This window comes from Sciurus vulgaris (genome assembly GCF_902686455.1).
Source record: "Sciurus vulgaris genome assembly, chromosome: 16".
Lineage (NCBI taxonomy): Eukaryota > Metazoa > Chordata > Mammalia > Rodentia > Sciuridae > Sciurus > Sciurus vulgaris.
The window spans coordinates 13,247,906-13,307,136 of NC_136477.1; the positions used below are offsets into that span (position 1 = coordinate 13,247,906).

Sequence of the window (59,231 nt, forward strand, 5' to 3'; positions counted from 1 at the left end):
GGAGAGATGTGAAGCAGCTGCAGAGTGAAGTCATCCAGAGAGGTTGTGGACAGAGTCATATGAGAGTGTTGGTGTTCTGGGACATCCCAGGGTGCCCTCATCTGTTGGAATAGCTGTGGGATTTCAGATGTGACCACAAAGACCAGAAGTGGCAGGTCAGCTGTGCTCCAGGGTTAGTTGCCCCTGATCAGCCAGATCTGTGGGAGGAGCCTGGCATCTTATCAGCAAAACAATTATCTATATGTTAAATGCAGAATCTCAGAAAAATAAAAACAAATAGACCTTCTCAGGGAAGGTTATTTCTCTTCTGGTTTGTATGTACAGATGCTCCTCCCAATACTATCATAATTTGAGAATATCAAAAATCAGACTTGGTTTATACGCCTAATCTACTGGACATGGTAACTGAGTATGCTGTAGAGAATTGATTATTGGTCATGATGGTTGTGTGCCTGACTGGGTGCTACTCAGCTTTGGACCACAAACATTCAAAATCCAAAGTTGAATTTCTACTGAAAGCTATTACATTCACATAATTTTAAAGTGAAAAAAATAAGTTAGTTGAGGAACCATTTCTATTATTTTCTGAGTTCAAATAATGCTTGTAATCCAAAATACCTATCCACAGAAAGATAATTTTAAAAAGAGAAACATTGGACTTTATCAAAATTTTATGACACCATGCATTGCTTTATTTTAATATTTAGTATCCTTCAATGTCATAAGCGAAGTAGGCCAATATTTTTTAAATATAAACAACTTACCTTGTTTATGAAAACCAAACTTAAACAAAAAATTTAAATTTTCTCATCAAAAATCTGCAAATAAAATGGAAAGAATACTCTATCAAAAATAGATACACATATCTGATAAAGAATTTATGTGTTTCTACAAGTTGAAAAGAACAAAAAATACAAAATGACAAAATTCTTGAAGACCACATTCAAAAATATTTACAGAAGGCATTAGTAAGTGAAGCATCTGCATGGGAGTCCAGTCAGGAAGGCTGCAAAATACAGAGGATTGTGTGCTCTGTTCCATTGTCCGTGGTCATGCTTGTCCTGGCACAGGGTCAGTATTGCTGACACAGAAGGACAATGGGCTACCCAGAGGTGTTCTCAGGGCCCTCTTCATGTCCCTGCCACTCAGTCTGGAGATGAAGGGATTCACCATGAGAATGACCAGGGTGTATAGGACGGACACAAACTCTCCTGTGGAGGAGGTGTGGGCCCAGGTAGAGATGAGCTGGACTCCCAGGCAGGTTCTGTAGGTCAGGAGACAAGCACCAGATGAGAGTTACAGGGACATACTCTGTACTTCCCTCCTGCTGTTGAGATCCACCGGACCGAAGCCATAATTTGAAAACAAGTGAAAAGCATCTGCTAGAGGAAAAAATCCATCACATGCATTACAGTATAAGACAGGAAGTTATTGATGAAGGTGTCAGAGGAGGTGAGCTTGAAGATCTTAGGGAACTGACAGAAATACTGCATGATTTCCCAGACTAAGAAGAGAGAAGTCTTCACTACACTTAAACTTTCAGGAAGGGCTCTCAGCATGCTGAAGGCCAGGTCAGAAGAAGTAAGTGGGCACAGAGTCTGGGGCTCCTGAGGATGGTATGCTGCAGGGGGTGACAGATGGCCAAGAAGTGGTCACAGACCATCACAGTTAGGAGTCATTGTTCAACAGTCCAAAACCTGTGAAAAAGCACATCTGGGTGATGCAGCCTGCACAGGTCATGGCCTTGCTCTGTGTCTGGATGTCCACCAGAATCCTTCAGATGGTGGTGGAGGTGAAGCAGATGTCAGAAAAGGATAGGCTGCAGAGGAAGAAGAACATGGGGTATGCAGGACAATGAGCAGGTTCCCACTGATGGCCACCAGGTACAAGGACAGGAACAGCCCAGAGAGAACAGACTGGAACTCTGTCTCCTCAGAAAGCCCCTGGAGGAGAAACACTGGCATCCGTGTGTGGGTTTCTGGTTCCATGGAAAGTCAACATCTCCAGGAGAAAACCAGCAGCCAGAGGAAGTGAGCAGTCCACAGCATCAGGAACCTGGCTGCCTGGAGCTTGAACCCAGTGCTCTGAGGACAGGAAGCTTTGGCTTGGTGGTGCCTTCTCTACCATTGGTCAGACTGGGGCTTCTCAGTGCCACCAAATTCCCCTTTGTTACCACCACTAGCTGGAAAACCCAGACACAAAACCTGATTTGTATTCAAAGCTGACTTCCTCTGTTCAACTGTCCTGATACCAGCTCAGTCAGCCTTTGTCATCTGAGATGACCTCTGAATTCGTTTGGTACTTTACTTTTAATACCCTAATAGCAATAAATATTTCATTAAACAAATTAAAGTCATGAATGTATGAAATTTCCATAATTGTTGGTAATCTCATATTTTATATAGCTGGTTAATTTTTAGTTAAAAGTATAATGCAATGATTCATCAAGGAAGAAATCACCTACCAACAAAATATCTCTCCCATGAAAGAAGACACCAAAGTAGTAGTTTTTAAATCTCACCTATTTGCAGTCTCTAAAAATTATTTGGAATTATTGAAATTATTAATTGAAATTATTAATTGAAAACAATTATCCAATGAATTTTATGAAACTATTTTAACCTTGAGGCCAAAAGAAAACAGCTTTCTGCAATAGCAGCAATGGAAAGCATCCATTGGTTTAATTAATTACTGCAAATGGAAAAAACTGGAATAAAGTAGCTCTAAAATATAGTCATCAATTTGTCAAGTATACTAAATATGATGACCAGCTAGCAACCCAAGAAGGCAATGCACATTTCATACTGATATTGTTATTTATAATTATGTAATAAAAAATAAGTTGAAAAATTATCTAGGGTCATCTTAACAGATGAGAAAGACAGTATATAAAAACAGTTGGGAGAAAGTCAGAAATAGAAATATCTGTCTTAAAATTTCATTTGTTCTTTTTAGTTACACAAGGTAATGGAATCTATTTTGACATTTTATACAAGCATGGAATATATCATCTTTCTTATACATTACAGAATTGATTCTTTGTCTGTCAGCTAATATCTGCCCTCACATGAAACTCATATGGAAGACAATGGGCCTGCCACTGTCTCTACACAACACTGTTCTGAAATTTCAAACCCATGTTATTCAGAAAGCAAAAGCAATCTCAGCTTCACAGCTTGGATAAGAGGATATTGAAAACATTTTCAGGTGATAAAATTGACAAGCTAAAATCTATTGGAAAACAATTACAGCGAAGAATTCATTTTGATAAAGCTAAATAATTTTTAAAAACAGATGCAGTGGCTCCCACCTGTAATACCAGCTATTTCAGAGACTGGCACAGGAAGACTGTTAATTTGAGGCCAGTCTGGGCAAACTTGGAGAGACTCTGTCTCAAAACCCAAAGTACTTGGGTTGTACCTCAGTGGTAGGGCACTTATCTAGCCTGCATGAGGCCAGAGTGGTGCAAAAAAATCCATATTATAATATCATTTTCTTCCCTATTTCCAGCAACAGACATATTATACGAAAAACATCTTATTCAATATACTATAGAAATGTAACGTACACTGACCAGGATTTGACTTATTGAAGGTGATCAGGAAATGATATGAATGTTAAATCATATTTATAAACACTTCCAAGTTGTAAGAACTATGCCAATTTGTTGTTCTGAATGACCTCATTTCATCTCCCTGGAAACACTGGAGAGAGCTGTCAATCATGCAAATTGCAGAAACAACTGTCAGCTTAAATGCTAATGGATTGTTCAAGTAAATGTCCTATGCTTTTAAATTCAAGGTAAGTTCCTTCTAGCCTTTGTTTCGCTACTGTTTTAACATGATTGAATGCTGGATCTTATCAAAGGCCTTTAGTGCATCTATTGAGATGATCATATGATATTTGTCCTTAATTCTGTCAAATGTCTATGGAGCACCTGTGTACAGGCATGTAGTCCTTGCACTCATGGTGTTTCTACCCTGTTATGGGCTGACTATTTCTGTGACCTCTAAATTTTTATGTTGAGATCCTAGCTCTCTGTGGACCCAGTTGGGCAGATCATTTAGTCATTCTGAGCCTCACTTGTAGGAATGTAGAACGAGGTTCATAACAGTAGAGATGACAAAGAAGGGACTTTTATCACCTTAGTACAGTGACACATGCATACCCATGTCTACAGCAGCACGATTCACAGTAGCCAAAGTATGGAACCAGTCTAAGTGTCCATCAGTGGATGATTGGATAAAGAAAATGTGTTATACGTGCACAATGGAATTTTTACTCAGCCATAAATAAAAATAAAATCATGGCATTTGCAGGAAAATTGATGAAACTAGAGATCATCCTATTAGTGAAATAAATCAGACTCAGAAGGTCAATGTACATTTTCTCTTACATACATAAGTTAGGAAAAAGAAAAAAGCATGGGTAGATACCCTAAAAATCAAAGGGAAATCAGTAGAAATCGGTGGGAGGTGGACGGTGTTGGGGGAACTTCCAGGAATCATATTAGTCAATTTGTATTGTTATATTCTGTGTGTGGGCAAATATGTATCCTATCATTATGTACAATTTCAATGCACCATTAAAATGTGGGAAAAAATAATGGACTTTAATAAAAACTAAACAAGAGAATTCTTAAAATTTACTAATCTCACGAAATGTGCACAAAAATTTCAAATATATCTCTTTGAATTATCGAATGATAAATACAAGACTCAATGGAGATTCCTAACATATCTTGTATACATGATGTTTTCAATTATTTTGTAAAAATAACATGAACCCAAGGGTTTTAGTGCTCATGGTTTTATATCAAGGGACTGCAGCTCCCTCATTAAGGAGAGGAAGAGTAAATATTCAGGAGGTGTCAGTGGTTTTTCCCTGGCACAAGTCAAGGCTTTTGGGACCCAGGGGATTTGTAAAAGGCAAAGCATTTTAGACTTTGGACAAAACTTTCAGTCAAGTATGGGATTTGTGTTAAGGTTAGATCTTCAAAAGACAGAAGAACTCATGAGGAGAAATAAAGACTCATTCCCCTGATATTAATCTGGTGCCTCGAGAACAGAGGATCAAGAACAAGTTCCCTTGATGCAGTGAAAGGTCTCACTGGGAGCCATGTCTCAGGCTTGGAATAAGTAGAGGGAAAGTGTCCAGTGAGCAGACACACAGGGCTGAAGCTACTCCGTGTTGGTGTCCTCTGTGAGCTCTGCATTGATTTGGATGGACCGTGGCTGCTTGCATGGAGTCCTCTGTCTGACTCGGAGACTGATCCTCCACCCCTTCCAGCTGTCTACCTGGCAACAGAACCTCAGTCCACATCATTAAAGAGAGGAATTTGTATTCCACATTGAGACTTCCATTCAGAAGACCCATGCAGGTAAGTCTGAGGGCTGCAGGAAAGCTTCTCAGAGCCAAGAACATTTACCAAAGGTCACACAAGAGCCAACCCAGCCCCACCCAGAGCGGAGAGTTTGCAGTGGTTATTTGTTGATTTGCTGGATTATTACTTGATGTGTTATTTAGCATGCAAAAAAGAAATCATTGAACACTGGACTCAGCAGGGCATGGAACAAGCTGACCGTGGAGTGAGGTCCTGGAATCTCAGCTAGAGTTGGAAGTGAGAAGCTTTGCTGGGGTCCAGCCCTAGCAGGAGTCCATGGGTTCCACTCAGGTAAATGAGGCGTGGGGAGACAGCGTCGGCGATGGATGGAGAATGAAAGACACAGACTCTAGTTCTGGTGCAATCAATCCCACTTTATTCTGGGGAAGGCTGGGTTTATATACATTTTTCTTCAGGCTTTGATGACAGGCTTGTGATTAATAAAATCAAAGAAGTTTCCAAAGCATAGGCAGAAATTGTTTTTACCGAAAGATTATGAGAAAACAGTAACCTTACAGATTATCCTTACCTAATCACAATTATTTTAAGAATATTTAACTAAGTCAATGAGCTAATACAATGTTTATTTCCTTAATATCTAAACTCTATATGACCTAAGACTATCCTTATTACTTTTGCGGTAAAGTGATAGACAAATAATGTCATGTGACCATCTCTACTAGGTCCTTCTGGTTAATATCTAAATTGCTGAGTTAAGGGCTACAGGAGGGCACTGGTCGCAGTGGTTCTTGTGGCCAAGTTTTTTTTCTGAATAGATTACATTGTCTTATGTAGCTCTTTTTCCCAGAACAGGGCATTGTGTACCAATGTTTATTATAGGGGTGACCTATTCTTTGTAGGAAGGAAGGAATGTTGTGAAACCTTTTTCTTTTACCTTACCACCACACATAAACAAAACCATCATCTGGATTGAACCATCCTGTAGGAGACAGGGGGAGATGTAGATCTACCTTCTCTAAGGGCTTGCCTGTAGGGGGTTACCAGGGCTTGCCATTGATAAAATAAGCTGGTTCATATCTAGTGGCTACTGTGGGAGGTGCTTTGTGCTTAGAACTTAGGGAAACATTGTTATCTATAAGTTTCTGTGCCCCAACAGGTTCTGGCTGTGCCAGTAAATGCAGAGTTTGGTTTTTAACATCATAAAAACATTCTTCTGTAGTGAGGTTAACATCACAGGGTTTCAACATGTGTTTTGTCTCCATGATGTTTTTTTGGAAATTTGTAGGATGATTCCCATCACCTCTAGCAAGATCCCCAGACTGAAGTGAGTAATATATTATTAGGAAAACTCCACAGAATAACATCCAAGCTAGGGAGGCATACGTCTGGCATGCAATCCTTTTAGGATGAGTCTTTGCAATCATCCTTCAGTGTAACTCTGTCAAGCACTGCAAGGAGAGCCAGATGCCCCCGCAAAGCTTGAAGCCTTTTCCAAGTAAGAACATATTCAAGGACATTTGCAATTAGTTAGGTGGAGGGTAAATGAGAGCATTATTTGTGGAGGGATGTACAGGAGGAGAGGACAATTCTTGTTTCTGAGATGGAGCAACATTTTGATTGGCTTATTACTATCATATACCCATTTTTCTATTGCTCTCAATATTTCAAAGAATTTTTCCAGTTCATTGTTTCTCTATTGACTTTTGGAGTGATAATTTATAGCCTTTAAATATTTTAAATTTTAGCCAACTATGTTGGCTCATGCTCATAATCACAGATACTCAGGAGGCTGAGGCAGGAGGATGGCATGTTTGATGCCAGTCTCAGCAACTCGATGACACCCTGTCTCAAAATAAAAAAAAAAAAAATATAAAGGGCTGAGAATGTAGTTCACTAGTAAAGTGCCCCAGGTTCAATCTCATGTAAACTGTCCCCCCAACGTTTTCTAATTTTTTTTACTAAAATATATCTATGTTATTACTTCTGAGGTTCTTGTTTTATTCCACATATTTTATTAACCTCTGAAGTTTACATGTAATTTTCCTGATTTCCTCCAAAATGTATCTATTACTTTCATACTATGGTCTTCACTTCCTCTGAAGTTCTCTAAGATATGTGAACTGGGAGATTTTATTTTCCTATAGGTGGCCAGTGATGCCAGTTTTATCTAAGTATTCAAGCTTTTCCAACAAATTTGAATTACAACCGTGTCGTGGTTTCTGTGTTCACATGCACCGAGGCAGAATTTCTGATGCATCCACCAAATGAGCTTCTCTCTGTGCCACACATTCAAGGAGCATTCTGTATTATGCCCCTTTATGCCCAGGTTTGTGCCAACTTAGTTATTAGTTCATCATGATGGCATAGAAGTGTTGATATTTTCCATCTTCTTTTATTTAGTGCTTGATGCTGTGTTCAGTTTTGCCTAGTGCATTTGTTTTGAGGTCACTCAGCTCACCCTGCTTCTACTTCCCCACTACTCTTTCTTGGGTCACTTCTCTCTGGTTTGATCCTATGGAATGTGCACACATTCACACACTGCTATGAGACAGAAAGGTGAGTGAAGCAGGCAAAGTCCACCCTCTTGGATCCTGTTCCATGATGCCAACGACAGCCAGTTTCTAGTAATAGCTGTGTATGTGCTGTGCTGTGTAGGGATGAGTCACGGGCAGGATTGTATTCAGTGTAAAAGGATGAGCGTCATGGCATGTGCAGGATTTTATAGAAAATGGCCTTGGCATCTTGGAAGAAGACCATAACCAGGATTAGAGTGAGCCCATTGGATTTGTTCAAAGAGTTCACAACAGAAAGCCCAGGAAAAACCCAGAAAGTGAACCTCACCAGAAAAACCAGGGCAGGCCTGCCTCTGCTGCTGTCCATACAGTGACCAGCGGGTATTAATCTTTTTGTGCACTGCTTATTTCACAGAATGAGAAATATCAACTGGTTTTTACTGTGGAAACTAAAATGTTGATTCAGAGAAGCAGGAAGTAGATGGTGGATATAAGAAGTAATAGTGGAGAAGTTCAAATTAACAGGTACAACATTATAGTCACACCAAGGAAAAATGTTTGGAATCTATTGCACAGGTGGTGCCTGCAGTTGGCAGTAATGTGCATTTCAGAATAAATGGAAGGGAGGATTTTTATTATTCTCAGCATGACAAAATAACAAATATTTGAGGTGATGGTATATAATTACCCCAGTTATATTATTACACAATATATACATGTCATACCCCACCATTATGTGTCAAACACAAATGCAATAAAACATTAAAAAAAGAATCACTGAAATCTATATTGAATGTCACAGAAACAAATTCTCTTCTAGTATTTTATATGAAAATAGCCATATTTTGTTGCTCTTTGTGTATGTCCTGTTTTGAATTTCTGCTGCATTATTCCCTTCACACTTTTTTTTCCTACATGAATATTCCACCTGTAAATGTCTTGGACCAACAAGTTATTATTATTTCTTTTGACTTTGAGGAATTTGGTCTTGCTGTTTTGTTGTTTTGTGCATGCTTCCTGGTCCATGGGGGGTGTCATTGTACTTGGAGGTTGCCAGAAACAGGGAGTGTTTTCTTCCATACAGTCCCTTGGGGACTGAGCTCATTAGTGTTTTTCCCCTTAAGGTCTTTTAATTTCTCTCTAGTTGAGCAGATTTCTCCTATTCCTTTAACCACAGGGTAGAAAATGGCAATGCCAAAAGGATCCCCCAGGTTCCATGTGTGTGGGAGATTTTCAAGCTGGAATTTCTGGGCACCACTTTTTCTTGTCTCCTTTTCTAAGTGTTGTAATGGTGGATTGTAGTTATACATAATATTGGATAATTTTCAAATAGTCACACGCAGGGATGTAATTTGCTCCATTCTGGTCTTCAGTACTTCCTTTTTCCCTTTCTTGTTCCTCTTTCTCTACCCTACTCGTCTTCTCTCTGTTCACTTATAGTTCTTTTAATTGGTGCCTTATGGATATACATAAAGGTGGAGCTGGGTACCATCTTGTACCCACTTTGCAGAAGGATGCACTGATGCAGACAGCTTGCCCGGCGTCCATTCCTTTGAATAGTGGGGCTGGGTATGAGAGGCACAGGCCCAGGAGAGCAGGACTTCTGGTGTGTTTTGGGGATTTTGTGTTTGTGTGTGTCTGCCTATAAAGGTGAGAGCAGGTTTCAGAAAAGGGGAACCTGGATTCAACAAATTCCAAAAGGTAACCTATACTACAGAGGTCAGGACTTCAGGAAGCAGATGGTAATAAACCTGGATTACATTTAAGTCCACAGAGCACCTTGTCAACCAGCTTCATGAAAGGCCCTGCAGGAGACCTGGACAGAGTCTGCTTGCATGAAGCTTCATCAAGAGCAAGGCGGCTTTGTTCTTCCTTCTTGTCTGATCCAGTTCATGTCACCCTCTCCTTACTCTTATGGACTCTCTGCAGACGGTGGCTCCCACCTTATCTTCCTGAAGGTCTCTTTCCAAATGTCACTTACTGGCTGGTCTGGCCTGGATACCCAGTATAAAATGAGACCCCCTCTCTGCCTTCTCCTTCACAGCTGCTTTCTTTCCTTCATAGTAATGTCGCATTGCACTTGCCACACGATTATTTCCTTGCCTCCTTGTGTTTGCTGGTGTTACTTCTCCTTCAGGTGTTAGGAATTCTTGGTTTCTTAGCCCTGATCCATCATGGCTCTGGTATTCCATGGGACATGATCATCACTAAATTAATTTACATAAAGTCATGAAATAAATTCATACTATTGAATACATAATCTGCTGGGGAAAGTGTGAGGGTGATACGAATTCCAAGTCAGAGATGGCAAAGGATCCCTTAAAGGGAGCAGATTAATGAAGAAAGCAGAGGAATTGTGTCTCCAGTGTCAAATGGAAATGATAATATGTATGTCAAGTTATTCCATAAAAAACTGTGCCATGTTCTCTCTCTCTCTCTCTCTTTCTCTCTCTCTCTCTCTCTCTCTGTCTTTTAAAGAGAAAAAACCACATGGGGACAGAGAATGAGACACAGATTTCAGAATTCCTTCTTCTGGGAATTTCAGAGGACCCAGAACTGCAGCCCCTGATCTTTGGGCTTTTCCTCTCCATGTACCTGGTCACTGTGCTGGGGAACCTACTCATCATCTTGGCCACCATCTCAGACTCCCACCTGCACACGCCCATGTACTTCTTCCTCTCCAACCTGTCCTTTGTGGACATCTGCTTCACCTCCACCACCATCCCAAAGATGCTGGTGAATATCCAGACAAGGAGCAAGGTCATAGCATATGAGGGATGCATCCTACAAATATATTTTTTCATACTCTTTGGAGTTTTGGACAATTTCCTTCTGACTGTGATGGCTTATGATCGCTTCGTAGCTATCTGTCACCCTCTGCACTACACAGTCATCATGAATCGCCGACTCTGTGTGTTGCTGGTGCTGGCGTCCTGGATCACCAGTGCCCTGAATTCCATGTTGCAAAGCTTAATGGCATTGCGGCTGTCCTTCTGCACAGACATGGAAATCCCCCACTTTTTCTGTGAACTTAATCAGGTGGTCCTTCTGGCCTGTTCTGACACTTTTCCAAATGACATGGTGATGTATTTTGCAGCAGGATTGCTGTTTTGTGGCCCCCTTGCTGGCATCCTTTACTCCTACTCCAAGATAGTGTCCTCCATCCGTGCAATCTCCTCTGCTCAGGGCAAATACAAAGCATTCTCCACCTGTGCATCTCACCTCTCTGTGGTCTCCTTATTCTATTGCACTTGCCTAGGGGTGTACTTTAGTTCATCTGCTACACACAACTCACACTCCAGTGCCACAGCCTCAGTGATGTACTCCGTGGTCACCCCCATGCTGAACCCCTTCATCTACAGTCTGAGGAATAAGGACATCACGGGAGCTCTGAGAAGACTCTTCAGTGGGAAGCTCTAGAGACCACCTTTTTCAGGAACTGCCTGTGGTCCCAGGGTGCTAACCTGCAGAGCCAGAAATCACAGTTCCTTAATCAGATACTGACATAGAATGTGCTCTTTCCATTTATTTCCTGTAGTCTTGATTTCTATCATTTCAACTTCTTTGTCAAATGGAAGCAATCTCATTAATAAGTTTTCTGCTCTGTCAGCCAATATTTTTCTCTCTCTCAGTTTTCTACTTTCCTGTGTTCTTCCAGATCTCAGATCAGAGGCAGTTTGGAGATTCCTGTCATTCTCACAGAGAGAAGTTGCACTTGTCATGTGGAATAAACTGCACTTGCAGTTGGGGTCATTTATGGCATTTTATTGTAGAGAAAGACCTGAGACCACAATGTTTGATGTTCTGTTCCTTATTGGTGTCTGCAAAGCTGCCTTACCTGGTCTATGTTATAATCCAAACTTCAAAATACCAGTGACCTTACAGGTTATCAGGGATTTTATAGTCACAGGTATATGATGCTCTTATTCAGCACAGTTTTCAACACATGGTGTATTCCATGATAAGGAGTAATAATGAAACATTGCAATCAAATACACATTAAACATGAATGTTCAAACATGTTTACACTAAAAACACACAGAAGGGCAAATTACACAAATCAGTGACTCAACGTGGTCTTAGAGTCAGAGAGGATCTTACATTTTCAACTTCAATCAGACCTTGAGTTTCCAGTCACACCTCCATGAAAGATCTATTTCTCATGCTGCACATCTACTCGTTGAAATGTGAAATCTTGGCTTCCATTCATAAGGGGTTTATTCAGTGACTGAAGGATTTAGCATAAAGTTCTTACTATTCAGGACATAAAGTCATTCTTCTTGTTTAACAATTCCTGGCTCTGAGGAAAATCATGACTTCTTCAACATTAACAAAATATCTCACCCATTAAAAGTTTTTTTTTTGTAAACATTAAATTGCATATGAGTGAACTGTGTGTACATCTACTCTAACTTAATTTTCATTTCATCTTTTATGTTCTAAACTCTGTTCAAGCTCATGAGCAAAGGAGGGCTTCTGTAAGAACTTGAAACCTGCCCTGCTGTGCCTTGGCCAGGAGGTTGTGCATGGGTCACACAGTGTCCCCTATACACATGCCTATTCTTCCCGCCTGCCCTGGTTGCCTGGAATGGAAACTCAACAATAGTCACTTTCTAATGTACCACAGTGAACCACAGATATTTGGTTTTATATATATATATATATATATATATATATATATATATATATATATACACACACACACACACACTAATTAAAGAACAATATAATACCCATTATACTAGAAGGGAGATCAATTGAGTAGAACAGCAGATCAAGGAATGGGAGGGGGGGACAAGGAAGGTACTGGGACTGATATTGATGGAATCATGTGACATGCATGTCTGAATCTGGCATAATGATTCCCACTATCGTGTATGATTATAATGCCCAGTATGATTATAATAAGAACTCTATATACACAGCACAATGTTGCAGTCTTAATAAAGAAGAAATAGTGGTCATTTACAGCTGGAGGACACTGTGTAGAGAAATAAGGCAGGCACAGAGAGACACACACTGCCTGATGTCACCTGTGTGTGGAACACAAACAAGATGACCTCCTGGGAAAAAGAGCAGAAAGGTGGTCATGGAGGGTGGGGAGATTGTGTGGGGAAGAAGGGGCTGTTAGTCAAAGGGTGCAAAGCTTCAGTTACACTGGATGAATGTGTTTTAGTGATCTCTCCTGCTGCTGGGTGACATCTGGTAAAGATAATGTATATTTTTAAATTATTAGACAGATTTTTAAAATATAGACTCAACTGTGCACCTGGAAACCAGTAAAAGGGTAAAGAAAATGTGACCCATATGCCAGAGGGAGCATCAGACATAAAGAAGGATGAAATCCTGTCACTGACAGCAAACAGATGGAGCAGGAGGATGTGGAACTGATCAGACTGAGGCAGAAACAGGAGGCCGATATCACCCCCTCCCTCTCCCACACAGGAACCCAAACACAGAGGATCTAGAGTGGAAGTGTTGCTCGGGATGGTGCTGCGTGCTGTGGGGAGGAAGGGAGAGTGGAGTGGAGGTGGACATGACCAGTGCCCCCTGCAGGCATGGTGTGCAGGTCACTGTAAATCCCATCAATCTGCACCAGATGTGGGTCAGTAGCAATGAAAAGTAAGACAAAAATAATAAAGGAAATAAAGTGTGAGCATCCTCTCTGGCCTCCACTGACTCCCCAGTGAGCAGAGAGGAGGACAGTTTTCTGAAGTTGACCAGAAGTCCATGCCTTGGAGATGCAGGACACTTAGTGAACAAGGCTCCCTAAGCTTCATGAGCTGAGCCTTTCCATGGAGCCTGGGCCGGCCCAGAACTCCTGAGCTCATGGATCCCCTCACCACCACCTCCTCTGTAGCGGGGGTTACAGGTAGGTGGTGACAGTGCACCCAGCTAGAAGCCACCTGTGTGAAAAATAAGAGACTATTTGTAAGGTACTCATCTCAGAGCCTCATGCATGAGAGATCTAAATGTTTTCACGTATAATTACCAACGGCTTTGTCAACGAAGGCCTAAATGACAACTTTGACCATGTATTGAGAGGATGTTCTAATTGGTCTGGGGACAGTGTCATAATGCCAAGAATGAAGTACCCATGGTTTATAAGCTTGGGTGAATAGGGGATAGAAACTTCCTGCAGGTATCAGGGGCCGTGTCTCCAACACAACCCAAGGCTGTGGAGATCCAAGGGACCTAATCCAGATAGGTTCCATGTGTCAGACCTGGGAGAGAACTTCAGCTCATGAGGTTAAATCTCTGGAAGGAAGAAGAGGGCGTGAGATGGAGCAACAGAATGAATTCTCCTGGCTCTGAACCCTGTCTCTTGGGAATAGAGAATCTCCTGGAAAGAGAAACGTCCTTGGTGCAGAACACTGTCCAGCAGGGGAATGACTCACGTGCCCAGCGTTGCCACAGTGAGGACATGCCTAATGAGAAGTCTGGGGAGCTGTGTATGTCTCCTCTCTGCCCTTCCTCAGAATGCTCCACCTTGGACTGGACAGGACATCGTGGTTTCTTGCTCTCAGAGTGCTCACCCAGGTCAGTGAGACCCAAGAAACCCTGAAGGAGATGTTTAGAGAATGGACACCAAGAGCGTTGGCCTGAGGTTATCCCAGAGTCAAACCAAAACTGCCTGACCTGGGAGATTGTGATTACCAGGCTGTTGGATGATCTGCTTTCCTGCTTAATTCATTGATTCATTTATTTATGATGCTGAAAAGGAAAGTGACAGTTTAACAACCTTTACTCAAATAAGAGTTCAGTCCTTAAAGTGGAGGTGCTGTGGTTACCAGAGCTGGGAGGACATGCAGGGAACTGAGGGGACAGCCAGGGACACAGGGTGGAGCTCACAGGAGGAATGACTCTAGTGCTCTCTAGCTCAGTGTGTAACGTGGTCACAGCTGCTGGTTGTGGATTTGAAATTGCTGGTAGAGAAGATTCTGATTGTTCCCAACACACAGGAGTGATCAGCGTTGAGGGTAATGGAGATGGTAATTCCATACTACTCCCAGGTCTGCTTGCTTTGGACACACACACACACACACACACACACACACACAGACACACACACAGCAGTTCAATGTGTGACTGATTATCACACATGGCTCACATGTATTCAATGATCACACAGCTATCATTGTTGCTTAAAGCTTTACAAATATTTTTAAAAGAGATCAACACAAAAACCTAAGTACTACATGGTAAAGAACCATATCAGAAAAATACGAAGGGGGCCTGCCTCACATAGTGCCCAGTCCTGTGGAGACAATGGCCAGGGAGGTGCAGCAGCCTCCCGGAGGCCATCCTCCCACTGTCCTGGGAACAGTGCTGAAAGCATTGTTTTGTCCTTGGTAAACTTCCTTTCATGATTTGTTGGCTTACAGTGTTCATCTTGCCTATGCGGGTGTTTGATATGTGTGTTATGGACACCAAAAAGATGTCCATTCTTTATTTTGGTCCCTTCCAGCTTTTCTGGCCACTGTGGGGTTACATTGGAGGTGGAATGCTGCCAGAATCAAGGAAGTGTCCACTTCCTTCCAGCATCCCAGGGACCCTGCCTTATTGGGCAGTTCTCCCTCAGCATCACCTTCTGTTTATTGAGCATGATTTTTGTTTCTATAAACTCAGGGCAGATAATGCCCATACAAAACTGGATCTCCAAGGGTACCTGTGATGGGACATTGGCAGACTGGAGTTCCGGACTATCATTGCTTCATTCTTCAGGGAAAAGTTAATCTGAAATTGGCAACTTGCCTTGTATCCCTTCCTGTTGAATAGTGTGGCTGTGGGGAGAAGAGCATTGTATTAACACATGTCGTGTGTGTGTGTGTCTGTGTGTGGTTCCAAGGCAAGTGGTCTTCGGAGTAGTATGCAGACACTGCCCAAATTATGAGGATCAAACTAATCATTTCTTTTAATGTTATGACCTTACAAAAATTATTTGCATTACAAAATAACTACTTTTAAGGGCTGGGGAGATAGCTCAGTCAGTAGAGTGCTTGCCTCACAAGTGCAAGACCCTGAGTTCAAACCCCATAGTGCAAAAAAAAAAAAAAAAAAAAAAAAAAAAAGACTACTTTTAATGTCAATTTTGATATTTTTCCAGGCTGGTGGTATGTAGAACAATACTCCCTTATGATGCTGGGCCCTGGTGGCCCAGAGCTGGACTCCAGGTCAGCCGCACCCTCCCCTGGTGAACACCTGAGACTCCAGGGCTGCTGCACTGCTCAGCTGGGAGGCTGGTAGGTGTTATGAGTCAGTGCATTGCTGACCTGTGGGGTCCCAGCCCTTCTGATGGCTTCATCAGGACACAGCCCACCATCATCCCCGAGCTTCCACAGTCCTAATGGTGTTCCTAACACAGAGCCAGGACTCAGGTTGACAGGTGAAATACAGTGACAGTGCACTTCTGTCCAAAGAAAAGTCCTGCAGCTAATTTATAGTGTGAATTAGAAAGCTTTGGGCAGAATCATGTGTCTTGATGTTTCAGGGGCACAAGACAACTGCACTCTTCAACGTGGTAAATACGATTTTAAATGTATTTTAATGGACACATAACATTCCTACCTATTTACATGGTACAGGTCAGTAATTTGGAAGATGTATGAAGGGTGAAATGAGCACGTCAGGGTGGTCAGCATTGCTTCTCCTCCAGCATTAGTCACTCCAAATGCTGAGAATCTTCAGTCTCCTGTAGTTACTGTGAAGTGTGTGGAAGGTGCTGTGGCCACAGTTCCCCTACTGTGCTGCAGACCCCAGAGCTGGCTCCTCTTGCCTCTCAGAGTTTGGGAGTTATTGTGTCCTCTGCCTCCATCTCCCATCCCTCCTACATTTCCCAGTCTCCAGTGACCATGATTCCCCTCTCTTCCTGTGTAAGGCCAGGATTTTAGCTTCCACAGATGAATGGCAGCAGGCTCTGTTTCCATGCACGCTGCTGCAAATGTCAGGATTCATTGTTTCTTAGCTGAATATGATTCCCTTCTGTTCTGTATCTCCTTGCACTTCCTCTCTCTATTCATGCCCTGATGGATAGACTGATGAATTCCACATCTTGTCTGCTGTGATCGGGCTGCAGTGAGCACAGCCTGCAGGGTCCCTGTGTGGATTCATAGAGTTTGCATGTGCACAGAGAGGTTTTCATTGTCTTCAGTCCACATCCCTCTACACTGTTCCCCTATTGTAAGTTAAATTAGATTTTCTACACGTTTCCTCATTGCTTCCCACCAGGTCCTTATGCCCTGGGTGACATTAGTGCAACATTTTATAACTAAAGCGATGGAGTTTCAGAGTGCCTTTCTATGTTCATGCAGTGCTAACAAACACAACACTGGGGCTGACACTGTGAACGCGGCATGCTGCTGTCAGCTCTGAGATCTGAGGAGCCACACACACAGCAGCTCTCACCAGGCATAATCACACCTTGTGATGCACACCACCAAGGAACTGTCCTACAGAAGACATTACAAGGAGAATCGCCTTTTAAATCAATTTCCATGTTTAATTCACACATAACAATTGCATCTATTCATAGTGGACCATGCGATACTTTGATACATGTGTCAATGTTTAATGACAATATTGGGGTGATCATCCCATTCATGGCTTTCAGCATTTGTCATTGTGAGGGACAGGAAAACTCAAACTCCTGTTTTCTAACTATTTTGAAATAAACGAATCATATGGGAAGTCAAGTCCCCTGCTGTGCTGTGGGACACTTGGACTTCATCTCCTCCCTGTGGCTTTTACCGTCCACTAGCCCACCCATGTCCTCCCCTCCCCACTCCCTTCCCAGCCTCTGGTCACTGCACTGCTCTCACCCTCTGAGCTGACCCTCTCCCTCTTGCTCTTTCCTGTTGCCACACTGGCTTCCTTGCTGGCCTTGGATGTCTGAAACGGGCGCCTTCCTCAGGGCCTTGGCATGGTCTTTGCCTCCTGCCAGACACTCTTCCCTGACAGCCTGTGGCACTTGCTCTGTCTTCCTTCAGACTTTTTTTTTTTTTTTTCAACTCTGATGTGTCATCCTTGCTGGTCTCATCAGAAGCCCAATTTTAAAAGTGTCCCTCCACTCACTCTCTTCTTTTTGACCTTGTTTCTTTTTCTTCCAAGTGTCTCCTTATCTGAATGCTACATAATTTTCAAAATTGCTTATCATCTTTCTCCATCATTGGATTGTGCCATCATTTTTCTGCCTGTTCACACATTTTCTAGAAAATTCATTGAACATGGCAAATATTCAATTTTTGTTCTCATATGTGCTAGGAATTGCTCAGTATGATTGTAGAATACACGACATCTTGAGGGAATGCTCAGACCTCGAAAGGAATTTCTATCAGTGAATCAGGGTGATGCCTGGAAGGGGACCAGATTCAGATGAAATATAAAAAGGTGCCTTTTCTACAAAATGGAAATGAGTGTAAAATAGAAATTAAAGGATAGTAATGCATCTTTTCTCTTTCTCTCATAGTCACTCCAACCACATGAAACCAAGGAATAGCACACCGATTTCAGAATTCCTTCTGCTGGGACTTTCAGAGGACCCAGAACTGCTGCCCCTCATCTTTGGGATTTTCCTCTCCATGTACCTGGTCACTGTGCTGGGGAACCTGCTCATCATCCTGGCCACCATCTCAGACTCCCACCTGCACACGCCAATGTACTTCTTCCTCTCCAACCTGTCCTTTGTGGACATCTGCTTCACCTCCACCACTGTCCCAAAGATGCTGGTGAACATCCAGACAAGGAGCAAGGCCATCACCTACATGGGTTGCATCACCCAGATGTACTTTTCATTCTCTTTGTAGGGTTGGACTTCTTTCTTCTGACTGTGATGACCTATGACAGGTATGTGGCCATCTGCCACCCCCTGCACTACAAGGTCATTATGAACCACCAACTTTGTGTGTTGCTGGTTCTGATGTGCTGGATCTCGAGTGTTCTGAATTCTCTATTACAAAGCTTAATGGTGTCCTGGCTCTCCTTCTGCACACATGTGGAAATCCCCCACTTTTTCTGTGAACTTAACCAGGTGGTCCTGCTGGCCTGTTCTGACACTTTTCCAAATGAGATGGTGATGTATTTTGCAGCTTTGCTACTGGCTTGCTGTCCCCTCACCGGTATCCTTTACTCCTATTCCAAGATAGTGTCCTCCATACGTGCAGTCTCTTCAGCTCAGGGCAGGTACAAAGCCTTCTCCATCTGTGAGTCTCACCTCTCCGTGGTCTCCTTATTTTATGGCACAAGTCTAGGTGTGCACCTCAGTTCAGCTGTGACCCAAAACTCATGCTGTACTGCAGTAATCTCAGTGATGTACTATGTGGTCACCCCCATGCTGAACCCCTTCATCTACAGTCTGAGGATTAAGGACATCAAGCATGCTCTGAGGAGATACCTGTGAGGGTGTTTATGGACAGAATCTTTCTTTGCCTGGTGAGTCCACATAACATGATGAGTTCCAGTTCCACCCAAGTCGTGCTGAGTGACAGGACTTCATCCTTTCCTTGGCTGAGTAATATTCCACCTTATGCTTGTACCATATGTGTTTTTTGCTCATCCATCAGTGGATGCCTTGGTCAAATTCTCCTCTCACTTACTGTAAAAATGTAGTAGATGAGTGTGTGCAGGTTGGTCATAGTTTTCTTACTCTAACACTGTTTTCTCAGAAGTGGAATTTGTACAACTAAGCAGAAGTACAATGTGCTTTCTGTTTGTGTCTTGCCTCACAATTGTCAATTTAAGTGTGCAAGTCTAAGGGTGTCTTGGTTCTAGGACTGTCCACAGCTCACCCAGAAGTGCAGCAGCCATGATGAGGTTCACCATCTTTGCCTCCTTCATGAGCCCCCTCATCTACAATCTTTGGAATAAAAAGATAAAACTGGCCTAAAAATATTGTTTGGAAGGAAAGACTACCCATAGTGCCAGTTTACCGAAACTCACGGAATGAGAACTAGGTCACTTAATGACCCTACATCTGTTAAGGCATCTATTAAGGAAATGAATCAGAATTACCTCCCACACAAGAAAGCAGCAGGGCTGTGTGGGTGTAGAGTGAATTCTACCAAACATTTTAGGGGAAAATATCTAATTCTCTACCATGTTCTATTGAAAGCAGAAGTAGAGGAGCCACTCCCCAATTCGTTTTGTGAAGTCAGAATTACTCTGATATCAAAACCATACAATGATATTTAAAAGAACAAAACCCAACTTACCAGAGAGAAAACCTACAAAATAGTATTTACCATGAACACCTGTGGAAAAACACATAAGAAAATGTTAGCTAAATCATATCTAACCATGTATAAAAAATTTTATTCAATGACCAAGTTAGATTCCTTCCTGGGATGCCGAGCCAGTTCAACATTTTAAAACCACTTTGCTCTAAATATAGAAAAATATTTACAGGATATGTCTGAGAGAAACTGCGCAGCTCTAGAAAAAGATTAAACCCCCTAATGGAAAGTTTTCTTAAATATGGATTGAAACACTCAAAATTTTCAAAGTGTAAGTCCTCATCAGAATGTTCTGTGCATTCTTCCCAATCCCAATCAAAATCTCACATTGTACTTTATTGATGAACTTGTTCTGTGGTTTATTTGGTAAAACAAAAGACTGAGATTAGCTTTTTCAAAGATCAGAAGAGTTGGATTGACACTATGTTGTCTGCAGGACTATAGTAAATAGACAGTAATCACAACAGTGTGAAATCAACAGACAACATTACAAGTATACAAGTGGGACAGAATATGGAAACAGAAATGGACCCATACGAATGCCATCAAGTGGTTTGACAGAGGAGGCGAGGCAATTCAATGGAGATAGGATAGCAGTTCAAGAAATGGTTCTAGAGCTTGATAGAGCATACATGAAAAAGAATCTAGACACAGAACTTATCCCCAAAGCAAGAGTAAACTCAAAATCATTGACAAGGGTCAATATCAAATGCAAAACTGTAGAAATCACAAAAGGTAACAGAAAACAGTTCAGGTGACCCCAGACTTGACAATGGCGTTTTGGATGAAATACAAAAAGCCCAGTATGCGAAAGGAAGAATTGGTAAATCAGATCAGTAAAACCAAAAACTTCCTCTCTGAGAAATACATTGTTAGAAGAATGAAATTCAGTTCACAGATGGGAGATAATCTCTGCAAAACAGATATCTGATAAACTACTTCTGTTCAAAATATACAAATAACTCTTAAAAGGTACTGATAAGAAGACAGATGACCCTATTGGAAAACCTGGCAAAATGTCTGAGTGGAGACATCACCAAAGAAGACATCCAAATGGTAAATAAACACATGAGGACATCCTCAACGTCATCTGTCCTCAGAGAATTGCCAAATAAAATAACGAGATTCCATGACACACCTATTAGTATAGTTAAAATTCAAATCAATGGAAACAATAAATGATGGCAATGATTTGGAGAAATACGAACCTGTGTTCGTTGCTGATGGGAATGGAAAATATTATGACCAATTCAGAACACAGTTCGGGAATTTCTTACAAAACTAAATGGACTGTTACTATATGATCCAGCAGTTGCACTGCTTAGGTGTCACCCAAATCAGTGGAAAACTTACATCCACACAGGCAAAAACAAGAACAGCAAACAGCCATTTACACATAAATATTTATTGTGGTTTATGTATATTTGCCAAATCTTGGAAGCAACCAAGGTGTCCTTTATAGGTAAATCAAACTCTGGTGCATCCACACGATGGAAAATTCATGATTGAGCAATGAAAGAGAGAGAGCTTTCAGGTCTCAGAAAGACATCAAAGAACCTTAAGTGTTCACCACTAAGTGAAAAATCCAACCTCAGTGGACTGCATGCTGCATGACTCCAACTGTATGACCCAACTGTATGTCGCTTGGTGGTAGAGCTGAGCACATATGAGGCCTTGGGTTTGACCTCCAAGACCAAAAAACCAACACAAAAAAAACCTAACTCTATGACATTCAGGACAACAGAGTGCTGTGCAGATGGCAAAAAACAACACAAAACACAAAACTGAGTTGATTGCACTTGGGGGTGCATGGGACATGAATAGGTGGAAGTGAGAAGATCTTTAGGATAGTCATGGTTTTGTAGGGGACTGTGAATAAATGTCATTATGCATTTGTCAAAAGCCACAGAATGTGCAACTTACAGAGAGGATGCTAATGCAAACTCTGCACTTTGAATAAAAATAATTAAAATATTAACAACAATTACAATGTCTGTTGCACAAAAGCAGCCAGTGTGGTGAGGGAGATGATCAAGAGGGAGGGTGACAGGAGACGGTGACAGTGAGGGCTGAAGATCCAGGCTGCCTCCTTGTGTGGTGAGGACTCCAGGAGTCTCTCAGGCCAGGTGTTGCATGGACACCTTATTCAGCTGGATACGAAGGTGTCTGTGAAGTGAAATGCAATCCTATCTCCATTTGCTATCATGATTTCTGGCCTGGGTCGTATACGTCACCTTTCCAAGTATACTGAGCCCAGGTCCCCTTTCTCTGTAATCTGTTTTCATACCTACAGTGAAGCACACACACACATGCCCCACATACAACGTAGCCTCCTGGGGCCATGTTGGTGCCAGTCTCATTTTGTTACCCCCAGCCACACTATTAGAGAAGGTGTGGATACGAAGCAAGCTGTCATCACGAGACTGTCTTTCCTTTAAAGACTTATGAAGAAAAAGAAAGTGTGAGTGGAACCCAGAAATTCTAGTTCACAAATCTCTTACATATGTGTAACCTGAGCCTCCATCTGTTGCGGCCATTTTGTGTCAATGAGAGAGACACAGAGAGAGACAGAGAAGAGAGAGAGAGAGAGAAAGAGAGAGAGAAAGAGAGAGAGAGAGAGAGAGAGAGAGAGAGAGAGAGGAATTAATTAAAAACTTCCTTCTTTCTGGGAACATTCCCACTACATCATAGCCTCTAGGTGGCCAAAGGAATAAAATAATGAAAATAGATCCACACAAAAGACAAAAATAATGATATCTTTTTGATAAAATCAGAACTTTTGCAGACTGAATATTAAAGAGAAAGAAATAAACAAAGGGAATAAGCAAATAATTTAGAACGATTTAGTAACAAAAATATTACAATTTGGTCATTTGTTAGTGAGAACATAAGACTGATGTGTACTGTGCTTATTTTATATTTATTTGAATGACTGTCTTTTACACAATCCAATAGCAGAGATGCAAGTCTGTGTTTCATTTTTCTTTGAGTTTCACATAATTTTATGTCATTATATAATCTTTTATTCATGCATGTTAATCATACAGAATGGTGGTGTTCATGGTGGTATATTTGTATGCACATTAACATATAATTTGTCACTGCTATGTGTGGCATATTTTCTTTCTTTTATTGTAGGGTAGGGTGGGGTGGGGTTGATATCATTTTGGCAACTCCAATGGGTATTCTGAAAACCTGGCTCTGGTCTTCTTCCAACATGCATGACCTCTCCGACCATTTTCTTTAACATTCTGTGCACACCATGAGGATTATGTCCTTTTACAATGGATGGCAGTTTTCATGAGATTTCTCCCTGAAGACAGCAACCATACACACACTTATCTCATTGTTTTCTGTATTCACATGAATACCATCCACAGGATATCCACACAGGTATCGTCAGGAGCAGGGACTTCACCTGCTCTGTTGGTCTTTCCATTCTCATGGCATTATGTAATACATGTGTGCTATGTAGAAAAATATGGAAAGAAGCTTAGCAATGAAAAGGATAGCAAGAAAATAAAGCAAGTTTAAAACAATACTTTTGGTGTCCATTGACAGATGAATAAATATAGAAAAATGTGGTATGTATTCATACAATGGAATGCCACACTGCTGACAGTTTTCATTTACAACATGAATGACACCAGAGCAAGCTGTGCTAAGAGAAGTCTGGCAGGCACATTCGGTTAGATGCCTATCAGATAAGAGAAACCATTTGCTGTGGGGATAGGTTGTTATGCAGCAATAGCTTACTGATACAGTGATCAATGCAAACAGATGAGAGCTCATTCAGAAAAATCCTTTGTGTCTTATTTCATGCATTTCTTCTGATGTTTGAAGGCAGCATTCACAAAGACCGGGGTTTTCCTGTTTATTTCAAATAACTTTATTATAAAAGAGAATACTGTTGATTTACCCTCCTAAGCAGTGGAAGAATATTTATTTTTAAAAAATTCATCTACTTTTTATTATTGCATTATAATTATAGATAGAGAAGTTTTCTATGCCATATTTGCATATGCATATAACATAATTTGATGAATCTCATTCCCTAATAACTTCCATTCCCTCCAAGAGCAGGTTCTTTTTTCCAGAAGTAACCTGCAGGCATAAAGGGCAAGTCTCCATCCCAGAAGCATATTTCCAGCAGCCTTTCCTGCAAACTCTAAGAGACCAACCATCAGAGTGGTGTGTGCAGCTGTACAGCTGGACCTGCCTCCAGGGATGCACCTGAATCTGATCTTAGCTGAAGATATACCAGGTAGATTCTTGCTTAGATGAAGTCATTATCTAACCATATATATGCCCCTCTTTTTGACCCCAGCTGTAGGATCCACGTGGTCTTGCTGTGGCCCAGGACCATGCTTCTGCCAGTCAGTCCTCAGTAAAGTACATTCTGCACTCTGGGTCGGTCTGCCTCTTTCTTAAGGCTCCCAGCATGTTGTGGCTGGTTCTCATACACCAGGATCAGTTGTTGTAGAACAATGCACCTCATCAAAAGTAAATCTTCCAGAGTAATTCAAAGTATGATTGGATGTTTGACTTCACACTATTTTAGGTCATATCTGACTCTAAGTCAATCAAGTCATTGAAATTTGTCTTTCTGTCTGTTACATTTCACACATGTATGGATACATCATTTTTACCTTACTACCCTATGCAGGATGAATAAGATGCACCAAGGACCACGCTGAAGAAGAACCCAAGCTGTAATGAGGAGAATTGACTCCGAGCACAGCTGGGAAACACAGGACCAAGTTAAGGTGTATGTTACCAGAGAGAGAAGTTAGAGATGGAGCAAGGAATCAAGAACACAAAGGTCAAAACCTGCCATTCAGATCCTTTCCCACTATAAAGTTATGCAGATGACCTCAGCTGCCTAGTGTAGCTCACACCACGTTAGTACAACTAATAGTCAGGTCAGACAGCAGGAACCCCAAAATATTTCCCAAAATTTGTACACAGTTTGAGAAAGTAGAAACATGACCAAAGGTGGGGGGAACCATTGAGTACAAGAAAGAGCAGAAATATTAATAAAGGAAGTTTTTAAATTATATAAAGTCATTGAAGCCAAAGAAGATGAAACTCAAGAAAAATCAAGTTGTATTCCCATGACCTGACCATGGAACTGCAATTCCTGGCTCTGAGGATGAGAGCCCAGCACTCAGGGAGGCTTCTGAAGGTACAGCCTCTGCAGTTTCTTCACAGATATCTTTTAAGAGCACTCTTGATGTCCTTATTCCTCAGACTGTAGATATAGGGGTTCAACATGGGGGTAAGCACACTGTACATCACCGAGGCTGTTGCACTTGAATGTGAATTATGGGTTGCTGCAGCACTGAAGTACACCCCTAGGATTGTAAAGTAGAACAAGGAGACCACAGAGAGGTGAGAAGCACAGGTGGAGAAGGCTTTGTACCTCCCCTGAGCTGATGAGATTGCAAGGATAGAGGACACTATCTTGGAGTAGGAGTAAAGGATGCCAGCAAGGGGGCCACCTCCCAGCAACACAGATGTAACATACATCACCAGGTCATTAGGAAAAGTGTCAGAGCAGGCAAGGTGGACCACCTGGTTAAGTTCACAGAAAAAGTGTGGGATTTTCAAGTCTGTGCAGAAGGACATTCACAACACCATTAATCCTTGTAACAGGGCATGCAGGAGACTCAGGATCCAGGACACCACAACCATGAACACACAGCGTGGGGGGTTCATGATGACTGTGTAGCACAGGGGGCAACAGATGGCCACAAAGCGGTCATAGGCCATCACGGCCAGAAGAAAGTTTTCCAAACTTGAAAACACTTTGAAAAAGTGCATCTGCATAATGCAGCCTTCAAAGGTTATGACCCTGCTCTGTGTCTGCATATTCACCAGCATCTTTGGGACAGTGGTGGAGGTGAGACAGATGTCAGAAAAAGGTTGGTGAGGAAGAAGTACATGGGTGTGTGCAGGTGGGAGTCCAAGGTGATGGCCCAGATGATGAGCAGGTTTACACTTGCACCGTAATTGTTTCTGTTGTGGTTTAAAAGATGTAACTTAGTATTTAATATAGAGGAAGTAAGTGAAACGCTTATGATCACAGGGCCTAGATATCTTAAGGTTGAAACTACTAATCAATCATGTTGTTGTTAAATAAAACAATATAAATGCTCTGTGTCTCAATTTTTGTAAGTTGTGAAATGTGATGTAGTAGTAGAGTTTGTAAAGTACTTGTGGCAATTAAATGAGATGATGTATAAATAAAATTTTGATTTAATTTGTTTGGTAGGAGGAGGGAGACTGTTAAGGGTCAGCATTCCAAAGTGTTGAGGATCGCTATGTACATATCCAGAGGAAATGAAATCAGAGAGCGGAGAGATCTCTGCATCCCATGTCCATTGTGGAACTGTTCATAATTGTTAAGATATAGGATCAACCTAGGTGCCCATCCGTGGATGAACAAAGAGAATGTGGCATGTGTACACAAGGGAATATTATTCAGCCTTAAAAAGAATGAAATCTTGTCATTTACAGGCTCATGGAAGGAACTGGAGGACATTAAGTAAATGAAATATGCCAGGCTGACAAGTGTCTCATGTCCTCATCCATGTGAGGAGGGTAAAGAGACTTGATCTCACAGAAGAAAAGGTGTCATAATGGTCACTGAGCCTGGGGAGATTCAGGCACAGGAGAGAGAAAGATTGGATAACAGGCCATGTGGTGGCACACGCATGTAATCCCAGGAGCTCAGGAGGCTGATATATATATGTGTGTGTTTATATAAAACAGGTACCAAAATACAGTTAGATAGGAGGAATTCATTCTGCTGTTTTACAACATGGTAGTGTAACTACATTCTACACCAATCTTTACTTCAAACAGCAAGAAAAGAAGCGTCCAAAGTTTCCCAACCAACATTAACAACAAATGCTTAGGTGCTGGACATGCCAATAACCCTCATTTCATCTCTGCACGTTACACGCATACGCCAAGTTATCCTACTGTGCCCAGAATTACATGCCAGTATGATGTGTCCACTAAAATTACATACAAAGCATAGAAGCAGCAGTGACCAGCTGCCACTGAAACATCAGGCCAACAGGACTCCCTCCACCCAGTGTTTCTGCCTTTGCACTTCGTGAAGTTGTCTCCAAATCTTTCCTTCAACGGAAGTGGATTCTCTTTTTACTTCCATCCATTATCCTGAGTTCTGGACTTTGGAAGATGCATCCCCATTATGAATACAGAAGAGGCAATAATTCAATTTCATAACTTATATTATGTCCCCATAAACCTATTGTAAGTAAAAAATACTGTAAACTGACAATGCCGTGGCTACCTGAAACCTACAGAACATCCCAGCTTAGTGGCACACTAAGCTGAGACTTAATGAGAGTCTCAATGCCGTTCTGAGCCCTTGCCAGCCCGTGTGATTCTGGGCTTGACAGGGAGCTGGCTGTCCATTCTCAGCATCAGGAGAGTATCACACATGGTCACACTGGCCTGGGGAAGGAACTCAATTAAAAATTCAAAGTACAGTTTCTTCAGAGTGTACATCTCCTTACACCATTTTAAAGCCAAAGAAACACCATGTAGAACCATCACACCTTGGGGACAGTCTGTATTCTGGACACAGGCCTTCTCTGAAATCTTCTCTCATCCCTAAAGGTACACACCTCCACACACACACACAGCCCTGTCCACACAGCACAATGTTTTAACACCAGGATCTTCTCACTCCCAGCCACACCATATGATAGGAATGGATACAAACTATCAATATTAGGTTAACTTGCCTGAAAGAATGTAGAATTGGTCATCAGCAATTCAGGTGGTCAATTTTCCATCACAGGTAACTCTGGGGCTCCCTTTTGCTACAGCCATTATCTGCCCTGTGTTAAAAGAATGAAAGAAACAAATATATGCTCAATAATCATAGTGGGGTGGCAAATGCACCTGGAGGAGGAAGATATAATAAGCACAGGGGGTTCCCAGGAGCATGTAAGGAAGGAACATTTTCCATTTTTATGGTGACATTTCAGCTCCCATTATATCCCCTTGATGCCCAGTGAAAATAAGAGATCAGAAACACGTTAGCTGTGTCACTAAAGTGTGCTGATCTTAACTCCTTCGTGTGTATACTGAGGAGTGGGATAACTGGGTCAAATGGTGGATCTTATGTTCACATATGAATATATGACTGGTGTAACTCCACATCATTCACAGCCACAGGAATGAGAAATATTCTCCATGTATTTATAATATGTCAATCCACACTCTGCTGTCATGTGTATCTAAAAAGAACAAATACAAAACAGATTAGGCAAAAGAAAAAGGTAAGGACATCGTTGGATTGTCAAGAAGCACATGTCGAACATCCAAACAGAAGAAGCTGAGCTCAGAGAGTGAACCAACAATTCACCAGGAACCACAAATGTTCTTCTTCATTTTTCTCGAGACAGAGTGGCCCTTCCTGTGCTGGTCCGCATGGATCTGCCCACTGGTTTTCACAGGACTTAATGGCAGGTGAGGAGGGCCTCTGTCTCCTTTTTCTCAAGTACCTCTTTTCTTGGGTCTCGATCTTTCTTTTTAATATTTCAAAAATCTATAACTGATGTCTCATAAGAGTTGATATTTAGGAGTACAACACTACACTGTGTGCCCATCAGGTCAGAGTCGTGGGCTTACCCGTCACCTTAAATGGTCCTTGTTTCTTTGTGAGGGAACATTCACAAAGTCTCTCACCAGCTGCTTTGAAAACCACAAGTGCTATCAACACAGTCACCACAACATGGTGTCGATCCAGGCTGCACCCATGAGCCCTCCTCTCTCCACCTACCATCCACCATGTCCTTCCAGTCTTTGGGAACCACTGGTAAGCTCTCTGCTTCTATGATGGCCTCTCTATGACCCACCAGATGGACTCACCCTAGTCCTAGTTCTGGACATGGTCCACCATGCAAAGGCCCCCTCACCATGGTACCCAAAATTGTGTTCCTGCTAGGATGACTGGAACCTTCCACAGTCATAATGCTCTCCATGTGGCACATCCCTGAGGACCTCATGCCACACCTCTATTTATGTGTTTGTGCCAGGATGATGCAAGTGACAGCTGAGCAGGGACTTTGATCTGCTGTTTTCACCTTTCTATTTCACATTGATATGTGCATGATTGAGACAAGTTTACTGAGAGACAGAAGTTTTTTTTAAATGTTTTCATAAGTGCAGATAGTTATTCATCACAATAGTGTTCCTTTTGAAGGAGGAAATTTTGAAATAAAAATTGCAAGGTAATAGAACCAGGTTAAATACCTTGGTTTCCAATCAACTGTAACAAACAAAATTGAAAGGAGTATTAAATATAAATTAAAAACATAATATAGTAATAATTTAATTAAATCAACATGGGTTCATAAGTAAATTGGTACTTAGGTATGTGTATGTACTTACATACATATCTACCTATACATATATACTGTTCCTAGAATTATTTGTTGAATCAGGAATTATGTCTCAGCATATCTGGAAATTTCTTAAAATGACAGGATTATACTTGGAAAAGCCTGAAATTTTAAATAAAAGCTGGCTTAAGTGACCGTGTGTTTCATTCAGCTTTTTTGCTGGTGTGACCAAAGGACCTGGGAAGACCAATTATAACGAAGAAAAGTTTATCTGGGGATCATGTTTTCAGAGGTCTCAGTCCACAGATGGTCGGCTCCATTCCTTGGGGCTTGAGGTGAGGGAGAACATCAAGGCAGAAGAGGGTAGTGGAGGAAAGCAGGTCAGGATAGACAATCAGGGAGCAGAGAGCTCCTCTCAACAAGGACAAAATATAAACCTCAAAGGCACACCCCCAGGGACCCAACTCCTCCAGCCACCTGCCTGCAGTAGCCATTTGGTTAATCCCTATCCAGGGATCAATTCACTGATTGGGTTGAGGTTCTCATAATGCCAATCATTTTGCTTCTAAGCTTTCTTGAATTGTCTCACACTTGAGCATTTGGGGGACACATCTGAACCATAACACTGTGTATCTGGAGGAAAATGAAGTTGGCCCCCTAGCTCACAATCCTCACCAAAAAATCAGGGGATTAAAGAACTCAGTGTAAATGTAAGCAATGTGTTTCAGATAAACACCCAGGAGGACTGCATGCAAAATCTATGGGTGGGAAATTTATCTTACGTAGGCAAGAAACTGAGAATTAAGAAGATAGACACATATCTAACTGAATAAAATATTAAAGTTTTTTATGACCAAAAATACTCACATGAAAATCACTTAAGAAACAATAATCTGTAATGCTCATTCTATGAGGGGACATTCCTCAGGCTTATCTGACAGCCATCACTGACACTGTGGTCTAAGTAAGCCAGAGTCTGGACAGAGAAACTGAGGTAATGGTAAAGACTGGCCATTGAGTGAAGGTCTTTGCAGCTGCTGAGGCTGAGTTAGGAGCTGAGGGAAGGCCTTGTTATCAAGCATCCCAGCAAGCTGTGGTGTGAGCTCACCAGCGCTGCCCTGCCTCATGCTGTGTGTAGGGGCTTCCCATCCCCCCAGTCCTTTGTCTCAGACCTGTTGCTGGGCAGAACTGCTTAGGCATACTTGATTTATTTACATTACCTCAACGTAGAGTTCACCTATAGGCTGTTTCTGTTATGCTTTAACAAGAGTGTTAACTTGATTGGATAATGTGCCTATATGTGTCCTGTACAATCCTAAGTAAAATTGGGTCTGTGCCTTCAGATCCTGATCTCTGATGTCTGAGTGCACTAGGTAGGCATCGACGTCCTCACCCTCAGCAGACTCTGTCTCTGAATATCTACAATTCTAAATGTTAACTATAGAATATAGTAAATATAGAATGAAATGGTCATTGGATGTAGAAGTATTTGCTGAGAACCAGGAATACTTTCAGGACACAACAAGAAATTTCTTGCATTCCCATTTGAGGGGAAAAATACGAAAGTGGTAGCAAACTGATGGGGTTGGAAGTTTTAAAGAGGTGGGAAAAGGGGTGCTCTAATTTTTCTTGAAATGGAAAGAGTTGCAATGCCTGGGAGAAAGATCTAAATGTACCTGTCCACACTAAGTGCAGGTGACCTTTAACTCAGCTTCTCAGTCTAGGGACCTTAACATTCCAGGCCTTATCCCTGTACTGTGCTCCACCTGGTGGGTGTTAGCAGGTCACTCATCCCTCCTGGAGTCGCATAGAAAGCCATCTCCAGTACTTTCCCAATCCCTGAGGAGACCAAAATACACCTAGTCCAGAAACATGGTTTTAAATAACCAATCCCCAAATAACTTTGTAGAAATCATGGTAGATTGATTATGACATAGTGGTTTAATGAGGAACAATACCATACACGGTCAGAAGTGTAAATGTTAAACCATACCATAAAATATATCGCAGTCATTTAAATAATTAAACTTTGCACTGTTTGATAGGAGAGAATTTCTAAGGTGCTGTTGAATGAGAGGTAATAAGAGAAAAAGGATAGAACCTGATGATATATTTGATGAAACCAAATTTGTCAATGTTCACACATTCCACCAATTATATTTAGGACAAGTGTTGAAATTGGTTTAAAGAAAGTCCAATTTTTAATTTTGAAAACATGCTATAAAATCTCTGTACATTGTGGACAAAAGTGAACTATTGGCAGTTAGTTTGAAGGTAAGAAACATAAATGAATTTCACTTAGCTTGTGTCCCATTCCCAAGGTATCTCATTATGCATGTGTAGATATTCCAAAATCAGAAAAAAATCCAAAACCTGCAACTCTTCTCATTTCAGGTATTTAGGATAAGGGTTAGTCAGCTTCTACCATTTTCCCAACTAAATTAAAACACAGGGGGGTTTCAAGATGGCGGCCTAGAGGGTGGCTGCATTTCATGTTGCTCCAGGACTCAGGAGTCAAAAGAGGAGATATTGAGAGACTTGGGAACAACTCAATGCAGCCGGGTGAGTCTCACCCATTGGGGAGGCGTCCCGGATGGGGCGGTAGTCCTGGAACGCAGGGAACTTTGTGAAGTAGAGCTGCCGGCGAGACTCCCCTCCCACTGCTGGAGCAGTGAACTCGGACAACTGGGAGCATTGGAGAGGAGGCCGCTCAGCACAGCGCTGGGACTCAGAGCAACCACTGGGGCTCTGGTGGCTGCCCAGGGGAGCAGCGGCGAGGAGAGCTGTTTGGACTCAGAGTGACCACTTCTGAACACTCCTGCCCTGAGGAGGAGGAGGAGGAGTGTGGCCGCTTGGATTCGGAGTGACTGCACCAGAGCTACAGGTGGTTGCCAGAGGAGAAGCTCCGCAGCGAGCTGTTTGGATTCAGACCACTTCTGAACACTGGGGCCTGCCCGGAGGAGTAGGAGGAGGAGGAGGAGGAGCGCGGCGGGGCGTTTGCACTCGCAGTGACTGCATTAGAGCTCCAGGCAGCTGCTCAGAGGAGAAGGTGAGTGGTGAGTTGTTTGGACTTAAAGCGACCGCTCCTGAACACAGGAGGGCTGCCTGGAGGAGGAGCGTGGTGGGTCGCTTGGTCTCGAGTGGCCGAAACAGAGGTCCAGGCGGCTGCCCAGAGGAGGCATGCAGAGGGTCACGTGGATTCAGAGCTACTCAGAGCGACCGCTCCTGAACACCTGGGGGGTTACCTGGAGGAGGAGGAGGAACAGGGAGGTTCGCTTGGACTCGGAGTGATTGCCCAGAGCTACGGGTGGTTGGTGGGAGGAGGAGGCACACAGTGAGTTGCTTGGACTCCTAGTGATCGCACCGGAATACTGGGCGGCTGTCTGGAGGAAGAGGCATGCGGAGAGTCTCTGGGACACAGAGCGATTGTACGGGTCCCCAGGTGGCTGCTCAGAGGAGGGGCTGCATAGCCAGGCGATTAGGTGCAGAACAGGGTCCAGGATCTAGGAGGCTTCTTGGTGGAAGAGCCCCACAGAGACACGCTTAAGGCGGAGCAAAGGTTCCAGGCCTGCAGGCAGATTCTCTGAGGAGGGGCAGCCTAAGGAGATTCATCTGCGAAGGGTGAGGCTCCCAGGCCCAGGAGGTAGGGCCGGGCCCCTGGGAACTTTACAGAGGAAGGCAGCCCAGCCCAGGCGGTAGCTGTAAATTGAGGGGAACCTCTAGGAGGGAACTGACCAGCGAGACCTCCCCAATGGGTGAGTCTTCCCTGGCGGGTGAGGTTTCCCCACAAGGACGGTAAAACGAGAGACACAGGCCCAAACAGGCCTTGCCTCAGCCCACAGCCTAGGTCCCCTTTAGACGACCATTGGTCAACAAGTGGAGGCACCTCTGCCCACTAGCAGGGAATATACCCCACCTGAAGGCCACCACTCCTAGAGAGGCAGCTTCTTTGTGGCGCACCACATTATCAACTTCCTCCAAGACTTCAGCCTACTGAAGGCTAAGAGGGGATATATATAGAAATCTTCAAGGACATTGAAAGTCAATAGAGGAAATCTGCAATATCTCAGTGGTCCACTGATACCTGAATAATATGAGAAAACAAGGAAAGAAAATGCTGCAAACAAATCTAGATGTTACATCAATCAAACCCAATGACAGCAAGGCAGAAGAAATGACAGAAAAGGAGTTCAGAATGTACATAATTAAAATGATCAGAGAAGCAAACGATGAGATGAAAGAGCAAATGCATGCACTGAATGATGAGATGAAAGAGCAAATGCAGGCATTGATTGATCGCACCAATCGACAGTTAAAAGAGCAAATACAGGAAGCAAAAGATCATTTCAATAAAGAGTTAGAGATATTGAAAAAAAAAACCAAACAGAAATTCTTGACATGAAGGAAACAATAAACCAAATTAAGAACTCCATAGAAAGCATATCCAATAGGATAGAACACCTGGAAGACAGAACCTCAGACATTGAAGACAAAATATTTAACCTTGAAAACAAAGTTGAACAAACAGAGAAGATGGTAAGAAATCATGAACAGAATCTACAAGAACTATGGGATATCATGAAAAGGCCAAATTTAAGAATTATTGGGATTGAGGAAGGCTTAGAGAAACAAACCAAAGGAACGAACAATTTATTCAATGAAATAATATCAGAAAATTTCCCAAATTTGAAGAATGAAATGGAAAATCAAGTTCAAGAGGCTTATAGGACAACAAATACACAAAATTACAACAGACCCACACCAAGGCACATTATAATGAAAATACCTAACATACAAAATAAAGACAGAATTTTAAAGGCTGTGAGAGAAAAGAACCAAATTACATTCAGGGGGAAACCAATACGGATATCAGCAGATTTTTCAATCCAGACCCTAAAAGCTAGAAGGGCCTGGAACAACATTTTTCAAGCCCTGAAAGAAAATGGATGCCAACCAAGAATCTTATACCCACCAAAACTTACCTTCAAATTTGACGATGAAATAAAATCCTTCCATGATAAACAAAAGCTAAAAGAATTTACAAAAAGAAAGCCAGCATTACAGAACATTCTCAGCAAAATATTCCATGAGGAAGAGATGAAAAACAAAGAAGCAAATCAGCAAAGGGAGGAATTATCCTAAAGGAATTGTCAAATAAAGGAGGAAACAAGTTGTGTCAAACAAATAAATAAACAAAATTTTAAAAATGAACCAAATGACCGGGAAACCAAATCATATCTCTATAATAACCCTGAATGTTAATGGCCTGAATTCATCAATCAAAAGACATAGACTGGCAGATTGGATTAAAAAGAAAGATCCAACAATATGTTGCCTGCAAGAGACTCACCTCCTAGAAAAAGATACCCATAGACTAAAGGTGAAATGATGGGGAAAAACATACCATGCCCACGGACTCAGCAAAAAAGCTGGAGTATCCATCCTCATTTCAGATAATGTGGACTTCAAGCAAAAGTTAGTCAGAAGGGATATAGAAGGTCATTTCATACTGCTTAAGGGAAGCATAAATCAGCAAGATATAACAATCATAAACATCTATGCCCCAAACAGTGGCTCATCCATGTATGTCAAACAAATCCTTCTCAATTTCAGAAACCAAATAGACCATAACACAATAATACTAGGTGATTTTAACATGCCTCTCTCACCACTGGACAGATCTTCCAGACAAAAATTGAACAAAGAAACCATAGATCTCAATAACACAATCAATAATTTAGACTTAACGGACATTTATAGAATATACCATCCAACCAAGAGCGAATACACTTTCTTCTCAGCAGCACATGGATCCTTCTCTAAAATAGACCATATATTATGCCACAAAGCTAATGTTAGCAAATAGAAGAAGATAGAGACACTACCATGTATTCTATCAGATCATAATGGATTGAAGTTAGAAATAAATGAAAGAGTAAAACACAGAAACTATTCCAACTTCTGGAGATTAAACAATATGCTTTATATGATGAATGGATAACAGAAGATATTAGGAAGGAAATTAAAAAATTCTTAGAGGTAAATGAGAACAAAGAAATATCGTATCAAAATCTCTGGGACAATATGAAAGCAGTACTTAGAGGGAAATTTATTTTATGGAGCGCATTTAATAAAAGAAGTAAAAATCAACAAATAAACGACCTAACACTACAGCTCAAAGCCCTAGAAAAAGAAGTACAGAACAGCACCAAAAGTAGTAGAAGACAGGAAATAGTTAAACTCAGAGCTGAAATCAATGAAATTGAAACAAAAGAAACAATACAAAAAATTGACAAAATAAATAGTTGGTTCTTCGAAAAAATAAACAAAATTGATAAACCTTTAGCCACACTAACAAAGAGAAGACGAGAGAAAACCCAAATCACTAAAATTCGGAACGAACAAGGAAATATCACAACACACACGATTGAAATACAAAACATAATTAGAAGCTATTTTGAAAATCTATACTCCAACAAAATAGAAAATTTCGAAGACATCAACAGGTTTCTAGAGACATATGAATTGCCTAAACTGAACGAGGAGGACATAAACAATTTAAATAGACCAATTTCAAGTACTGAAATAGAAGAAGTCATCAAAAACCTACCAACAAAGAAAAGTCCGGGACCAGATGGATTCTCAGCCGAGTTCTACAAAACCTTTAAAGAAGAGCTCATTCCAATACTTCTCAAAGTATTCCATAAAATAGAAGAGGAGGGAACCCTCCCAAACTCATTCTATGAAGCCAATATCACACTGATACCTAAACCAGACAGAGACTCATCAAGGAAAGAAAATTTCAGACCAATATCCTTAATGAACATGGACGCAAATATTCTCAACAAAATTTTAGCAAATCACATGCAAAAACATATTAAAAGATAGTGCACCATGATCAAGTGGGTTTTATCCCAGGGATGCAAGGTTGGTTCAACATCAGGAAATCAATAAACGAAATTCACCATATTAATAGACTTAAAGTCAAGAATCACATGATTATTTCAATAGATGCAGAAAAAGCATTTGATAAAATACAGCACCCCTTCATGCTCAAAACACTAGAAAAAATAGGGATAGTGGGAACATTCCTTAACATTGTAAAGGATATTTATGCTAAGCCCATGGCTAATATCATTCTAAATGGTGAAAAACTGAAAGCATTCCCCCTAAAAACTGGAACAAGGCAGGGATGCCCTCTTTCACCACTTCTATTCAACATCGTTCTTGAGACTCTGGCCAGAGCAATTAGACAAACCAAAGAAATTAAAGGGATACGAATTGGAAAGGAAGAACTCAAACTATCCCTGTTCGCTGATGACATGATTATATATTTAGAGGAACCTGGAAATTCCACCAGAAAACTCTTAGAACTCAAAAGTGAATTCAGTAAAGTAGCAGGTTACAAGATCAATGCCCATAAATCCAACGCATTTTTATACATAAGTGATGAATCTACAGAAAGAGAAATTAGGAAAACTACCCCATTCACAATAGCCTCGAAAAAAATAAAATACTTGGGAATCAATCTCACAAAAGAAGTGAAAGACCTCTACAATGAGAACTATACAACACTAAAGAAAGAAATTAAAGAACACCTTAGAAGATGGAAAGATCTTCCATGTTCTTGGATAGGAAGAATTAATATTGTCAAAATGGCCATACTACCTAAAGTGCTATACAGATTCAATGCAATTCCAGTTAAAATCCCAATGTCGTACCTTACAGAAATGGAGCAAGCAATTATGAAATTCATCTGGAAGAATAAGAAACCAAGAATAGCTAAAGCAATCCTTAGCAGGAAGAGTGAAACAGGGGGTATTGCAATACCAGATCTTCAACTCTACTACAAAGCAATAGTAACAAAAACAGCATGGTATTGGTACCAAAATAGACAGGTAGATCAATGGTACAGAATAGAGGACATGACACAAACCCAAATAAATACAATTTTCTCATAGTAGACAAAGGTGCCAAAAATATGAAATGGAGAAAAGATAGCCTCTTCAACAAATGGTGCTGGGAGAATTGGAAATCCATATGCAACAGAATGAAACTAAACCCATATCTCTCACCATGCACGAAACTAAACTCAAAATGGATTAAGGACCTCGGAATCAGACCAGAGACCCTGCAGATTATAGAAGAAAAAGTTGGTCCAGATCTTCACCTTGTTGGTCTAGGATCAGACTTCCTTAACAGGACTCCCGTAGCACAAGAAATAAAAGCTAGAATCAACCACTGGGATAGATTCAAACTAAAAAGCTTTCTCTCAGCAAAGGAAACTATCAGCAATGCGAAGAAAGAGCCTACAGAGTGGGAGAATATCTTTGCCAATCATACTTCAGATAGAGCACTAATCTCCAGAATCTATAAAGAACTCAAAAAACTTTACTCCAAGAATTCAAATAATCCAGTTGACAAATGGGCTAAGGAAATGAGTAGACACTTCACAGAAGAAGATCTACAAGCAATCAACAAACATATGGAAAAATGCTCAACATCTCTAGTAATAAGAGAAATTCAAATCAAAACCACCCTAAGATTCCATCTCACCCCAATTAGAATGGCGATTATCAAGAATACGAGCAACAACAGGTGTTGGTGAGGATGTGGGGAGAAAGGTACACTCATACATTGCTGGTGGGGCTGCAAATTAGTGCAGCCACTCTGGAAAGCAGTGTGGAGATTCCTTAGAAAACTTGGAATGGACCCGCCATTTGACCCAGCTATCCCACTCCTTGGCCTACACCCAAAGGACTTAAAATCAGCATACTACAGAGATACAGCCACATCAATGTTCATAGCTGCTCAATTCACAATAGCCAGACTGTGGAACCAACCTAGATGCCCTTCAATTGATGAGTGGATAAAGAAACTGTGGTATATATATACAATGGAATATTACTCAGCCATAAAGAATGATAAAATTATGGCATTTGCAGGCAAATGCATGAAATTGGAGAATATCATGCTAAGTGAGATAAGCCAATCTCAAAAAGCCAAAGGACGAATGATATCGCTAATAAGTGGAGGATGACACATAATGGGGGGGAGGGAAGGGTTAGTGTTAGGGTTAGATTTAGGGTTAGGGAGGGGGGCAAGTATGGAGGAAGGAAGTACTGTATAGAGGGTAAAGAGGGGTGGGAGTGGTGGGGGGAAGGGAAAAAATAACAGAATGAATCAAACAACATTGCTCTATGTAAATTTATGATTACACAAATGGTATGCCTTTACGCCATGTACAGAGAAACAACATGTATCCCATTTGTTTACAATAAAAAAAAAAAAAGGAAATCTTCCAGAGTAATTCAAAGTAATGTTGCACGTTGACTTCACACTATTTTAGGGTAGATATGCCTCTAAGTCAATCAAGACATTGAAATTTATCTTTGTGTCCATTACACTATATATATATATTAGATACATCATTTTTACCTTACTACCTATGCAGGATGAATAAGATGCACCAAGGAACATGCTGAAGAAAAACCAAAACTGTAATGAGGAGAATCAACTCCAGGTCCCAGGACAGCTGGGAAACACGGTATCAAGTTCAGGTCTATGCTACCAGAGAAAGAAGTTAGAGATGGAGCAAGGAATCAAGAACACGAAGGTCAAAACCTGCCGTTCAGATCATCTCCTACTATAAAGTTATGCAGATGACCTCAGCTGCCTAGTGTAGCTCACACCACGTTAGTAGAAGTAATCGTCATTTCAGACTGTGGGAACCTCAAAATATTTCCAAAATGGGCAATAACTTTCTTAAAGTAAGAAAATGACAAAAGGGAAATATGCATTGATATCTCAAATATCAGAAATCTTAATAAACAGAGTTATTCAAATTATATAAAGTCATTGAAATCAAAGATGAAATTCAAAGAAAAATCTAGGAGTGTCGAGTTGTATTCCCGTGACCTGACCGTGGAACTGCAATTCCTGGCTCTGAGGATGAGAGCCCAGCACTCAGGGAGGCTTCTGAAGGTACAGCCTCTGCAGTTTCCTCACAGGTGTCTTTAAGCGCACTCTTGATGTCCTTATTCCTCAGACTGTAGACATAGGGGTTCAACATGGGGGTAAGCACACTGTACATCACCGAGGCTGTTGCACTTGAATGTGAATTATGGGTTGCTGCAGCACTGAAGTACACTCCTAGGATTGTAAAGTAGAACAAGGAGACCACAGAGAGGTGAGAAGCACAGGTGGAGAAGGCTTTGTACCTCCCCTGAGCTGATGAGATTGCAAGGATAGAGGACACTATCTTGGAGTAGGAGTAAAGGATGCCAGCAAGGGGGCCACCTCCCAGCAACACAGATGTCACATACATCACCAGGTCATTAGGAAAAGTGTCAGAGCACGAAAGTTGGACCACCTGGTTAAGTTCACAGAAAAAGTGTGGGATTTTCAAGTCTGTGCAGAAGGACAGTCGCAACAACATTAAGCTTTGTAACAGGGCATGCAGGAGGCTCAGGATCCAGGACACCACAACCATGAACACACAGCGTGGGGGGTTCATGATGACTGTGTAGCGCAGGGGGCAACAGATGGCCACAAAGCGGTCATAGGCCATCACGGCCAGAAGAAAGTTTTCCAAACTTGCAAAGACTATGAAAAAGTGCAAATGCATAATGCAGCCTTCAAAGGTTATGACTTTGCTCTGTGTTGCATATTCACCAGCATCTTTGGGACAGTGGTGGAGGTGAGACAGATGTCAGAAAAAGACAGGTTGGTGAGGAAGAAGTACATGGGTGTGTGCAGGTGGGAGTCCAAGGTGATGGCCCAGATGATGAGTAGGTTTCCAAATATGGTGATCAGGTACATGGAGAGGGAAAGCCCAAAGAGGAAGGGTTGCAACCCAGGTTCCTCTGAAAATCCCAGAAGAAGAAATTCTGAAATTTGTGTAGTGTTTCCTTGTTCCATGTGGTCCATCTGGCTACCGAAGGAGAGAGAGAGACTTAAAGAGAAAAAAAAAAAAAAAAAAAAAAAAAGACAGGTATTACTAGCTTTTCAGAATTGCTCTCATTTATGGTATAACCAAGAAACTACTTTTATGGTTCATATATGAATCTGGTCCACTTTCAGGGATCACTCCAATGTTTATGATTACAATTCCTTTCCCATTCCTAGACCTTCCCAGGAGATCATGTACTCTACAATAACAAATTTCTGTATGCATTTAAAAATAAAATTCAATATAAACCTTGTCCCTTGACAATGTGTAAGCAATGCAGAAGAAAACACGGATCCCTAAATCTTACCATGTAGAAAGAATGTAAGAAAAAAATTAAATCATATAGTACTTCAAATGATAGCAGATGATTAAGATAAAAAAAGGAGTTCAAAAGAAGAGAGTGGATTAGGGTGGTTTCTATTAAAAATTGTTCACTCAAGACCAAAAAGCATGGTGACATCTGAAAAAAGATGTCATGGAATTTAGAAATGATAAACATGCAAGAAATTGGAGATAATAGCCACCGCAACTGGGGTAACACATCACCTCTATGTTTCCAAATACCACACAGGATCTCTCTCACATATAAAATTATTTCGTGTCAAGAAATGTTTTTTAAAATATAGTAGTTTCTCATTGTTACACCTGCACCATAATTATTCCTTCTGCAGTATTAGATGTAAGTAGGTATTTAATAAAGAGACAGTAAGTGTAGCCCTTATGATCACAGTGCCTAGAGTAACTACTGGGTCCCTCAAATTTCAACCTACTAATCAATTATGTTGTTAAATACAATAATAATGCTCTTTGTCTCAGTTTTTTTAAGTTGTGAAATGTAATAGTAGTAGAGTTTGTAGATTTATTTTAAGAATTGAATGAGATAATACATACATTATATAAAATTTTAATTTAAGTTGTTTGGTAGGAGGAGCGAGACTGTTAAGAGTCAGTGTTCCAAAGTGTTGAGGATCACTAGGTTCATATCCACAGGAATCAAAATCAGAGAGCGAAGAGATCTCTGCATCCCATGTCCACTGTGGAAGTGTTCATAATAGTTAAGATACAGAAACAAACTAGGTGCCCATTGGTGGATGAATGAATGGAACACATGGATGGAGCAGGAGGATACTAAGTAAATGGAATATTCCAGCAGACAAGGGTCTCATGCCCTCATCCATGTGAGGAGGGTAAAGAGACTTGATCTCACAAAGAAAAGGTGACATGATGGTCCCTGGAGCTGGGGAGAGTCGGCACAGGAGAGAGAGAGATTAGATAACAGGTACCAAAACAGAGTTAGACAGGAGGAATTCGTTCTACTGTTTTATAACATCATAGTGTAACTGTATTCTACACCAATCTACATTTCAAAAAGCTAGAAAAGAAGGGTCCAAAGTTTCCCAGTCATCAGTAATGACAGATGCTGTAGGAGCTGGAAATGCCAATCACCCTGAGGTAGGCACTTGTGCCAAGTGATGCTACTGTGCCCAGAAATACGTGCCAGTGTGATGTGTCCATTAAAATGATGTACAAAGCATAGAAGCAGCAGTGACCAGCTGCCACTGAAACATCAGGCCGAAAGGGCTCCCTCCACCCAGTGTTTCTGCATTTGCAATTCCTTAAGTTGTCTCCAAAACCTTCCCTTGAATTTAAGTGGATTCTCTTTTTACTTCCATGTATTGCACTGAGTTTTGGGATCTGGAAGCTGAATCCCCATTTGGGAAACAGATAGAAAGCCATCTCCAGTACTTTCCCAATCCCTGAGGGGACCAAAATACACCTAGTCCAGACCATGGTTTTAAATAACCAATCTCAAATAACTTTGCAGAAATCATGGTAGATTGATTATGACATAGTGGTTTAATGAAGAACGATACCATAGAATGTCAGAAGTGTGAATGTTAAGCCATACAATAAGTATTTTGCAGTCATTTAAATAATTAGACTTTGCAATGCTTGATAGCAGAGACTTTGTAAGGTGCTGTTGAATGAGAGGTAATGAAAGAAACAGGATAGAATCTGATGAGGTATCTGATGAAACCAATTTTGTTGACTTTCACACATTCCAACAATAACACTATAAATAATAAATGAACCTAACAGCAGATATTAAAATTGATTTTTAAAAAGTTCAATTCCTTTTTTATTTATTTATTTATCTTTTTATTGTAAACAAATGGAATACATGTTGTTTCTCTGTTTGTACATGGTGCAAAGGCATACCATTAGTGTAATCATAAATTTACATAGAGTAATGTTGTTTGATTCATTCTCTTATTTTTCCCTTCCCCCCACCCCTCCCACCCATCTTTACCCTCTATACAGTACTTCCTTCCTCCATACTTGCCCCCCTCCCTAACCCTAAATCTAACCCTAACACTAACCCTTCCCTCTCCCCCATTATGTGTCATCCTCCACTTATTAGCGATATCATTCGTCCTTTGGCTTTTTGAGATTGGCTTATCTCACTTAGCATGATATTCTCCAATTTCATGCATTTGCCTGCAAATGCCATAATTTTATCATTCTTTATGGCTGAGTAATATTCCATTGTATATATATACCACAGTTTCTTTATCCACTCATCAATTGAAGGGCATCTAGGTTGGTTCCACAGTCTGGCTATTGTGAATTGAGCAGCTATGAACATTGATGTGGCTGTATCTCTGTAGTATGCTGATTTTAAGTCCTTTGGGTGTAGGCCAAGGAGTGGGATAGCTGGGTCAAATGGCGGGTCCATTCCAAGTTTTCTAAGGAATCTCCACACTGCTTTCCAGAGTGGCTGCACTAATTTGCAGCCCCACCAGCAATGTATGAGTGTACCTTTCTCCCCACATCCTCACCAACACCTGTTGTTGCTCGTATTCTTGATAATCGCCATTCTAATTGGGGTGAGATGGAATCTTAGGGTGGTTTTGATTTGCATTTCTCTTATTACTAGAGATGTTGAGCATTTTTCCATATGTTTGTTGATTGCTTGTGGATCTTCTTCTGTGAAGTGTCTATTCATTTCCTTAGCCCATTTGTCGACTGGATTATTTGAATTCTTGGAGTAAAGTTTTTTGAGTTCTTTATAGATTCTGGAGATTAGTGCTCTATCTGAAGTATGATTGGCAAAGATATTCTCCCACTCTGTAGGCTCTTTCTTCGCATTGCTGATAGTTTCCTTTGCTGAGAGAAAGCTTTTTAGTTTGAATCTATCCCAGTGGTTGATTCTAGCTTTTATTTCTTGTGCTATGGGAGTCCTGTTAAGGAAATCTGATCCTAGACCAACAAGGTGAAGATTGGGACCTACTTTTTCTTCTATAATCTGCAGGGTCTCTGGTCTGATTCCGAGGTCCTTAATCCATTTTGAGTTTAGTTTCGTGCATGGTGAGAGATATGGGTTTAGTTTCATTCTGTTGCATATGGATTTCCAATTCTCCCAGCACCATTTGTTGAAGAGGCTATCTTTTCTCCATTGCATATTTTTGGCACCTTTGTCTACTATGAGAAAATTGTATTTATTTGGATTTGTGTCCGTGTCCTCTATTCTGTACCATTGATCTACCTTTCTATTTTGATACAAATACCATGCCGTTTTTGTTACTATTGCTTTGTAGTAGAGTTGAAGATCTGGTATTGCAATACCCCCTGTTTCACTCTTCCTGCTAAGTATTGCTTTAGCTATTCTGGGTTTCTTATTCTTCCAGATGAATTTCATGATTGCTTGCTCTATTTCTGTAAGGTACGTCATTGGGATTTTAATTGGAATTGCATTGAATTTGTATAGCACTTTAGGTAGTATGGCCATTTTGACAATGTTAATTCTTCCTATCCAAGAACATGGAAGATCTTTCCATCTTCTAAGGTGTTCTTTAATTTCTTTCTTTAGTGTTGTATAGTTCTCATTGTAGAGTTCTTTCACCTCTTTTGTGAGATTGATTCCCAAGTATTTTATTTTTTTCGAGGCTATTTTGAATGGGGTAGTTTTCCTAATTTCTCTTTCTGAAGATTCATCACTTATGTATAAAAATGCGTTGGATTTATGGGCATTGATCTTGTAACCTGCTACTTTACTGAATTCACTTATGAGAATACACTTTCTTCTCAGCAGCACATGGATCCTTCTCTAAAATAGACCATATATTAGGCCACAAAGCTAATGTTAGCAAATACAAGAAGATAGAGACCCTACCTTGTATTCTATCAGATCATAATGGATTGAAGTTAGACATAAATGAAAGAGTAAAACACAGAAACTATAACAACATCTGGAGATTAAACAATATGCTATTATATGATGAATGGATAACAGAAGATATTAGGAAGGAAATTAAAAAATTCTTAGAGGTAAATGAGAACAAAGGAACATCATATCAAAATCTCTGGGACACTATGAAAGCAGTACTTAGAGGGAAATTTATTTCATGGAGCGCATTTAATAAAAGAAGTAAAACTCAACAAATAAACGACCTAACACTACAGCTCAAAGCCCTAGAAAAAGAAGAACAGAACAGCACCAAAAGTAGTAGAAGACAGGAAATAGTTAAACTCAGAGCTGAAATCAATGAAACTGAAACAAAAGAAACAATACAAAAAATTGACAAAATAAATAGTTGGTTCTTCGAAAAAATAAACAAAATTGATAAACCTTTAGCCACACTAACAAAGAGAAGACGAGAGAAAACCCAAATCACTAAAATTCGGAATGAACAAGGAAATATCACAACAGACAGGATTGAAATACAAAACATAATTAGAAGCTATTTTGAAAATCTATACTCCAACAAAATAGAAAATTTCGAAGACATCAACAGGTTTCTAGAGACATATGAATTGCCTAAACTGAACGAGGAGGACATAAACAATTTAAATAGACCAATTTCAAGTACTGAAATAGAAGAAGTCATCAAAAACCTACCAACAAAGAAAAGTCCGGGACCAGATGGGTTCTCAGCCGAGTTCTACAAAACCTTTAAAGAAGAGCTCATTCCAATACTTCTCAAAGTATTCCATAAAATAGAAGAGGAGGGAACCCTCCCAAACTCATTCTATGAAGCCAATATCACCCTGATACCTAAACCAGACAGAGACTCATCAAGGAAAGAAAATTTCAGACCAATATCCTTAATGAACATCGATGCAAAAATTCTCAACAAAATTTTAGCAAATTGCATACAAAAACATATTAAAAAGATAGTGCACCATGATCAAGTGGGTTTTATCCCAGGGATGCAAGGTTGGTTCAACATCAGGAAATCAATAAACGTAATTCACCATATTAATAGACTTAAAGTCAAGAATAACATGATTATTTCAATAGATGCAGTAAAAGCATTTGATAAAATACAGCATCCCTTCATGCTCAAAACACTAGAAAAAGTTCAATTCTTAATTTTGAAAGCTTGCAATAAAAACTCTGTGCATTCTGTACAAAACCAGAGTATTGGCACTTAACCTGAATGTATGAATCCTAATCCTAAATGAATCCTAAATGAATTTCACTTAGCTTGTGTCCCATTCCCAAGGTATCTCATCATGAATGTGCATATTTCCCAAAATCAGAAAAAGGTCCAAATCTGCAACACTTCTCATTTTAGGTATTTAGGATAAGGGTTACTGAGCTTCTACCATTTAAATCCCCAAGTAAATTAAAACACAACTTCATCGTCCATCGTCTGGATGCACTGAGACTTTACTCCTGATTCATTCAACAAATATTGAGAATCTGGCTAGGATCCAACATTCTAGGAATATTCTGTATTATACTTTTTATCAGTGTCTGTCAATTTAATTACTAAATTATATTACCATTAAATTATTGATGCGTCGTATTGGCTTTATTTAATTGTAATGTTATGTCAAATTTTATTTTTTTAAATTTGAATTTAGCTTATAATTTTTTACAGACTGCATTTTGATTCATTGTACACAAATGGGATACATTATTTCATTTCTATGGTTGTACACAATGTAGATTCATACATTTGTATAATTCTTTTAAAAATTTTTATTCATTTTAAAATGAAAATTATTTATATGTGTGGGGTACAATATGATACTCAGATCTATGCATATATTATATAAAGTCTCAATGTAGTTAATTGACAGTTTCATTACCTCACCAGTGTATCATTTTGTGTGGTGAGATCGTGAAAAATCTATTTTATTTCATTAAGTATTATTATGAACACACATTAATTGTATAAATTAATGGGATTCACCATGGTATTTCTACATAGGGGCACATCGTACACTAATAATGTCCATCCATTCTTCTACCCTAACTCAACCTCCAGGGTCCCCTTCCCAAGGGCCTAGAAATCCCTCTTCGACTTGCAGGTCATCTTCACATATTTTGTTTCCACAGATATTAAAGCAGAAGCATTGTCTCTCTTTCAATTCCTGACTGCTCTCCAGTTCCATTCATTTTACTGCAAATGGCAGAATTTCCTTCGTTGTGTCCTAAAAATACTCCCTTGGAAAGATATGCCATATTGTCTTCATCCATTCCTCTCTTGACGGATGGAAGACCCCATGGTACAGACCTATTTGAGGAATTTTTAAATATACCAAAATTTGTTATTAACTGTGGGGATCATGCAGGGCAGTAATAGGTTACTAATAGTCATTTCTCCAATATAACTGAAACTTGGTGCACTTTGTTCAACATCTACCTTCTCTTCTCTCTCTCCAGTATCTTCCTACCTTCTGGTTACCAACTCTCTGATATGTTCCTCTTATAGATTAAATTTGAGGTGTTCCCCAAAACCTCCTGTGTTCAGAAATGAAATGATTAGATTGAGATATATGATCAAATCAGAAGATTAATCCATTTTAGGGAATGATAATTTTAAAGAATTACTCTATTGAGTGGCAATGTATCTAGGTGGGGCAGGACTGGAGGGAGTGGGTTTCTGGGGAAGTACCCTGGTGATTATGCATTGTGCCCCTGGCTCTTCCCACTACTTCCTTCGGGTTACCATGTGGTGAGCAGCTTCCTCCACCATCCCTGCTGCCATGATGTTCTACCTGACCTTAGGCCAATGAGGATGGCTTTAACTGACTGTGGACTGACCCTCTGAAACAAAGATCCTAAATGAATTTTTTCTTCTTTAAGTTGTTCTTGTCACAAGTTTTGGTCACAGCAATGAAAATACAACTAAGATATAAACTGGTATTTTGGTCATAGCAATGAAAATGTGACTAATATAGAAACTGGTACTGAGAGGTAGTATCATTACTCTGACTAAGCTGACCATGTGGGTCAGAATTCTTTGGAAATGATTTTCAGGAGACATGTGGAAAAGATTGGAAATGCAAATAGAGAAGTCTTAGAATGTTATAAGTGGAGCTTCGTGGGTGATCTCATGGGAGCTCCGAGACCAGAATGCTGACAGGAATACAGATAGTCAGAATGGTGCTCCAGAGATTTCAAAGGGGAATAGGACTCTGCTGTCAACAGGAAAGAGGTCACTTGTGTTACATTCTGCCAAATAATTTGTCAATATTCTCCTCATGTCCAGAGACTTTGTGGGAGGCTGAATATAAAACTTATGGACTAATTAATTTGGAGGAGAAAATTTCAAGGCAGCACAGCATTCAGATGATGACGGGAGTATTGCTGACCACCTTTTACCCCATTTACTGTGAGATTCCGGAGTAAAAATCAGAGAGGTGAGGTCTGGAAAGCTCGCAGTTTAGTCAGAAATGGTGACAAGGAAGATGTGGTTGTTAAAGAGAATCTTGTTGCTAAAGTGAAGCTAAGAATTTTGTACAAAGACAATAGGAAAAATGCCTTGAATTCATCTCAGGATTAAACCAAGACCACATCCATTTCAGGATCAAGGATATAAAGGGGAAAGTCCACAGTGTGCTACATGCATATGTGGTATGTGTGTGTGTGTGTGTGTGCACATGGTGTGTACACGTGTGTGTGCACATGGTGAGCCTTTGGGGCTGAGAACAGGTTTTAGAGAAAAGGTATGTAGACTTAATATAATACCATTTCCTAGGGAAACGATTTGGTCAATATAGCCATACATTGTCAAAGTTTATATGGTAGAAGCTACAAAATTCTAGTGGAAAACAAAAACCAAACTTGAAATGGAGAGCTACTCCAGGTGTATGAGAAGACACATGTTGTCAATTTGTGTGTGAGACAAGGAAAGAACATTCAGAGGTGAAATTATTAGATCATAAGAGATGTAACCTAATCAGTGGATTAATCTACTGATATGGATTAATTGTTTGGAAGGAGAAGGTATGTCACTGGGAACATGACTTTGGGGTTTATCGTTTGTTCCTGGTGATCCAAGTTCTCTTTCTGCTTCCTATTGACATGTCCTGAGCTGTTTTCCTCCACCACGCCCTTCTGCCATGATGTCCTGCCTCCCCTCAGGCCCTGAGCAATGGAGTAGGTCATCTGTGGACTCAGACCCCTGAAATGGTGAGCCTCAGATAAGCTTTTATTCTTTTACTATATTATCTACTACGTCCCTTGTGATGTTAAACATAAAAAAAATACATCCTTGACTTCATTTTAGTGAAAAATGACCCAGTCTTTCACTTTTAAGATGTGGGTTTTTTTATAGGATGATGAACTTGAGGATAGTCATCTATAATTCTCTTTTGCTGATTTTTTTCATAAACAAACTTTGGAATTTTCCAGAAAAAATTTCTGAACCTATTTCTATGGTCATAGACTTTTCATCTTCAGCTTTATGATGTGATGAGTTACAGTGTATGTAACTTTTTAATTAACACATACTAATTGTTCATATTCATGGATCCAAGGTGATAATTCCATAAATGCATATAAGATGTCATGATCAAAACCAGTCTTAATTTTTCCACCTTCCACCCCAACACCTGAACAATATCTAGTTCACTAATTATTGGGAGGATTGAACTGACCTTGGGTTCCTTGACCATGATGCTCTTCTCCAAATTAACCTTTATTCTCAGGGTCTTGGAAATGTCCTGAAATCCCTCATGCTCAGGCCTTTCTTAAATTTATTTACTGGTCTCTTCTCCAAACCTGGGCTTTGCCCAGTTGGTTACATCACTGTCCCTAAGGTCCGACTCGGAATTACCTAATTGTCATAATAATCACATAAGTATATATAATCATTAGGCATCAAAAATATGAAAATAAATGAATAAAACATCTCAGTGAGTGGAAAAACACTTCTAACTACAGTTTGAAAACACACATGCATCAGAACAGAGAATTCTGAGCCCCTAACTGATTTCACACAAACACAAATGGCGGCCTTACAAGTCTGTACTTACAGGTTGCCACACAATAATCAGTTCTGTAACCAGAAGTGCAGGACACAGGGTGTTCAGGAGGAAAGATGCAGACCACAGGCCAGGGCTTCAAGATCACATAATGCAGGGATGACAGATGGGGTGTTTGTCAGCTTTCCATTGCTGTGATCAAAATCCCAGTAAGGACGATTTAGTGGAGGAAAGGTTTATTCAGTCCAACGGCTTCAGTTCATGATGGGCTGGTGCCACTGGGCCAGGTGAGGCAGAACATCATGGTAGAAGGGAATGGCAGAGCAATGCTCTTCAGATCATGGTAGCCAGGAAGCAGAGAGAGGGACGGTCCCAGGGACAACTTATGGTTCCCATGAATCACTCACAGACCCCTAATTCCTCCAACTTGTCCCCCACCCCTGCTGTTTCTGGCACCTCCCAATAATCCAATCAAATTCTTAAGCCACCTAATTGATTAATTCACTGAAGAGTGAGAGCCCTCGTGATCCAAAGCTTTCCTAAAGGCAGGAGGTTAAAGAACCCTGAAGAGCCTGTGAGAAGGTACACATGGGGGCTGTAAACTTTCTATCAATGACTTTGCTTTGTGTGTCCATACTCCCCAGCATCTCTGGAAGGTGATGGGACCAACACATGTCAGAAAAAGCACAGGTTAGGGAAAAAGAAGCAGAAGGGTATGTAGAGGTGGAAATCCATGGGTGTGTTTACAAACACAGGGTGCAGGTACATGGACAGGAGTGTGCCCAAGGAAGGTTAGCAAGGTGACATTTGACAGAGACCTCAGTAGGCACAGAGGGCAGGAGAGAGACAAGGTTGTCCAGTGAAGTGTGGTCCTTGCAGGTAGAACAGCAGAGCACAGGCCCTGAGGCAGCATCTTGGTTTAAGTGTTCAGGTCTGAAAGGAAGCCTGAGAGTCCAGGGGAATGAGGAACAGGAGTGAGGAGCCATGAGGTCAGAGAATGCAGAGGACTGAACTGGCCTCCCTGTTGCTGCTGAAAACTCAGGAAACAAGGGGCACGCTGAGCTTCTTGCACTTGCTTAATTTTGTTGCAAACACGTCCTGTGGATTTAAGTGACACTTCCCTTCATTGAGTCCTAGATTCTGAGTCATGCTAGGGACAATGCGTCAGTTACCCTGCAACAAGGACTACTCTCACCAGATTGCAGGTGAACAATATTAATCTAAGAGCTCATCTGGAAAAGTAGAAAAATTAAAAATCAATGAGGGAGCTGTATTTAACTCACTGATAGGCATGTGCCAGGACAGGGCCTGAGCCCAGGGATTGAGCTTGCCGAGTGTTTCCTGTGTCACTAAGCTACAACCCCAGCCACCGGCAGAGTTCACCACACAGAGCATAGCACTGTTCACACACTCCCATAAATTCATTCAAATGAACATTTTAAAAAGTCCAAACAGGAAGTGAGTAGAAAAACACGATTCTTTTTGATGCCATGCAAACCGAAAGTGGAATAAAAACTGCACAAATTCATATTATGGGGTAAAGGTCTTGCACAGAAAAATTGGAACATGGAAATTAACTGACTGAAAATGCACAGATACCTTCTGGGCTTTCTGGTGAGGAAACCTGGCTGAGTAATGACTTCAGCTCACTCATTTCACGAATTCAATTATGTTTTTGACATGAATATCTGATGTGAGAGAAGATGTATGACAGGGCCCAGGAACCGCTGTTGCGAGGTAGCCAGGTTCCTTGTCTGGATGGTTCTCAGCAGCAGGAAATAACCCCATTAGCCATGACATAAAGTGGCCACATGTTGGTTCAAGACAAAAGAGCCCCAGGGCCTCTCAGCACTGTGTGGCTGCGCCCCAGCATCTAGATGCTGAGACTCAGCTGAAGAGGCTCAGGAGGGCTCGGGATGCCTCTCCTCCCATACACTCCGTCTCCTCACAGTGCCATTGGAGGGACCCTCTGTTTGCAGGATGGGTGGACGTGCAGCGGAGGCCAAATGAGGGGTGAAAAGCACAGGAAACAAGTCAAGTGAGCAGCTGGCAGCTGCTTATTTCCAGCACTCCTTTGACATTTAGGAACAGCATTCATGATTGCTCTGCTTTCCAAGTTCACTTCAGATAACTGTAAACAGTGACTACACTGAGGTTCCCTTTCAGGAAACCAAAGAGGTTGAAGGGACATGCAGATAGGGGCAGGAGGACCTGGGTACCTGAATCACATGACTGGGCAGGAAAGCAGCCCTTAAGAAGTCATCCTGTGATCACGAAGACTGCAGGCCCCGCTTGAGAAGATCTGTAGTGCTGAGGTTGACGCTGCTCATTCACAGCTCCTTTAGTGGTCCAGAGAAAACTTGAAAAAGTAGAATATTGATTCAGCACAATGGCAGGAGTTGTATTTGTAGACAACCCTGGATGTTTTTCAAGCAGAAACAGGTAAATAATTCAATACTAAACACAAGAGATACCTCGTCCTTAACTCCAATGAACAACCGCGTGTGTTAAATGAGTTAATTTACAGTGTGAAAATGACATCTTTAGCTGATGACACAGTGCATGACGTGCAGTCCACCTCACTGCATTTCAGGTTATCTCCTCTGGAAATACTCAGGCAGCATTTGGATTTTGAATTGGTGAATATTCCTGATGTGTAGAAAAGTGTGACACACACTCAGTCACACCCCATGGGACGCTGTGTTTGTGCCCAGGACCTGGAAGTCGCCAGCTGCTCAGGATGGCATGACTTTGTGCTTTGCTTCTTGGGTTTTGCTCCTTCCTATAACGTACACATTAACTTTTACAAAATGAGGATTATTCTAAAGACCTGGGGGGGGGGGGAACATATTTGTCTTTCCACATAGACTGCAGCTGCAGACATTTCTTTGAAAATTACTTTTTACAAGTGATGATAGCCCAGTAGAAATGAACTGGAAAAGAAACATGATCCTACTGAGAATAAAAGCTGAAGAGCATTTATATAATGTGCTGGGATCCCAAAGTCTACATATCTGAAAGAATATAAATCTAGAAGAAATTAAAATGAATAATCACCATTTCTATTACAAGATTATGTAAAGGACCTTAGCTGCCAAAAGCAGCATTCTACACAGGAGTAATAAATCCTTATCTAAAATTAAAAGATGTACAAAAGAATTGCTTGGTATACTACACATGTCATTTTTAGAAATATGCGTTGACCTATGTATTCATCAGTTTTTTTCACTTTTCAGACCTCACAAACACTTTTTAGAGAAGGAAAGCTTCCAGCTGACACTCTCTGTTTCGGAGGTCTCAGTCTTCAGACGCCAGCCCCATTCCTCAGGTCCTGAGGTGAGGCAGAACGTGGCAGAAGGGGTGGCAGAGGAAAGCAGCTCAGGGCCTTGGCACAGACACAGACAGACCCTGCAGACGAGGGGAAGAACAGACACCAGAGGCACAACCCAGGGTCACCTCCTCCAGCCTCCAAATGCCTGCCTACAGTTATCACCCAGTGAACCGTTCAAGTGGGTGAATGAGCTGACTGGGCTAAGGCACTCATAGCCCAAGCATTTCACCTCTAAGATTTATAATGTCCCACACATGAGCTTTTGGGGGACACCTACTATCTAAACCACCAACCAATCTATGACACAAAATGAAAGTTCCAATATGTATGATACCAAATAGGAAAACCTGAGAAGAGGAAAAATGATGAGAAAAATATGATGTATATCAGTGAGAGCCCAAAGCTTGATGGAGAACATTTCTTAAGTAGCAAATGATGTTGATTTTCAGAAATAAATAGAAGCAAATTCAACTGCCAAAAATCTCATCAAAGTAGACAAAGTATCTGGGTCTGAGTCTTTGATTTCTGAAATCACAAGAATTAATCCAATGATCCTTTTATAGTTTCCCTGGAAAGGAATATCCTCAGAGCACTCTTGATGTCCCTATTCCTCAGACTATTGATGAAAGGGTTAAGCATGGGGGTGATCATGCATTACATCATTGAGATTGTTGTAGGTGTGAATTTTGAGTCACAGCAGAACTGAGGTACACAACCAGGCTTGTGCAATAAAATAAGGCGACCACAGAGAGGTGAGAAGCACAGGTGGAGATGGCTCTGTAGTTGTCCTGAGCAGATGAGATTTTACGGATGAAGCACCCTACCCTGGAGCAGGAGTAAAAAAGACTGGTGAGGGGGGCAAGCACCAGCAGCACAGCTGAAAAATACATCGCCACATCATTTAGAAAAGTGTCAGAGCAGGCACAGTGGACCACCTGGTTAAGTTCACAGAAAAAGTGGGGGATCTCAGGGTCTGTGTAGAAGGACAGCAGCAACACATTCAAGTTCTGTAACAAGGAATGCAGGGCACTGACGATCCAGGACACCAGATCCATCACCATGCAGACTCTGGGATTCATGATGACCATGTAGTGCAGGGGGTGACAGATGGCCTCAAAGTGGTCATAGGCCATTATGGTCAGCAGAATGATGTCCAACCCTGCAAAGAGTAGGAAAAAATGCATTTGGGTGACACAAGATTTGTATGTGATGCCCTTGCTCCTTGTCTGGAAGTTCACCAGCATCTTTGGGATGGTGGTTTAGGTGAAGCAGATGTCCACAAGAACAGGTTGGAGAGGAAGAAGTACATGGGCGGTGGCAGGGGGAGTCTGAGATGGTGACCAGGATGATGAGCAGGTTCCCCAGCACAAGTGACCAGGTACATGGAGAAGAAAAGGCCAAGGATGAGGGGCTCAGTTCTGGGTCCTCTGAAAGTCCCAGCAGAATTCATTTCTGAATATCTGTGTGCTACTCCTTGGTTTCATGTGCTTGCTGTGACTATGAGAGAAGAAGAGAGAGAGAGAGCGAGAGAGAGAGAGAGGAGAGAGAGAGAGAGAGAGAGAGAGAGAGAGAGAGAGAGAGAAAGAGAAAGGTGCATTAGTCTCCTTTTAAGAATTTTTATTTAAAAAGATAGGAATATTCTACTGTCTAGGAATCACTTGTCTATTTCATTATGAAACCTGATCACCTTTAATGCCTTACCCTGCATCTCTGATTGGAAGTTCCTCTCCACTTCTCTACCTTTCTTCAAGCATTCATGCATTCTAAAATTGTATGATAAAGTCTTTAAAGAAGGATGAAACCATGTCATTTGTTGGTGAGTGGGTGAATCTGGAGAGCATCATGCTAATGAAATAGGCAGACTCAGCAAGTCAAGGGTAGGATGACGTCCCTTATATGAGAACTAGAGAGAAAAAGGAACTTCAAAACAGGAGACCTCAGGGAAATAGAGGGTGGAGCAGTGGAGAAAATGAAGAGAATCAAAGCATGGAGAGGAGGACTGGGGAAAAAATAACCAGAACATGCTACGTGTGTGTGAAACATCACAATGCATTCCACTTTGATGCATAAATATAATGCACCAATTCAAAACATGGATGGAAAACCAGTAGAGTAGAGGATGAGGAAGGGAGGAGAGGAGGGAGGAGGTAGTACTGGGGATTATGATGGGCCAGGTATGTTATGTGCATTCGTAACCATGTCCTGTGTGAACCCGGCAGGTATGTACAGGCATTCATGCACTAATGGAAACATAAAGAAAAATTCCTTTGTGCACTTTACAAATGAAAAGTGACTATCAACCATGTTCCAGGAACTCTCTAGAAAATGTGTGAATAATGAAAAAAGGTCAAATGTCTCTGCATTCAAAGGTGGAGAAAATATGTAGAAAGGTTCACATGGTATAACGTGTCAGGAGATGGCAGAAGCTTGGAGGAAAAGGAAAGGAGGTAAAAGGAAGAGTGGGAGAGTACTTTAATATACCTGGGGTTCAGGAGAGACCAGCCAACAAGGTGACATTTGAACAGAATCCTCAAGAAGAAAGTGCTAGTGTCACAAGGCTGCCTGGGGAAGTAGTCTTGCAGAAGATGCAGACCTGTGCAAAGGCCCTGAGGAGGAAACTTGGTTCAGATGTCCAAGGTCAATAGGAAGCCAGTGGGCAACAGGAAGCAGCAGGAGCGAGGGTCAGCTCAGCTGTGGGGCTGCAACCTTGATCGTACTGAGGTGGAGAGTCAGAGAGGAGACCAGAGGCTGGGGTGGGGAGGCAGGATGCAGAGGGCAATGCTGCCATCAGTTACAAAACACAGTGAGGGGAGAGAGAAGCCCAGTGTTCCACAGCACAGTGGGGAGACTCTAGCTTACAATGAATTTTGTATAATTCCAAATGACTCAAATAGAGACCGATCCTAACATAAAATAATAAAATGCCTAAGGGTATGAAGATGAGCATCTCCCTAATTTGTGCATTACACACTGTATGTGTGTAACCAGATATCACAATCAATCCTCAAATACGTACAGTGATTACGCATCAATGACAAATAACAAGAGATCTGAAAAGAACTTCCCAAATTGAAATTGCATCTGCACTCTAATTTTCTTTGGTAGGCGGAACCACAAGAAGTAGTTATATGTTCACTAAGAGAAGCCGTATGTGCAGCTCTAAGGAGCAAGTTACTTGGAGTAAGTTACTGGGTTCAGAAATCTGAACCCCACTGACTGAAAGTGTTCTTGTTGTGCCCAGTAATGGTTAAGCACTCTGAGTGAGACCCAGGTTCTCTAGCAGTAAATGTGACATTCATGGTGCTCAGTGCAGAATGATCTCATGAGGATTAAATGAGGTGAGAAGCAAAACATTGAATTTAATCTTAGAAAGGAGGGAGAGGGATGAGTGATGGTGTCAGAGAAGCTGAACATTGCTGCGTGCAGACGGAAAGGCAGTGAATCCACACAGAGACACCTGCAGGCTGGGCTCATGCAGCCCTGTTCACAAGAGCCAAGATGTGGAGTCCACCATGGGATGAAGAGGGAAGAAAATGTGTCCTTCAATGGCAGGACAGATACAGAACACTACAGAGTCATAGTTAGCTAAGAAACAATGAGTCCTGCCATTTGCAGCTGTGTGCATGGAAACAGAGCATGCTGTCATTCATGTGTGGAAGCTAAAATCCTGGTCTTACACAGGAAGAGTGGAATCATGTTCACTGGAGAGGGGAAGTGTAGGAGGGAGGGGAGTCAGAGGCAGGGAAGATGATCAGCTCTCAAACACTGAGAGGCAGGAGGAGCCAGCTCTGAGGTCTGCAGCACAGTCAGGAAACTGTGGCCCTAGCACCTTCCACACACTTCACAGTAACTACAGGAGCCTGAAGATTCTCAGCATGTAGGAGTGACTAATGCTGGAGGAGAAGCAATGCTGACCACCCTGGCTTGCTCATTTCACTCTGCATGCATCTTCCAAATTACTGTCCTGTACCATGTCAATAGGTAGGAATGTAATGTGTCCATTAAAATACATTTAAAATCATATTTACCACGTTGAAGAGTGCAGTTGTCTTGTGCCTCTGAAACATCAAGAAAAACGATTCTGCCCAAAGCTTTTGCATTCACACTATAAATTAGCTGCAGGACTTTCCTTTGGACAGGAGTGCACTGTCACTTAGTTTCACCTGTCAACCTGAGTCTGGCTGTGTATTAGGAACCCCATTAGAAATGTAGAAGCTCAGGGATGATGGTGGGCTGTGTCCTGATGAAGCCATCAGAAGGGCTGGGACCACACAGGTCAGCAATGCACTGACACACCTCACCCACCAGCCTCACAGCTGAGCAGCACAGCAGCCCCAGAGTCTCAGGTGTTCACCAGGGGAGGGCGTGGCTGACCTGGAGTCCAGCTCTGGGCCACCAGGGCAGAGCATCATGAGAGGGTATTGCATTACATACCACCAGCCTGGGAAAGACATAAACTCAAGATTCAAAGCTCAGATTCTATAATTGCATATTGCTTTTACACTATCATAAAGTCAACTATGGACATTAAGTCAAGGTATCAAAGTTTTGGATGCACTGAGTCCAGTGCCCCTTGCTCTGAAACCTGCATGTGTGCATATATGCACATGCACACACACACACACACACACACACACACACACACACACAGATCACCACATGCAACCCTGGCTCTCAGAATGGGATTAGAAAGCCATGCATATACAGACAACTGTGGGTACTGAAATAATTACAGTCAATAGAATGAAGCAATGGTACCCAGAAATTCCAGTCTGTCAATCTCCCATCACAGGGAACCTTGGAGATCCATTTTTTTAAGGGGATTTTCTGTCCTGAGTTTAAAGAAACAAAAAATTATGCGCAATGAACAGTGGGAGTTCAGAGGACCTGAGGGGGGAATGTCTAGCCAGCCTGGGGTCCCTAGGAGATTCTGGCTGCATTCCCACTCCCATTATATGCCTTTGATGCCCAGCAAAATTCATAAGAGATGAAAAAATACCTGTATTCAAACAGAGAAGAAGCAAGTAATTCTCTTCAGTATTTAGAAGCACGCATCTCAAACATCCAGATCGAAAAAATGAGCTTAGAGTAAAATCCAGCAAGTCACAAAAAGAAGGAAAGATGTTCGTTGGCATTGTTCCCGAGACAGCAGAGGATGTGCCCTGTCCCGAGGCTGCTCCACACGTTCCTGACCACTGGATTCCATGTGACCTGGAGGTGGATTAGCCCTCCACTGTGATTTTCATGGGGCTCGTTCAGTTGCAATATGTATGCTTTGGGTTTTGATCTCTTTCCAAATGCTATTAAATGTTTACCTAACAATAGTTCTAGGTGCTGAGGAGGTGCAGTGTGATATTGCAATTCTGTGTGCAATGGATAAGAATCATGTGGCGTAATCGGCATATCTATCACCTTAAATAGTTATCACTTCTTTGTGTTGGGACCCTAGGAATCTCCTCTAACAGCTCCGTCAGAATATACAGTCCAGCATGGTCACCCTACTGAGCTGGAGGGCATTGAGGCCAGTCCTCCTCTGAGCTCCCCGAGTCCGTCCTCGCAGCTCCCTCCCTCCCATCCCCCCAGCTCTGGTAGCCACGGTGCCTCCACTTCTGGGGTTGGGTCCTGTTGGCAAACCCCTCAAGCACACTCCAGTCCTCATTCTGGCCTCTTCCCAACATGCAAAGTCCTCCCGAGTCCACACGGTATACAATTCTGCACACACAAAGACAGCCGTGTCCTTTCACATTGAATGACACTCTACAAAATGTACCCCTAAAGATGCTGCATCACAACCAAATTATTTGATTGTGCTCTGCTTGCCATTGTATCACAGGTTACAAAGGAGCAGCGACTTCACATTATTTACACAACCTTGTATTTTCAGACAGTGTGAGCAGGTATGTGTGGTATAAAAACACGCTTAACGGAAAGGAGAAGTATTGACACAAAAAGAATGGCAAGGGTCAGAACCAGCTTCAATGCAATGGTTTCCAGAAAGCTCTATTAAACAAAAATTGAATGAAGCATTGAACAGGAAGGGAAACAAGACACAACATAGGAATTCTTTAGTGATAACAATGTGAATTCCTAATCATAATGATTAGTATCCAGAAATAAAATAAAATAATGTTACTAGAATGTTCTGGCACACACAGATGTTCAGTTATTATTTGTTGAGTGAGTCAGAAGTGTGTCTCAGTGTGCTTGTAAAGATGGTGTTTCACTTAAGCTGGAAAAGCTTGAACAGTTCCTCAAAA

The 59,231-nt window shown here is 41.3% G+C and overlaps 1 protein-coding gene and 3 pseudogenes across 4 annotated transcripts; 2 read left to right on the forward strand and 2 right to left on the reverse strand.

The window, feature by feature from the left end:
• Nucleotides 1-10,347: 10,347 nt before the first annotated feature.
• LOC306645838 (olfactory receptor 7A40-like) lies at nt 10,348-11,277 on the forward strand (the record flags this gene model as incomplete). The annotated part of the gene is made up of 1 exon (XM_079113974.1): nt 10,348-11,277. One exon carries the CDS (start codon nt 10,348-10,350, stop codon nt 11,275-11,277), a length of 930 nt encoding a protein of 309 aa, XP_078970100.1.
• Nucleotides 11,278-18,335: 7,058 nt separating this feature from the next.
• On the forward strand, nt 18,336-19,252 carry LOC306647102 (olfactory receptor 7A10-like; annotated as a pseudogene). Its single transcript has one exon. The product of its transcript is annotated as an olfactory receptor 7A10-like (transcript).
• A 6,037-nt stretch (nt 19,253-25,289) lies between these two features.
• LOC306647103 (olfactory receptor 1571-like) lies at nt 25,290-29,047 on the reverse strand (annotated as a pseudogene). Its single transcript has 2 exons — nt 28,998-29,047; nt 25,290-26,102 (listed from the first exon to the last, which is right to left on the reverse strand). The product of its transcript is annotated as an olfactory receptor 1571-like (transcript).
• Nucleotides 29,048-39,359: 10,312 nt separating this feature from the next.
• LOC306647104 (olfactory receptor 7A5-like) lies at nt 39,360-40,390 on the reverse strand (annotated as a pseudogene). Its single transcript has one exon. The product of its transcript is annotated as an olfactory receptor 7A5-like (transcript).
• Nucleotides 40,391-59,231: the final 18,841 nt, after the last annotated feature.